The 72089-nt window shown below is 45.5% G+C and overlaps 1 protein-coding gene across 1 annotated transcript; it reads left to right on the plus strand.

Moving 5' to 3' along the window:
• The first annotated feature begins 20113 nt into the window (after nucleotides 1-20113).
• Nucleotides 20114-58614, plus strand: LOC145819298 (uncharacterized). The gene is made up of 6 exons (XM_082913275.1): nucleotides 20114-20219; nucleotides 20302-20400; nucleotides 20610-20851; nucleotides 57355-57467; nucleotides 58008-58106; nucleotides 58487-58614. Exons 1-6 carry the CDS (start codon nucleotides 20124-20126, stop codon nucleotides 58612-58614), a joined length of 777 nt encoding a protein of 258 aa, XP_082769401.1. The 5' UTR covers nucleotides 20114-20123.
• Nucleotides 58615-72089: the final 13475 nt, after the last annotated feature.

Here is a 72089-nt window from a genome sequence, read left to right on the forward strand (position 1 = left end):
CCGGCTCCATCGGTAGTGAGAGGTACTTTTCTGTTTTGCAACTCGGTTGCTAATGTGTTGATAGACACGGGTGCATCTCATTCTTTTGTATCTGCTGCATTTGCATCTGTTTTGGAATTGGAGTTAGCACAGTTAGCATCTCCTATTTGTGTGGTATCGCCTTTGGGTGGTGAGTTGATCCTGAAACAGGGTGTTAAGAGGATGTGACATAGAGGTCGCCAACTATAGGCTTCCTTTTCCGTTTGTTGTCATGCCCATGAAGGGTTTTGATGTTATTTTGGGTATGGACTGGCTATCGTCATACCGGGCTGTTATCGATTGCTACCGCCAGAGGGTCACGTTATGTACCTTGAGCGGGGAGTGGTTCCATTTCTTGGGAGACCGGGTTGGTAGTGTTTTGCCACCGGGGTATGATTCGCGAGGGCAAAGTGAGCTTAGTAGTCTACTTGCCAGCTTTGAGAGTGTTGCCGAGGGTAGTTTGTGAGTATTCGGATGTCTTTCCTGAAGATCTTGTTAGTTTGCCACCTCACCGAGAGATAGAGTTCTCTATTGATTTAGTGCCCGGCACGGCGCCGATTTCTATGGCACCTTACCGTTTTGCTCCAGCAGAGTTGGTTGAGTTGAAAGTTCAGCTCCAGGAATTGCTCGATAAGGGCTTTGTTCGCCCTAGTGTTTCACCGTGGGGAGCGCCGGCCCTCTTTGTTAAAAAGAAAGATGGTGCCTTGCGATTGTGTATTGACTACCGGAAGTTGAATCGGGCTACGGTTAAGAATAAGTACCCTATGCCCCGTATAGATGACCTGTTTGACCAGTTGAAGGGTTCCCGTTGTTTCTCTAAGATAGACTTGAGATCGGGTTACCATCAGTTGAGGGTCAGGGAGGAGGATGTTCCAAAGACGGCATTCCGTACGCGGTATGGCCATTATGAGTTTCTGGTGATGCCATTTGGGCTTACCAATGCACCGGCAGTCTTTATGGACTTGATGAACCGGATTTTCCGAGAGTTCTTAGATCGCTTTGTAGTCGTTTTTGTGGACGACATCCTTATCTATTCGCCTTCTGAGGAGGAGCACGAGGCACACTTGAGAGTGGTGCTTGAGTTACTTAGAGCCCATAGGCTGTATGCCAAGTTTGGGAAGTGTGAGTTCTGGCTGGGGGAAGTCAAATTCTTAGGCCATGTGGTATCCGGGGAAGGGGTGTCTGTTGATACATCCAAGGTTGAGGCAGTGCAAGATTGGGCACAGCCTAAGAGTGTGTTTGAGATCCGCAGTTTTCTGGGATTGGCTGGGTATTACCGTCGGTTTGTAAGAGATTTCTCCAGGTTAGCCTCACCGTTGACTAGACTGACTCGGAAGGGAGTCAAGTTTGTGTGGAGTGAGACTTGTGAAAAGTCGTTCCATGAACTGGAAGTTAGATTGACCACCGCTCCGGTGTTGGTTATTCCGGAGAGAGGGTTGGGTTATGCGGTTTATTGTGATGCCACACGAGAGGGTTTGGGTTGTGTGTTGATGCAAGAAGGGAAGGTGGTAGCTTATGGCTCACGTCAGTTGAAATTACACGAGAAGAATTACCCCACACACGACCTAGAGTTAGCAGCAGTGATCTTTGCCTTGAAAATCTGGAGGCACTACCTTTATGGTGAGAAGTTCGAGGTGTTCTCGGACCACAAGAGTTTGAAGTATCTGTTTACACAGAGATACTTGAATTTGAGGCAGAGGAGATGGATGGAGTTCATCGAGGATTATGATTTTGAGTTGCATTATCATCCGGGAAAGGCCAATGTTGTGGCCGATGCCCTTAGTAGGAAATCCATTAGTGATGTGGCTAGTATAGCCATCCGGGAATGGGAGATGTTGGGAGCACTTGGCGAGTTTGATTTGCTACTGAGCGAATCTGTTGAGGCTGCGGCCTTGTTTTCTGTTGTTGCACAGCCTACACTTGTGACTAGAGTGTTAGAGGCACAGAGAGGTGACCTTGAGGTAGAATCCCTCCGAGAGAAGATCTCCAATGGGAAAGTTGAGAAGGGTTTGACGGTGTATCCCGACCTGAGTGTGAGATACCGAGACCGTTTGTTTGTACCGGAGTCCTGCCGAGAGAAGGTACTCGGAGAGTTTCACCATTCGCGCCTTGCGGTGCATCCGAGAGGTACTAAGATGTATCAGGATTTGGGTCGCCAGTTTTGGTGGCGGGGTATGAAGAGAGATGTGGCTGTTTTCGTATCGAAGTGCCTTACTTGCCAGCAAGTGAAGGCCGAGCATCAGAGGCCAGCGGGTTTGTTGCAACCCTTGCCTATTGCCGAGTGGAAGTGAGAGCATGTCACTATGGACTTCGTTGTAGGTCTTCCGAGGACTCAGCGGGGTAGTGATGCTATTTGGGTGGTTGTAGACCGGTTGGCTAAGTCAATGCACTTTATTCCTATGCGCGTGAGAGATTCGGTGGATCATCTTGCCGACTTATATATTCGGGACGTAGTGAGATTGCACGGGGTCCCAGTGACGATCGTCTCAGATAGAGATCCTCGTTTTACTGCTAGGTTGTGGCAGAGTTTGCAGAGTGCCTTGGGCACTAAGTTGACTTTTAGTACGGCTTATCATCCTCAGACTGACGGGAAGTCCGAGCGTACGATTCAGATCCTCGAGGATATGCTTCGGGGTTGTGTCCTGGACTTCAGTGGGACGTGGGAGAGGCACTTGCCTTTGGTGGAGTTTGCCTACAACAACAGTTTTCAGTCTAGCATCGGTATGGCACCGTTCGAGGCCTTGTATGGCCGACCGTGTAGGTCTCCAGTTTGTTGGGCCGAGGTGGGTGATGCACCTTTGTTGGGTCCGGAGTTGGTTAGGGAGACGACGGAGAAAGTGGAGCTTATCCGTAGGAGGCTTGTTACAGCCCAGAGTCGTCAGAAATCTTATGCTGACCGTAGGAGGAGGCCTTTGGCGTTTGAGGTAGGTGATCATGTCTTTCTGAAGATATCACCTAGGCGAGGTTTGATGAGGTTTGGGAAGAGTGGGAAGTTATCCCCTCGGTTTATTGGTCCTTTTGAGATCCTTGAGAGGATTGGCGAGGTTGCTTATCGGTTAGCTTTACCGCCGCAGTTGTCCGGAGTGCATGACGTGTTTCATGTGAGTATGCTTCAGAAGTATGAGCCAGATCCATCACATGTGTTGGATTGGACCGATTTAGAGGTAGATGAGGATGCCTCGTATGAGGAGAGACCGGTTCGGGTCTTGGATAGGCGGGATCAGGTCCTGCGTGGCAAGACCATTCCTTTGGTGAAAGTCTTGTGGAAACATCACGGAGTGGAGGAGGCCACTTGGGAACGTGAGTTGGAATTCCGCGAGAAATATCCGGACTTGTTTGTTGACATGTAATCTTGTATTTAAACTTTGAACTGTTGTTAAACTTAAGAGCTTTTATATATGTCTTAAGTTGTGAAACATTGAAAATGTTTTGGTTATTGGAAGTATGTTTTGGAACTTACCTCATATGGAAGTTGAATGTAACATTATATATGTTGAATATATTGTTGAAATTGCAAGGATAGTGCATAATGATGATGCATGTTGGAAGTACATATGTTGTTTACATATTGTGAAATGCCTCTTGTTAAAGGGATGGGGTGACCGGTAATGGGTCGAATTGTTAAATGTTAAAATGTGTAACATTGTTTAAACTGGAGGAAAACTTGCTTTTGAAAACTTGTGCTTAATTTCGGGGACGAAATTCTTTAAGAGGGGGAGGTTATAGCGATCCCGGGTTTACCCTTGTTATACCGTGACCCGGACATGTGTCCGTGGATGTTGGTAGTTGTTTATTATTTTGTTTACATCCTTTTTACTTCGTAATTGAGTTGTAGGATGTGTTGGGCAGGTTTGTTACAGGTTGGTTGAGTTTAGAAACCAAAACTAGTTGCCCAAATTTTTGGCCTGTACGCTCGAGCGGGGGTTTTGGCGCTCGAGCAGAGATTACACCCATTCAGTATTTTCCTGTGCAGCGTTGTACGCTCGAGCGTGGGATTGGCCGCTCGAGCGGGGTTGTCTGAGTGCCGCTCGAGCGTAGAGTTGGAAGCTCGAGCGGAGGCCTGGTTGTGTATAGATGCTGGGAGAGTGCATCCGGCGCTCGAGCGGAAGTTTGGACGCTCGAGTGGGAGTCTGTGAGTGACGCTCGAGCGGGGTGTTTTACGCTCGAGCGGGAGACTGGGTTTAAGTCCCGAAATTGTGACTTTTTAAATCGCTTTTTGCTTTCTCTTCTCTCTCTTACTTTTCCAAAATCACCATTGTTGAGCCTCTCACTCTAGAACTCTACCTTCTCTCTAGGTTTTGATCTAGTATGAGTGATTTGCTCACCTTTGGCCTTTACAAAAAAGTTATTGATCGTCGAGGGCTACATTTTAATCTGAAAATCTCGGGTTTTGGAGCACGTTGGGTTTTGTCGTCTTCTCCTTTGGGACTCCGAATTTGAGGTAGGGATATCCTACTCCTCTATATGGATTTTGTCTTTAAATTTTGGTATTTTGAGATGTTGGGGTTGGTTTGGTAATTTGGTGAAAGTTTGGGGCTTTTGTGTAATTTTACAAAAGTTTGGGTTTTATTCATAATAAACCTAGATGCATGTTTGGCATAGAGAAATGGCATAAATGTTGAATCATTAATAAAAATGGGACCTAAGGGTTGTAATGTTAATTATGGGAATTGACCTAATTACATTGTTTAATTAATTGAGATAATTAATTGTGCGAAATGAGGAAATGAAATGGAATTGTTGAGATTGGGAATATATGGGGTTAAGGGGTGTAGTTGAACTATTTATCACTCACCGAAAAGAAATGTTGATTGAATATCCATTGTGCATTTATTTTCTGTTTAGAAATAACTGCTTTGGGCTATCGGTGGAGGATAGTTGTGATTGTTGTAGACAATGCATGATGATTAGGCAAACGGAAACTAATCAATGGAATGTGTCATGAAAAGTGACGGTTGTTAGAATACATTAATTATATGTATTGAGTGATTGTATATAGAACCAATGTGTTTGTATACGTTATGTGTAGAGGAGGAGATGGGGGATGTACTCCGCGGTTTAGGGGAAGATAGGGGATGTACCTCTAAACCGGATAGTATTGGGAGAAGATAGGGGATGAACTCCGTAGATACAGCTCTTATGCTTGTCTAGAGAAGTGAAGATAGAGCTCATATGCTTATCTTTGTGAAGTGTGGATATAACTTATATGCTTATCTGTATATATGGGATATTGTTGTTATACATATCTGTTAAGAATGCGGATACGGCTCATATGCTTATCTGTGAATGTGGGATATAGTTTTTATACATATCTGTTGAAATAATGATAGAGCTAACATGCTTATCTGTTGAAAAAGGGAAAATGGAAAGTAACTTGGACTCTTAAGTCGTATGACATAAATGTGTGATTTATGTGAATGTATCAGTGTTAGCCATCTATCAATTGCTAATATTTTAGTCAATGTTCATGGTTGGTTTAGTATATTTCTACTGGGCTGTGGCTCACCCTATATGGGAATATCATTTTCAGGTACAGGTAGCATGCCACCTCCAAGGACATAGCTTGGGAGGCTAGAGGCGGACCTACTTTTGTCGCTTTACTTTTGATGTATTACATGTAAATTCAAGCCAAGGGCTTAACGTGTATGAGTTAGTACTCTTTTGTTGTAACCAAGTGTTAACTTGGAAAGCTGTAAGCCCATAGGGCATTTGCTTTTGTTGTTAACATGTAATATTTTTGGAATGAAACACTGATGAATAAAAGAATGTGGTTATTTCATATGTCAACGAATGTCTTATTTGATGAGTTTAATGTTATTTTTTTGAGGGTGTTACAGAACTTGCATGGCAATACAATTCAAGCATATATGCACCAATCACGTCGCTTATCATGGTTGTGACTCAAAAGGACATGCGTCTCGATTCTCGGACCACCAATCACGTATTTCCATGCATGATGACCCAAGTGACCAAGTGTGCAACTTTCATGTCAAATGAAATGCAAACCAAACAAACAAACCAAGGCCCAATTCCCATCACCAAGTCAAGGAACAAGGCACGCATGCAAGATGCAATGCAACCTAGGCATACAAGCTAAGGATGCAACATGGCATGGCAAGACAATTATGCAAGCATACAAGCAAACATGAGGCAATGCCAACTAATGAAAAGGTGGACTTAGACATGATTTAGGCAACTCTAAAGTAGGCCTAGAACAGTGGCCAAAGTGACCAAAATAAAGGACTAAATACACATACACACATGCACATGTTAAAGGGTCAACACTTAGGCACAAAAAGGGACTCTCAAGTACACTTGAAAGAGGCAATCATGGACGTATGGCATGCAAGATAAGCATTGGAACTCATGTTAGGATGGTGTCAAACCAAGCAAACAAAATAGACCAAGCATGCAATAATGGCTCAAGCACTTGAAGCAAGTCAAAGGGACTTGAACCATGACTAAACCAACCAAGCCTCACAAGGCTAAGAGGGCTTAAGATAGGTTCAAGACAGACCTAGAATATGCAAAGGGGGCCCCCTAGATGGCATCTAAGTGGCTCAATTTCAAAGCATGCACAATGGCCAAAACATGGAACATGTTACACAAGCTTTCAAAGCATTAAAGAGGCATCCGAGGCAAACATATAGGCATGCAAAGGGGACTGAAATGACATGGTGGATGGTTCCAAATTACCAAATCAATGCAAAAATGTCATGCTATACATTCACATACTTAAGGCCAACAAGCCGGAATGCAAAGGGGCTATACCAAGAATGCCAAATCCGACCCAAACAACCTAGGATAGACCATAAACATGGCAAAATATGCACAAAAACTTCACAAGACTAAGCCCAAAACATGCTTGAACAAAGGCTAACAACCTAAGGCATATTAAGGCAATAACAAGGCATTACATGGTAGGTATGCTAAGCATGCATGGTGTACCAAAACCAACTAAAAATAGAGGTATGTTATGACATATTAAGCATAAAAAACAGCCAAGGCATGGTCAACATGAAGCTTAGCTAGGTGCTCCCTCAAGAGGCCAAAAATGGTCCATTTCAAGGACAACAAAGGGAGGGGGTGGCCCTCCCCTTTTGGAGACTTCAAGGCACCATCTTTGCCACTGAAATCCCTCAAGATTTCAGTGGTGAAGAGACCCAAACACCAAAGTCTCGAAACTAGCACAAAATAGCACAAAAATGAAGCCTTACAAGGCTTAGGAGGGGTCAAACACCCTCAAACCATAAAACACTCTTAATAAACAATCAAGAGGGCTAAAAAACAGAACTTTTTTTTATATTATACACTAAGCACAAAAACAGTTCTAAGATAGGTAGAAAAGCAATGCAGAAATGGAGAATAAAAGGGAAGTTTCTCACCCTTGTAGACCACCTTCACAAATGATGCTCCAATGGCCCTCCTTGGCTTGAATCCAACTCCAAAACACCAAAACCAGCCCCTTAGAACCTCAGTAGCCAAAGGAAGGTGAAACACTAGGTGTTTGTGTGCAATAGTATGGACTAAAACACCTAGAACACTCAAGAGAGGGAAAGAGAGATAGGATATGTATCAAACCCTAACCCTAAAACCAGAGCTCTCCTCTATCTTTTCTATCTCTAAAATGTCTAACCAACCAACCTCAAGCATGGGAGAGAAGGGCTCCTCTTATAGAGCCTCTTGTCTTGTAAAGCTTACAAGACAAGCTTCTAAAGAGAGAGATCCCTCCATACACGTGTATGGAGGGGAGCCAAATGCAAGACAGTTGTGATAAAATATCTGCAAAAGCAGATGCACAGTAGTCGGCCAGCCAAAGATGCCATTTTGGCAAAAGGGAGTGCCGACCGGCAATAAATAGTGCCGGCCGGCAATATACATTGCCGGTGGCAGCAAAAACCAGCCGGTGGCCTCTGGCCATGGCCGGTGGTGTGTGGGGATGCCTCACAAGGCATTCCCTGCCCCTCCAAGGCAAAATGCATGTGTTTGGTGCAAAACCAGACACTAAACGGTCAAGTTCGGAGATCCTGAGGCAAGGCGCGTAGCCGAGACCTCCGGGAACTCCAAACGAACACAAACATGGATGATCACCGGATGTTCAAACGGTGACGTCCAAGTCTTGAGGACGGTCAAAAATGGGGTGTCTATAGTTACCCCTCTTTGACAGAACTCGAAAGTCATAACAATGATGGGAGTGAATGTCAAAGCCCAGAGACGACCCATTTTTGACAAGGCCGAAGACTTAGACAAACATGCAAGACAAACAAGGTATGCGCCCGAAGGCAGGGGCAAAATGAAGACAATGCACGAAGCCGAGCATAACTTATGATCATGCAAAGAAAGCTGTAATGAAGCATACATGCGAGAACTTTAAGCTAGCATACACCAAACTACACTACAATGCAGAAAGGATATAAGAGAATTATGCAATTCTCGATACTTCTCACTCGGAGGATACAATACCTGTGCGGCTCGTCTGGTTGCACCAACCTCAAATGAACCCTACATACAATATCGTGTCTGCAAAGAAAACAAACGTAACAGGTACAATATTGTTAACAACATGCATAGTAGTGTACTCGAAATGCGTGACAGCGAAAAGCAAGTGGAGAGCATGACAATGCTCGCGAAAATACAGACATGTAAGTGGAGCGTGCAGTCTGCGCAGGCAACGAAATTGATCATAAGCATGCGGTCTACGCAGGTAATGAAATTAACAAATATGCGGTCTACGCAAGCAATACATGCGGTCTACGCAAGTAATGAAATTGAACAAACATGCGGTCTACGCAAGCAAAACATGCGGTCTACGCAAGTAATGAAATTGAACAATTATGCGGTCTACGCAAGCAATACATGCGGTCTACGCAAGTAATGAAATTGAACAAACATGCGGTCTACGCAGGTAATGAAATTGAACAATTATGCGGTCTACGCAAGCAATACATGCGGTCTACGCAGGTAATGAAATTGAACAATTATGCGGTCTATGCAAGCAAAACATGCGGTCTACGTAGGTAGTGAAATTGAACAATTATGCGGTCTACGCAAGCAATACATGCGGTCTACCCAGGTAATGAAATTGAACAATTATGCAGTCTACGCAAGCAAAACATGCAGTCTACGCAAGTAATGAATTTAATAATAATGCGGTCTACGCAATCAAAACATGCGGTCTACGCAAGCAAAACATGCGGTCTACGCAGGTAATGAAATCGAACAATTATGCGGTCTACGCAAACAAAACATGCGGTCTACGCAGGTAATGAAATTGAACAATTATGCGGTCTACGCAGGCAAAACATGCGGCCTACGCAAGTAATGAAAGGGATTACAAACATGCGGTCTACGCAGGTAATGTAATTAACATGCGGTCTACGCAAGTAATGAAATTGAACAATTATGCGGTCTACGCAGGCAAAGCATGCGGTCTACGCAGGTAATGAAATTGAACAATTATGCGGTCTACGCAAGCAATACATGCGGTCTACGCAGGTAATGAAATTGAACAAACATGCGGTCTACGCAAGCAATACATGCGGTCTACGCAGGTAATGAAATTGAACAATTATGCGGTCTACGCAAGCAAAACATGCGGTCTACGCAAGCAAAACATGCGGTATACGCAGGTGATGAAATTGAACAATTATGCGGTGTACGCAGGCAAAACATGCGGTCTACGCAAGTAATGAAAGGGATTACAAACATGCGGTCTACGCAAGCAATACATGCGGTCTACGCAGGTAATGAAATTGAACAAACATGCGGTCTACGCAATCAATACATGCGGTCTACGCAGGTAATGAAATTGAACAATTATGCGGTCTACGCAAGCAAAACATGCGGTCTGCGCAGGTAATGAAAATGAACAATTATACGGTCTACGCAAGCAAAACATGCGGTCTACGCAGGTAATGAAATTGAACAATTATGCGGTCTACGCAGGCAAAACATGCGGTCTACGCAAGTAATGAAAGGGATTACAAACATGCGGTCTACGCAGGTAATGTAATTGACATGCGGTCTACGCAGGTAATGTAATTAACATGCATAATAATGCAAAATGGATGCAAGACAATGCAGGTCGCAAGGAATGTAAGACAATGCAAATAAGGCACGCATGCCAAGGCAAGTGAGGCACATGTGCCGATGCAAATGAGGCACACGTGCCAATGCAGAATGAGGCACACCTGCCAACGAGAATGAGGCACACATGCCGATGCAAATGGGGTACGCATGTCGATGCAAATGAGGCATACGTGCCGATGCAAATGGGGCACTGTAACAAGCCCGCGGGGGACCTCGCTACAGCTCGGACTCGATTTGTGTCACGGTTCTAAGTCTGAACCAAAGAGTCCAAATCCGGCAAATCGTTTTTGAGAAAACTGATTTTTGAAAGAAGTGCCAAACATGGACTGCTTTGCCAGATACAGAGTCGCCACCTAAATATTTTATTTTGGGAAATTTAGGAAACCCTGACTCGGTGCCAAAAGGCCACGTGTCCGTCATCACCAAAGTTGCCTCGGCTCGGGAACTTGGGTACGATTGGGGAAGGTCACTTCGTGAGCACCCCCGCTCGCCCGGTCATAGACCGGCCTCTACTAACCATGATATCAATTTTTGAAAACATTGTATGTTCTTATTCCGGTTATTAGCCTAGGTTACTATGTGATGCGCACAGCATACAAGTATAGATCGGGTCGCCTGAATTGGAATGAAAACATTTCATGTTTGTTCTTGAAAGAGGGTTTGCTACCTGCAGGTAGGCTTTAAAACTTTTGATGATTTATTCCAATTTAAGTAACCCAACCTTCACCCACAGGCATTCAGGCAGTTATATCATATAAGCACATAGCCTCATGGTAAGCATGCTATTCATGGCAGCACTCACACGCATGCAAGGATGCTAAAGCATAAAGCTTACCGAGTACTCCAAGCCAAAATAGAAACTATATTAGAAATCATGCATGATCCTAATTATACAGAAATGCCTAATGCAACACATGCAAAAATGCAACTATAACAGGCTCGGCTGTTCTAAACATGGCATATGAAATGCTACAACACTATCATGTATCCAATTTGGAATTGAAATACAAATGCAGTTAGTATGATGCGCCGAGCCCGGTGCATGCAATACAGATGAATGATGCAAACATGCTGTCATACTGTATGCTAATTGAAATATGCCCTAATCTAACCATCATAAGCGGATAAATAAAAGGGAAGAAAGACGTGGGGTTGGAAGACATACATCACACTCACCCACACTTATTACAGTTGTGCCCTCGCAGAGAGGGTCCGAATAAATATACAGTCCAAATATTACAGTCCCGAATAAAAGAATATTACAGTCCCGAAATATTACAAAACCCTAATTAATTTAATGAATTAACTAAGAAAGCAAGATAAAACTGGCATGCAAGCCAGGGACTGCCTCGCTTCTGATAGATGATGCATGTCCGGGTTGTCTTGCGCGGAAATCCACCGGGATGCCCCAATTAGCCTCTGTTTACACCTGTTCTTGAAATGCGTGCTAAGTTCCAGAAAGTTGCTGATTCCTCGTTTTGCTGCAACAGAGAGCAGAAAAGGGGCATAGCAATGTATTTGCTCAGATATATGCATGTCTCGATCCTCGTGCCACCAATCACGCATACCGAGGCATGATGGCCGAGGAGTCGAAATGCACAACTCAATATAAAATGAATGCACATGAAACTACAGCTAAAATCTAACTCCATCATGGATAATCCGGAGTGTCGATGACTGGGGAATTGAGACACATTTCGTCACTCGGAGTATGAAATGTACCTCGTTTCCCGTGCCCAGGCTAACTCCTATTCCGAACACGATGCAATATGCATGATATGCATGAAATGCAACTAATATACAATCCTAACATACACAATGCTATGGAATGACATGCCTCGAAATGCGTGCACACGGGCAAGCGAACTGAGAAAATGACGGAATGCTGAAAATGTGGTGCCTCGAAATGCGTGCACACGGGCACGCAAACCGAGGCGATGATATGTGTCTCGAAATACGTGCACGCGGGCATGCAAACCGAGGTGATGATATGTGTCTCGAAATGCGTGCACGCGGGCACACAAACCGAGGCGATGATATGTGTCTCGAAATGCGTGCACGCGGGCACGCAAACCGAGGCGATGATATGTGTCTTGAAATGCGTACACGCGGGCACGCAAACCGAGGCGATGATATGTGTCTCGAAATGATATGGAAATGACAAATGGGCTTATACCAACATGAGTGAGCCTCAGCCACACTCACATAGGATGCCGGCGGATAAAAATAAAGTGCCTCGAAATGCGTGCACACGGGCACGCAAACCGAGGCGGTGACAAAATATGATGAAATGACATGGAAATGACAAATGGGCTTATACCAACATGAGTGAGCCTCAGCCACACTCACATAGGATGCCGTCGGATAAAAATGAAGTGCCTCGAAATGCGTGCACACGGGCACGCAAACCGAGGCGGTGACAAAATATGATGGAATGACATGGAAATGACAAATGGGCTTATACCAACATGAGTGAGCCTCAGCCACACTCACATAGGATGCCGTCGGATAAAAATGAAGTGCCTCGAAATGCGTGCACACGGGCACGCAAACCGAGGCGATGGCAAATGCAATGCAAATGACAAAAATGATGTGCAAGCATGCTAATGGAATTTCAGCAACAAAATATGGGGGAAAACAGTCCCGAAATGAAGCAAAATGACATGAAATGCAAGGAAATGTCCCGAAATGCGAATCTAGGCACCCGAAATGGCCTATAGCTATGCCAAACATGCACAATATGGACATGCAATGCAAAGACAGAAGCTAGAAAGTCCCAAAATAAGCACTTTCACAGTTATAAACATGGCCGAACAGCAAGCATAGATAGGGCAAAAATGGCATGCATGAAAACGGTATTTTCGAGGGGTATTGAAGCAAGTGATATAAGAAAAATCCAAATTGAAAAAATTCCTTCTACAACATTGAAGAGGGACCAAAAATATGAATATTTACAGAACTGTAAAATGGCCAAAACAGTATACAAACATGATAAAAATGTGATGCAAAATGAGGCTCAAAAGTGGCTATAACATGAGGTATGCAAAATAATCACCAAACAGCCAAAGACCCTTAATAAAACATGAAGTATAGAACAAAACAAGACTATCTCTAGGCCTGTAAAATGGCCAAAAACAAAAGCATGGTAGGCTAACTAAACATGCAAGAAAACGAACCGAAAGTGAGATATAACATGAAGTGACTTATAGAGGTCTCAAACCATGAAAGACCCTAAACAAAACATGAATTATGGACCAAAATAAGGACTTTTTCAGAACTGTAAAATGGCCAAAAACCTAAGCATGGTAGGCTGCCATTGCATGCAAGAATGGGGAAGAAAAGAGGGGTATAAAGGTAGGTATATCATGGAAGTCCCAAATGGTGTTGAGCCCTTCTTCAATGTTGAAGAGGGGCTCAAAATAAGCCTAATATCAGTTTACAACATGCTCGAAAATAAATTTCTCATGGGCCAAAAATAGCATGCAAAACTATGACATACAAGAGGATCAATGAAGCAAGTGTGTCATGGAGGGCTCAAACAGGGTTGAGCCCTTAATGAAAAGTGAATATGAGCTCAAAAGAGGCCCCTTTTCAGTTAGGGCCGGAGCTTGAAACAAAAAGCAAGTGGGGCTAAGAAATAGATCAAGAAAAAGGGTCAAAAGGGTAAAAGTGTTACTTACCCTTGAAGACTCAAACTTTTGTTGCTTCTTGGATGGATTTGCAGCTTCTTTGGCCTTTTAGAAACCTTCCTTGTTGCTGGAAATGAGATGGTGGTGGTAGAGCTTGGTGGTGTAGAAGGAATGATGGTTAGGGACTTAGGGTTTTTTGAAGAATTGAGAAGGAAGAAGATGGAGTTGGCTATGGAAGCTTGAAGGAGAGTTTTTCTAACCCTTGTAAGTGAGGCCAGTAGCTGGTTATATGAGTTCAAAAGGGGGTGTAAAGGTGGGGGAAAAGGAGAGTAAAACTCCCCCACAAAATATCCCCCGGATAAATATCTTGTCTGGGGGATATTGCCCCACAGCTGTAAAGTGCACAGTGCGAGGAACACGGCCGGCCTATCACTTTTGCTGGAGGTGGCCGGCCGGCCACACCACCTAGCCGGCCAGCTAGGGGTCAAAAGGTTCAATGAGATTTTCTGGCCGGCCAGTTACTGGGGAGGTACTCCTATGTGTGTACAACACAACCATGTGGTTAAAAGTCCGAGAAAGTGGGTCCAAGGGGTTCAACATTAGCCCGGAAGAAAGGGGTCAAAAGGGTCATGTTGAATTACTGGCCGGCCATGAACTTTTAGGGGCCTCTCATGTGTGTAGATCACAGATATGTGGTTGAAAGTTGGCAACACTAACCCTAGGGTGTTCAACATTAGCCCGGAAGTTGGAAAAACGGGCGCCGGGAGGCTCCGGAGGAGAGATAACTGGTTGCTGCAACAATTACTAGCCTTCCACCCTTCAGTGACCTCCCTGGTGATAAAACAGAGGTACCTGCCAAAAATGAACAAAAACCGTTGCAAAACGAATGCTCGGGGACCAAAACACGCAGTTCGGGGTCCCGAAAATGGGCTGTTAAGCACCGAAAGTGGCATTCGGCCTCGAAGTGGGTTTCTCAGACCCCAGTGTCCCTCAAAAGGGCGAAAATAGGAAGTATGCCAAAAACCGGAGCAAACGGAGACGGTTAGGCGGTCTCGAACCGAGGCACACGGCCAGCGGTCCCGAAAACCGGGAACCGGACTCCGAAATGGGAAAAATGGCCTACGGCCACCAAATGTAGCCTACGGACATTGAGAGATGGTCTACGGGACCTCTCCCTCCCCTCAGGAAAAGAAATAGAGAAAACCGAGTCTGGTTCGCAAACCGAGACAAGGCACAGAAAAGGGTTCGGGAGTCCGGAGGCAGGGCTCACGGCCGCAACTCCGAAACTTCTGAACAAGCACATTATGAAACATCACCAAGCGCTCAATCGGTGACGTCTGAGTCTTAAGGTCGGTCAAAAATGGGGTGTCTACAGTTGCCCCTCTTTGACAGAACTCGGAAGTCACAAGTGACGGGAGTAAATGTCAAAGCCCAGAGACGACCCATTTTTGACAAGGCCGAAGACTTAGACAAACATACAAGATAAACTGAGATGCGCCCGCAGGCATGCCCGCAGGTAGGGGGCAAAATGCAAATGATATGCAAAAAGCCGGAGGTAACCCAATGATCGTGCAAATGCAGCAAACTGTAATGAAGCAAGTATTCGCAAATAGGTGCAACAGTTTTAAGCAAGAATGCAAAGAAACAACTACATTTCATGCAGTTAAGAATGCGGAGGATTATTCAATCCCCGCCACGTCTCACACGGAGAAGATACGATACCTGCGCGATTCGTCTGGTCGCACCAGCCTCAATTGAACCGTACATACAATATCGTGCCTGCAAAAGAGAGAAATTGCAACAAGTACAATATGCTAACAACATCTATTTGATGTGATTCCGAAAGTTCGACATACGCAATGCCGGTGAGTGAACGCATCGCAATGCAAGAATGGAATATGTGTGACAACGCATGCTCAAACACAGAGGTATGCCAATATCAAGAAATGTACATGATAAGGTAAGTATGCTCATGAGAATGCAAGATAATGTGCATGATAGTACAAAACGAGCATAAATCAGGGTGTTCATTTGTCATGAAACAACGAGTACGGAAGCGCGTGTTTCGGCGAAGGTAACTCAATCGCGGCCTCCGATCCACTTCCCTGAAAGGTTACAACTCATTTAAAAAGGATACACTTTGATTTTGATGAGTGATGATGAGACATATGTCAGAACTTGAAGCTGAAGTCCCGGCGGAGCAATTTCGCGACCGGAAGTGTACTTTTCTTGAACTTTTTCAGGTCCCGGGAACTCTTATCTTCCTCAAAATTTGCAGAGAGCTAGGTGAGCATGTGGGGAACATGGCCGGCCACTTATCTTCCCAAGGGGAGGTGGCCAACCGATTTCTGTTAAAGTTAATGGCTGGCCAGCCATTTCTGCAAAAAGCAGATAGCTGGCCGGCTAGGAATAGGGGCCGGCCGGCCATGTGCTTTTTCCGGGGCTATTTTGGTCTTTTTCCCTCCTTTTTGCATGCCTCTTCAACCAAGACTTGAGGCTTATAAAAGGCAGCCGAGGCCCCCTTCCTTTCTTGCCTTCTACAACACTTTCCTCTCCAGTTTTGAGTTTCACACGCGTTTTCCAACGCCCCGCGCAAATTGTTTTCGCAAAAACACTCAGTTTCAAGCACTTTGAAGCGATTAAATTCCGGCTTCGGAGCTTCTTTTTGCATTTTCGCCACTTGAGGTAAGTTTGTCTCAATGTTTGGAATATTTTCTCGGGGGTTGACTTTTGTTGACTTTTCATTTCCCGAGAGTTGACTTTTGTTGACTTTTTCCAATTTTGGCCCATTTTGCTCATTTTTGCTCATTTTTGCAGATCCTTCGGAAATGGCGGGCAATTCTCCTCACGGCGGAGGTTTTCCAGGTGCCGGCGATGATTTCGATCCTATGACTCTACCCCCGAGGACCCGACCATTTATTCCCGGGAGGTACAGTCCGTCAGCACACGTCCTCCCGCGTGCTGTCTTCCGTCACTTCACCAGCTTTGATGAGCGAGCACCCGTGGATCTGTTTCTCAGAGAGCCAGAGCAGCATCTCTCTCACGAGGCCTTAGAGGTATTTACTTCATCTTCTGTATTTTACATTTCGCACCTTTGCCATGCTTGAACATGCAGTTTAGCTTATGACATAGTACCTTGCTTACATCTTGAACATGTAGTTTCAACACTTGAATTTCTGAACACTCGGCTCATTAATTAATTGCGAACACACAGTACACATTAGAACACACGGCTCTAACACTGATTTTCCGAACACACAACCCAGATAGATAGTGAACACGCAGCCCACAATGTAAATTTTCTGAACACGCAGCCCAGATAGATAGTGAACACGCAGCCCACAATTTAACTGAAAGTTGAACACGCAGCCCAAATTTCAAATTTTCTGAACACGCAGCCCAGATAGATAGTGAACACGCAGCCCACAATTTAACTGAAAGTTGAACACGCAGCCCAAATTTCAAATTTTCTAAACACGCAGCCCAGGTAGATAGTGAACACGCAGCCCACAATTTAACTGAAAGTTGAACACGCAGCCCAAATTTCAAATTTTCTGAACACGCAGCCCAGATAGATAGTGAACACGCAGCCCACAATTTAACTGAAAGTTGAACACGCAGCCCAAATTTCAAATTTTCTGAACACGCAGCCCAGATAGATAGTGAACACGCAGCCCACAATTTAACTAAAAGTTGAACACGCAGCCCAAATTTCAAATTTTCTGAACACGCAGCCCAGATAGATAGTGAACACGCAGCCCACAATTTAACTGAAAGTTGAACACGCAGCCCAAATTTCAAATTTTCTGAACACGCAGCCCAGATAGATAGTGAACACGCAGCCCACAATTTAACTGAAAGTTGAACACGCAGCCCAAATTTCAAATTTTCTGAACACGCAGCCCAGATAGATAGTGAACACGCAGCCCACAATTTAACTGAAAGTTGAACACGCAGCCCAAATTTCAAATTTTCTGAACACGCAGCCCAGATAGATAGTGAACACGCAGCCCACAATTTAACTGAAAGTTGAACACGCAGCCCAAATTTCAAATTTTCTGAACACGCAGCCCAGATAGATAGTGAACACGCAGCCCACAATTTAACTGAAAGTTGAACACGCAGCCCAAATTTCAAATTTTCTGAACACGCAGCCCAGATAGATAGTGAACACGCAGCCCACAATTTAACTGAAAGTTGAACACGCAGCCCAAATTTCAAATTTTCTGAACACGCAGCCCAGATAGATAGTGAACACGCAGCCCACAATTTAACTGAAAGTTGAACACACAGCCCAAATTTCAAATTTTCTGAACACGCAGCCCAGATAGATAGTGAACACGCAGCCCACAATTTAACTGAAAGTTGAACACGCAGCCCAAATTTCAAATTTTTTGAACACGCAGCCCAGATAGATAGTGAACACGCAGCCCACAATTTAACTGAAAGTTGAACACGCAGCCCAAATTTCAAATTTTCTGAACACGCAGCCCAGGTAGATAGTGAACACGCAGCCCACAATTTAACTGAAAGTTGAACCCGCAGCCCAAATTTCAAATTTTCTGAACACACAGCCCAGGTAGATAGTGAACACGCAGCCCACAATTTAGCTGAAAGTTGAACACGCAGCCCAAATTTCAAATTTTTTGAACACGCAGCCCAGATAGATACAACATATAGCTTATTTCACTTCATCGGCACACAGCCCATTTCATTTCATTAGCACACAGCCCGTTTCATTTCATTGGCACACAGCCCATTTCATTTCATTGGCACACAGCCCATTTCATTTCATTGGCACACAGCCCATTTCATTTCATTATTGACACATGTATTCATTCTGAATGCAGGCTAGTTCCCGCAGTGTGCGGGGATATGGTTCGACCATGGCGTGGGATTGGTACGCCGAGCTGCCGGAGAGTGTCCGGGATTTGGTAGATTTGGCAGGATTCGGGCCCTTCTGCGTCGGGTTGTCACGTTGTCCTGCCAGGAGGACATTGATGGCAGCCTTGGTAGAGAGATGGTGGGACACCACCAATTCCTTTCATTTCTCTGCTACCGGGGATATGACCATGACGCCCCTCGACTTCGCTGTGTTGACTGGCCTTGACGTCGGAGGTTGGGCCATCCCCTATGATGAGGATATGGGCGAGTGAGAGGCTGCCTGGATGTATCTACTGGGGGCTCGCCCACCCGTTGACAGGGTCTCTGGGAGAGTCCGATACACTTGGTTCTCCGCCCATTTCCGGCGGGCGGAGATGGTGCCTGAGAGTCCCGAGGAGACAGAGCAGTATGCTCGCGGTTTCCTTATGTTCCTCTTCGGGACTACCCTGTTCGCCGACAGAGGGAACACAGTTGGGCTATACCTTCTGAGCGCTCTGGTTGACCTATCACAGGTCCATCGATATGATTGGGGTGGCGCCGGCCTGGCTACCCTTTATTTTTATATGAGCGCGACCTCCCGCGGGCGGGGCGATTTGCTTGGCGGCTACTGGAGAGCCTGGGAGGTACTTCCTGTCCCCTTGATTTACATTTCTGCTCTTCATTACTTGTACATTGCACACACAGCGCACTTTTACAGTCTGTATTTAGCTCTCAGCATTTCGTATTTACATTCTGCATTGCTTTTCTCAGCTATGGGTCTATGTATACTTCCCATCATTAGCCCCTGAGCTGGAGGTGGTAGGGATTTCCGTGACCCCATATTCATTGATATTCGAGGGCCCGCACCGGCCGAGACCTCGAGAGACCCTCCTTCGTCTGCGACAGTACGTCGACACTGTGCAACATTCAGAGGTACCCTAGAACTTTCAGTTCCTTTCATTCTCATCTTTGATTTGCTCTGTATATTCTTGATTTCTGATTGGTTTATGCATTTAACATCCGCAGATCACATGGCAGCCCTGGGTGTCCCTGGGTGATGGTCTCCCACTTCAGTATACTGGAGCGTCGGACATCTCCCAGTATAGGGTCTTGCTTGAAGGGCCGGTTGGCAGGGCATGGTTCCTGGGGGAGCGCTTTCTGCGCCAGGTGTGGGGGTATCTTTCTCAGGATATTCCCGCAGTACCTCCAGCTAGTATGCGGATTGCTGACAAGCTCTCCTACTCAGAGGTAGTCGGCGCCATGTTGGGCAGTGATGCTTTGTTATATATTGAGGAGGGGGACTACGCCACTTACCGTCACATATATTTGATGCCTCCATTGACGGAAGCTCGTATCCCGATGATGAGGCCTGCCGGTACGTCATCCTCGGGCCAGGCTCGGGCTCGGGCTGCAGACGCCCCTTCTACTAGCAGGGCCGGTACATCTAGGGGTGGGAGTAGACCAGTTCCTTCGACTCCGTCGGTTCATCCTCATCCCGGATGGCCAGATATACCTACTGAGTTGATGGCGTGGCAGTATGGGGCTATCTCTCCGACTCCGATCCCGCTAGAGCCTCCGATGCCCAGTGATCGATACGCCATTGATCCGGACTCACCGCCGGTATGCTCCACTTTTTTTCATTCACCATTCAGATGTTTAGACACTCTTCTGTTCACTGATGATTATGAGCTCATTTTTGCAGCCATCGCGAGGGTACATGGAGGAGGTGGTTGGACTGGTGGCCACACTCGAGGGCATGGTCCTGCACAGGGAGGCACAGTTGTCTGTCGCGGGCATTCAGGTACCCTTCAGTTTTCTGGCATTTATCATACTTCTGATGACATGCTGATTTCTACTGCATCGATAGACTACTTGTGTAGAGCATATCTGACACACACCCCACTTGTATGCTGTATTTACATGCACCCACTTCAATGTATCCTTTGCTTGTATCTGCATCTGATGTATATATTTGGACTGATGTATTTGAATTGAACTCTTTGTTTTCAGATGCCTTCATGGTCCGGTCAGCCGCAGACCAGGCCACCTGGGCCTTATTGGGGAGCTGGGCCATCTGAGCCTTTTCATGGGGCGGGGTCATCTCGGCCTTCCCGAGGAGCCGGGCCATCTAGGCCTTTTCGAGGAGCTCGAGGAGGGCCTGTCCGCAGGCGCAGGGCTCACGTTGTGGAGGTGGAGCCTGATGAGGAGGAGGAGGATGCTGAGGAGGAGGAGGAGGAGGCTACCGATCATCAGTCAGAGACATCTGCTGAGGAGGGGGGCTCCGGTTTTGGTTCGGGGAATAGAGGCGAGGCTGAGGGGGACCCTGAGGATGACAGCTCCGACTCAGATGATGATGATGGTGCGGATGTTGTCCCGCAGAAGAGGATGAGGAGTGCTTCTCGTTCCCGCTCCCGAGGATATTGATGTTGTTATTTCCTGCTTTATTTTTCTTTTTGCTAGTAGTTTGTAGCACTTTGCACATTGTTAGGTAGTTTTATTTTTTTGTAAAACTTGTACCTTTGTTTGTTGTAAAGCATGATGAAATGAAATAGCTTTTGAAAAGGTGTTCGTATTTTAAACTTTTAGCATCGTATCGCATCATTTATCTTGCACAAAAAAAAAAGAGATTGAATGGGAATGTGCATTGTGTAATCACCAGGTCAGGTAGTGAACCGACGCAACAAACTCAACAACTCAACTTACTAAGATATAACTGAACCTTTAGCAAGTTTACAACTCGATAAGCAAAATGCAACAATGCAAATAAACAAGACTTAAAACAAAGATTGTTTGAACGGAGAGCAATGACTCAAAAACACGAAACGCGTCCGCTCGACAAACAACTCGATAAGCAAAACAACAACTCGATAATCAAAACTCAGCAATAACAGAGGGTACTTCTGACAATCTGGGCACCGGAATGCATCCGAAACAGAGGGAGATAAAGGCCTTTGACTCTCCCGTTGCATGGAAATGCTTGGAACTTTCCCTCGAAGAGTAAAACAGGGCCAAGGAGATACACTGCAGCATTGCCAGCCGTCCCTGGGAGCCGGCTGGCCATTTTTTGTAGAGAGAGACAGCTGGCCGGCCATTTCTGCAAAAAGTAAATGGCTGGCCAGCCAGAAAAGGTGGCTGGCCGGCCATTCAGTCCTGCAGCCTCCAGATTTTTGACACGTGTCCCCGTGAATAGTGTCTTTCCTTCTATAAAAGTTTCAACTTCGGGAACATTCATTTCAACTTAGGTTTTCACAAAAATGGAGGCATTTCTTGCAGAAAATCTCACATCATGGATCTCTTCTCTAGATGGCTCGGAAAAGCTGAATTTCCGGGGTTTCGGCCTGAATGCACTATTCACGCTAAGCCGTACTCCGCTACACCTTCCTTTTCTCCATGCCGCGGCAAGGTTCTGGAATTCAGTGACGCATGTTTTTAGCTTTGGCGGCCAAGAGATGTGTCCCACTTTCGAAGATTTTCAGGTTTTGATGGAGTCTGAATGCCCTGAAGTGATCTTGCCCCAGCTCCGTTTTGGCCATGCTCAGGCTTTAGGGCGGATGTGTGGGCTCACGGCGCATGATGCTCGATCTCTGATCTGCAGTGGGGAACTGGACATCCTCGGCTTGATCCATCGTTTTTCTGACGCTGGTGACCGCAGCAACCATTATTGGCAGGGTTTCTGGCAACATGCCCTCTGCTTATGTTTGTTGTCTCACTTTCTGCTTTCCTCAGGCTTTGGCGGGGCTAGCATTCGCCTGATTGAAGTCGCCCAAGGTTTGAGAGAAGGAAAGAGCTGTATTGCCATGACCTTGGCCGAGACACTGATGGGTTTAGATTCTGTCTATCGCCGGGAGGCGACTAGGTTTGCCGGGAGTCCACTGCTGCTGCGGGTAATGTTTCCCACCCGACCTCACATATATATTTGCTCACATCACTCGACCCTCAGGCTCGGTTTTTCTCACAAAACCCTTGTCTTACTTTTCTCTCAACTTACACCTCTCTGTTCTTTATTCTCTCATTTTCCATCCCTCCCCTAGGTATGGTTAATGGATAAGTTGCAGGTTGTGGACTCTTGCCCAGCCTATTCAGCTCGAGGCTACTTCTTTCGGCAGCGCCTAGTCAATGCTCTTGAGGAAAGATGGTGGTTCGATTGGATGTGCAATTTGTCCGCAGACGACATTGCTTGGCGTTGTTCTTGGCTCAACCTCCCGGCAATGAGCTATAATATGTCTCAGCTGATTGGGATCCAACTGGTTGGTCTAACCCACTGCGTATTCTATTTTCCGTTCTGGTTTCTGCGTCAGTTTGGTCATGATCAGACCTGCCCACCGGAGGGGATTGAGTACCCAGCCGCTTTCCCGATCCGAGGGGCACAGCTTGCCCGATATGCCACAGCATGGAGGACTAGAGAGCTTCTGGCCCCTGCTTCTACTTTCAGTTGCACCTTGTCCGATGAGTGCGTGGATTGGCTTAATGAGGAGGCACAGGTTGGGCCCAGCTTGGCATCAGACGCTCCGTCCAGCTCTGGGAGGGGACGTAGAAATACTTGATTCAACTATGCCCCAAATTTATTGCTTATTTAGCATTTTCAAGTTTTCTTTATGAATGTACTAAAAAGCAACCTCGATTGTATGCAAGAGCAGGAGAACTCTATTTTGAAATCAATGAAATTGAAAGTTGTGGTATTGAAATTTTTTCGCTTTTGGTCCAAAAATGGTCTTAGTCGTAAAAAGATTGATTTGAACAAAGTCAACTTTTATTAAAACTTTTCAAAACTATTTTCGATGTGGATCAGAATTGGACACGCCGAAGATCTGTCACTGAGATGCACAACCCCAGATCCCCGCAACTGGAAAGTTTCCCCTAGTCTGAAGAACAATGCGGCACTACAAAGCAACGGAAAGTTGCCCCTTGTCTGAGTAACTTTGCACCGTCGCGGCAACGGAAAGTTGCCCCTAGTTTGAACAGCACTGTACCGGAGATCACGATAAATGCTGATGGATAAAGATGACTGAGATGGTCAAAAATGGACAGAGTTGATCGGGGAAAAGTTTATGGCTGAACTTCAAGGTGAAGTTGCCTACGTATCCCAAAGATGGGAATCAAGCCTTACGTAGTTCAGGCTAAGGTTCACTCGAGTATTTTCACTCTTCTTTTGCGCTCTAACTTTTGCCAAGGCTGTCCTTTGCGGGTTTTCAACCTTGCGAGCTCAGTTTTTATATTTTCTAATTTTTGTGCTCTAACTTTTGCCTAGGTCGCCCTTTCGGGTTTTCGGCCTAGCGAGCCTCTCAAGGATAGTATTTCTTCAACTTGTCCATATTGATCGGTTGTGAGAACTCTAAGCCATCTAGATCCATCAGAACCACAGCTCTACCTGACCAGATAGCTTTGATGATGTAAGGACCAGTCCAGTTAGGTTTGAACTTGCCCCTTGGGTCGTGGATGGGAGCTCGGTTGTCTTTGAGCACCAAATCTCCTTCTTTCAGATTCCTGGACTTAACCTTCTTGTTGAAAGCCCGGGCAATTCTGCGTTGATAGCCTTGGATGTGGTACAGTGCCTTCAGTCTTCTTTCATCAAAGAGCATGAGTTCTTCGAATCTGCTTTGCTGCCAATCTGCTTCGGCTATCTGGCATTCAGCCAGTACTCGTAACGACGGAACCTCAATCTCAATGGGTAGAACAGCCTCCATTCCATAAACCAATGAATATGGAGTTGCTCCAGTAGAAGTTCTGATTGAAGTCCTGTAGCCCCACAGAGCAAATGGTAGCTTGTCTGGCCAATCTCGATAGGTTTCCACCATCTTCTGTAGTATATGCTTGATATTCTTGTTGGCGGCCTCAACTGCTCCGTTGGTTTGCGGCCGGTATGTAGATGACTTATGGAAAGCCACATTGTATTTCTCCAACAAGTCTACCACTTCTTTCTTGAAGTGGGAACCGTTATCTGAAATTATCTCGTTTGGCACCCCGTAGCGACAGATGATGTTGTTTCTGATGAACTTTGCGACGTGCGACGCCTTCAACACCGCGTAAGATTGGGCCTCGACCCACTTTGTGAAATAATCTATCGCTACTAGGATAAACTCATGCCCGTTTGATCCTTTCGGGGTAACAGCTCCGATCACATCAATCCCCCAGACCGAAAAAGGCCATGGCGAAGTCATGTTGTATAGTTTTGACGGCGGAATGTTCATGCGGTTTGCATGAATTTGGCACTTATGGCATCGCCGAACAAAGCTAATACAGTCCTCCTCCATGGTTGACCAGTAGTAGCCCTGTCTGAGGATCTTTCTGGCCAGCATCACTCCATTCATGTGTGCACCGCACTCCCCCCCATGGATGGCTTCCATCAGGCGTTTCGACTCTTCAGCTTCTACACAGAGCTTATGCATTCCCAGATGACCCCTTTTGTACAGCTTTCCTCCACAGATGACAAACTGAGCAGCCATTCTTCTGACAGCCCTCTTATCCTTGGCATTTGCCCCTAGTGGATATGTCTCCTTTTCCAAGAAGTTCCAGATGTCGTAATACCAGGGGTTACCGTCTTGAACCTCATCTATGGCAGAAATTGACTCGTATGCTGGCGCGAACTTCTGATCGATAATGACTGGACGCATCCGGACTCCGGACGGGATGTCTATCATAGAAGATAGAGTTGCTAGTGAATCTGCAAACCTGTTGTTCTCTCTTACGAGGTGGGTGAAATTTAGCTTCTCGAACCGAGGAATTAGCAGATCCAAGGTTTGGTGGTAAATTATCATCCTTTCCTCCTTGACTTTCCAATCTCCTTTTGCTTGAGACACAACAAGGTTCGAGTCCCCAATGACGTCCAACCGTCTTGCCCCTAGTTCCAGGGCAGCTTCCAGGCCAGCAATACATGCTTCATACTCTGCTTCATTGTTGGAAACTTTGAACCGGAGCTTGAATGCTAAAGGGATACGGGAATCATCAGGCGCTATTAGCAACACCCCTATCCCATACCCATACTGGTTTGACGCTCCATCAAAGTACATTGTCCAAGTTTCATCTTCGACGTGTAGAATAGCTTCATCTGGGAATAGATACTCAACCGCTTCATCCCCCTCAACCGGGTGGTCGGCAAGGAACTCCGCTACCGCTCTTCCTTTTACTGACTTGCGCGTTACATACTTCAAATCAAATTCAGAGAGCAACAGCAGCCAACGAGCTAGCCTACCCGTAAGTGCTGGTTTCTCAAAAAGATATTTGATGGGATCCAAACGCGAAACCAACATTACAGAGTGGGCTAACAGGTAGTGCCGCAGCTTCCTGGTTGCCCATACTAAGGCCAAACAAGCCTTCTCCAGCGGTGTATAGCGGGTCTCGTAATCCAGCATCTTTTTGCTCAGATAGTAGATGGCTCTTTCTACTTTGTCCTCTGATTCCTGCGCAAGCATGCAGCCCATGGTAGTCTCAGTTACCGAAAGGTACAGTATCAACGGTCTCCCTGGCTCTGGTGGTGATAACACGGGTGGGTTCTGTAGATACTCTTTGATCTGCTCAAAAGTTGCTTGACATCGGCCGTCCCATTGGAATTTCTTTCCTTTCTTCAGGAGACCAAAAAGTGGTTCACAAGTCAAGGTTAATTTAGAAATAAACCGTCTTATGAATTGCACTTTACCCAGAAAGCCTCGCACCTCCTTTTCAGTCCTTGGTGGTGGCATTTCTAAGATGGCCTTGATTTTGGAAGGGTCGACCTCGATGCCCCTTTGCGTAATCAGGAACCCTAGCATCTTCCCTGCTGTAACACCAAATGTGCATTTCTGGGGATTCAGTCGCAGCCGAAACTCTTTGATCCTTTGAAAGAATTTTTGTAAGGCGGTGTAGTGGCCCTCTCTATCTTTGGACTTGACAATCATGTCGTCCACATACACCTCGACCTCCTTATGGATCATATCATGCAATATTGTAGTTGCTGCCCGTTGATACGTAGCTCCAGCATTCTTCAACCCGAATGGCATCACTCTATAACAATATGTCCTCCACGGGGTAGTGAACGCAGTCTTCTCCCGGTCTTCGGGTGCCATTACTATCTGATTATAGCCTGAGAAACCATCCATAAATGAAAGTAAGGCGTGTCCTGCCGTGAAATCCACCAATTCGTCAATGTGTGGCAAAGGAAAGTCGTCCTTCGGACTGGCCTTGTTCAAATCTCTGAAGTCTACACAGACCCGAATTCTGCCATCCTTCTTTGGCACCGGAACAATGTTGGCCAACCAAGTTGGGTATTCAGATACCAGCAGGAACCCTGCGTCAATTTGCTTGGTGACCTCTTCCTTAATCTTGAGGGCCCAGTCCGGGCGAATCCTTCTGAGCTTCTGTTTGACAGGTCGGGCCTCGGGGTCAAGAGGGATCCGGTGCTGTACAATCTCAGGATCGATTCCAGGCATGTCTTCGTAGGACCACGCGAAAACATCTTTGAAATCTTTTAATAAAGCGACTAAGCGCTCGCGTTCCTCGGAAGACAACGTGGACCCGATCTGGACCAGCCGCGGGTCCTTCTCAGTACCAACATTCACAGTAGTGATTTCATCCATTAAAGGTTTAACAAATCTTTCCTGCTCTTGATCAATTAATCGTTGCAAAACCGGAGGAATTTCTTCCTCGTCGTTTTCATCAAAATTTTGAAAATCCTGATTTAAGCAATAAATCAAAGGCACAGAAAAATACTCAGAAACCACATCCACATCATTCTCATTAAATATTTCCAAGCCGTCAGATTCCTCTGTTACAATAGACTCAAAAGAAAATGAAAAAGACGACCTAGACAGGACTGTGGCATCTGGGTTATCACCCCCAGAAATACCGGACTCAGACTCAGTCGAGCTGGAATCTGATTCTGACTCACAAGATTCAGTAGAATCAGATTCCGGCTCACTACCTGACCCGGAACTGCTAGATAGAAAGCCTTCTTCATATTGCCAGATGAGAGAAGGTGCGATAGATGCATCCAAAATCGGCGCTGGAAAGCCCGTAGCTATTTCATCTCCAATCACAGAAACCGAAGAGTTATCCCCCAAGCACTCTTGGCTGATCGGAGGATCTGATAGTAGACTCGCCAGTGCTACCCCCATTTCCAGCTCTGTACTCTTAGGATCCACTGCTTCACATTGCTCAACCTCAGTTGGTGGGTCTGTCTGCGCTTCGGCAACGTCATCCCCAGATAATTGTATGTCGAAGAAGATTTCAAAACCAGGTACGCGCTTCCCCTCCGCGTTTTGCCATGGCTCCGGGAAGCCACAGAATGGAAAATCTTCCCCCTCCCGGACGAAACGTCCGTTTAGGGTACCCCAGATGGGCCTGTGCATTAACTCAAATGGCTTCCCGGCCCTCTTTGCCTTGGCTCTTCCGGCCATTTCTTTTCCTTTCCTCAACCAGTCCTCTTTGGTGGGCAGATAACCCAGTCCAAAGGCGTGAGGGTTATGTGGCACTTCGGCCAACACTGAGATGCCCTTCTGGCCACTTCTCCCTAATCCCATTCCAGGGGTATGTTTTAGCTTGTTCATGAGGTAGATAGATTGAGCACTAACATACATGCCCTCATTCACAGCCATGACATTCTGCACCACTTGAGCCTCGGCCAAAGTGAACCCTGAAAAAAACACATCCTCCGTGCCGTGCTCGATCTCTAAGACAGGTGTGGACACTTCCGGCGGCGGATGGATTGATGAATTCCCAAAAACGATCGCTACCCCTTTCCCGTGAGGGTATTTCAGCATTTGATGTAGAGTGGAAGAGACTGCTTTGACCTGGTGCAACCACGATCGCCCAAAAAGTAAGTTAAAGGTTGCGGGAACGTCCAAGATATGAAATTCGATGCTGTGTTGTCCTGGACCAACCTTGGTTTGAATTTTAACAGTCCCCATCACTTCTCTGCTGGTATTGTCATATGCCCTGATCACTTGGGTGGTTGGAATGAAGTCCGCGGGTTTTAACCCGATTGCATATGCCGTTCTGGTTGGGCAGACATTAATCGCAGACCCGGTATCAACAAGTACCACCGGTATCCACTTATCTCTACATTCCACAGAGATATAGAGAGGTTTGTTATGATTTGTGTCCTCAGGCGGTAGCTCCTTGTCCGAAAAGGTTAATGCCAGGGAACCTCCTCCCGGAAAAACCAGCCCAACCAGCTGTTCAGGGGTGGTATCTATGGAGAGTTTGGATTTATCCATGGCAGACAGGACAGCTTCTCTATGCACCCGTGATGCCATTAGCAGTCCCCAGATGGAGATGTCTGCTTGTATTTTGTTTAACTGTTTCAGCACAGCTTCCTCCTCAATCTGCCTCTCCTTCTGTTTCTCCGTTTCTCTGTCTTTCCCGGATGCTTCGGGTTGGTCTAGGTGTGGGGGCTTGAAGTATCGCCCACTTCTTGTCATATGATCCACTTCATCAAGATACCAAGTATCATCCGGTTGGCCACTTCCCCAGTCTTCATCGGTGTGGGCAAGACATAAGTCGTCATCTTCCCACCACATTCCACTGGCAGCCAACAGACACCTGTCTGGCTCCGGTCTAATTGCACTCGCAGTGCTCTCCGTCCATATGCTCGCAGCATTGTCTGTCTTCATGCACACAGCACTCTCAGTCCCCTCAGGGCCTTTGGCTTTCCTGGCTCTCTCAGCAGCCTCAAACTTTTCTTGTTCCAACTGCATCAGTACAGTTGGTTGTTCAACAGTTCCTGTATCTACAATGCCCATGTCTTGAGCGGAATTCTTAACACCGGCGCTCTCCGGCGATACAATTTGACTTTCGGCCATTCCGGCCACAGCTGATATCTCTGCCCCTGCCGGGCTCTGTTCTGGTTGGGCTTCCCCCACTGCATCTGGTTGATCCTCAAGCCATCCAGTGGCCTCCGCTGATTCCTCATAATCATACCAATTGATTGACGCGTCCCCCAGTTCCTGGTCATCAAGAAATTGCAAGTTGGCGAAGTCTTCCTCTATGGCCGTCAGATCATCTGCCCAAAGCCCAGATCCATCTCCACGGATCATGCACAGTTCTCCTGTCTCGGGAAATTCTACACTTAGCCCAATTCGGCTCGTTGATAGGATGTACTTGCTTGGATCATAGGCTCCCCCAGCAATACTCTGCCCAGTTCCAGATTCAGCAATCTCATTCTCCTCCAAAATCTGCCTTGTTCTGTCTTCGACTGTCACCACCACTGGCTCTGGCTGGGTTGTGGAGATGTCCACCATGCACAAGAAGTCAGTGCAATCGGGGAGGAACACCTCCGGTTTGGGTAGGTGGGTGGGGGTAATATAGATGCTAGGATCGTAAGATGCGACCCCAGTTTGGATAAAATTAATTCTGTTGGGAGGGGGAGGTTGGTTATGTGGTGGGAGAGGGTTGGTTGTGACATTGGGTTTGTCTGGAGGTGCGATCACCTGTTTGTCAATAAGATCCTGGACCTCATGACGCAATCTGTAACAACGGTCGGTGTCGTGACCGTGTTGTTGGTGATAAGCGCAGTATTTCGATGAGTCAAAAGAGGGAGGGAGTGGATTCGGTAATGGCTTTGGCTCCAGGGGTTTTAAATGATTTTTCCTGATCAATATTCCCAGAACCTTGGTCAGAGGTGTATATAGTTGGGTAAAGGTTCTTTGGCCTCGCGGTTGGAATCGGTTGTTTTGTGTGTTGCTTCCGGACGCGCCGGAGAAGGGTGTGGCAGTCATGGGCCTTGGAGGGGGAGGGGGAGTGGTGGTGACCATACCAACTTCCGAGGCTCTTGTATTAGCAGATAAAACGCCACTCGGGCCCGCATTATTGCTACGGTTGAACGTCCTCCTCGGTTGTTCCCTGTCCTGGTCAAACAGACCTTGTCTCATTGCATCTTCGATCTGCACCCCCATATCATATAAATCTGCGAAAGTAGGGAAGGGGACTACAATCATTCTTTGCATCAGCTTCGGGTGGAGATTGCGCACAATCATCCGAATTTGATCTTTGTCAGTGGGTCTTAGAGTCATCGTTGACGCCTTTGCCCTCCATCGGATCACAAAGTCCGAGAAAGATTCCATAGGCTCTTGCCTTGTCGTTTCAAGATCACGGGTTGTGATCTCGATCTGAGTGTTGTATGAATATTGTGTGACAAAGGCCTCAGCCATCTCATCCCAATTCTTCTTCACCTCATCTTGTAATCTTGCGTACCAATGAGAGGCCACACCCGACAGGGTTCGGCCGAATAATGAGAGCTTCTGTGGTCGTGTTAGGCCCATTGGCCGCAAGACATCTGCAAACAGTCGGATATGGACCATGGGGTCGCCGGTCCCGTCAAAACGGTCGATTTGTGGCATTTTGAACCTATCGGGGAGTGTTACGGCCTCCTCGGTATATCCATCTTCGATATCCAGCATAGCCTTGGCCCCTTGGGATTTCTTGAAGAGCTTCTCCAGTTTGCTCAATTTCAGAGCTGTATGATCAACCTCGACCTCAGATGGAGAGTCCGGGTGATTGGGTGTATGGACCTTGGACAGTTGTGGTGGAATCGGGGGCGGAGCGGGCCCCGTTGGAAGACTTGTGTCCTCTTGTAGATTTTGGATAGTCGGTACAGTATTCTGGGTGTTTGGAGGGACGTCCTGAATAGCAGGAGCCTTCTCAGGTAATGGGGCTCCTGTCGGAGGGGGAATTTGGTGTGAAGCAGATGCTGTACTCTGTTGTTGCAGTCTGGTAATCAGCTCAGCCTACTGGGTCATAATCTCGGCTTGTTGCTTAGCAAGTTCGTCCCGGCGAACTGCATCTTGTTGCATAGCCCGCATGGTTTCCTGCATCTGGCGTATCATATCCTCAACTCCTGTCGGTGCCGTCATACTGTTTTGGTCTGTCTGAACTACCGGCAGATCTGTCTCAATGGGGATCTCAATCCAACTGTCCACTGATGGGGGATACCACTGTTCTGGTGCTCTCTGTTCAGATGTACTGCGCTTTCTCTGCTTCCTTCTTGTAACAGGGGGTAGAGAATGGAACACTGGCTGTCCGTCGATTAGATCCTCAGATCGATGGAGTCGACGACCTCGTGTCCAAGGTGCTTGGGGAATGCCTGCTGGGTTGGAAGCAATCGTGCTAAAACTGACCTAGCAAAAGATAAATAAAGCGAAAAGGAAATAAATAAACAGATAAACGGGCAGCATAACAGCTTAAAATAAAATGCATGACACACAGTCGGGCATAATCAACACACAGTCAATAAGCTGAATAAACACTGTCCTCAAACACTGATCATTATCCCTGTATCACTGTTCCCTAAAACAGAATCTGATATCCGCAGATAGCTGATCCTCAAATACTGGCTGATGCCCGCAGGCCTGATACCCATAATACTGAACCAATGCCCGCAGGCCTGATACCGACAGTTCTTAACTGATGCCCGCAGGCTTGATGCCCAAACTCGTATACTGAACTAATGCCCGCAGGCCTGATACTGCCAATACTGAACTGATGCCCGCAGGCCTGATGCCCAAACTCATATACTGATACATGCATTCCTGTAGAGACGCACTCTAAAGCACATAACAGATAAGTGAGAGCCAAAACACCCCTATGTTGGGGTAGGGTTTCCCTGTCCTATCTTGTCAGGAGCTAGGGTTTCACTACGCACGCAGCGGTTTCAAACAACCTATGAACGGGTAAGCAACCTGTCCTAATTTGGATTGGTCACTATGGATCCGAATATGTACTAGGTCGAATGGTCAAAGAGGGTGCCCCGGTAAAACCGGGGTTTGTGTTCCCATACTGGCAGAGCCCACAACCGGTCAGCCTTATGGTCATGCCTTGACAAGACAAGCCTCCGGCAAACCGTTCAGGAATAGCAGATGGCAAACACGGTGTCCTAGGCGCACCAATGCAAATGCAATGCAAAGAAACACACAAGTGTAGTCAAAAACAGATATCATGAGTTCGAGTCAAGTTCTCTAAATCCCCAACAGAGTCGCCAGAAACAGTAACAAGCCCGCGGGGGACCTCGCTACAGCTCGGACTCGATTTGTGTCACGGTTCTAAGTCTGAACCAAAGAGTCCAAATCCGGCAAATCGTTTTTGAGAAAACTGATTTTTGAAAGAAGTGCCAAACATGGACTGCTTTGCCAGATACAGAGTCGCCACCAAAATATTTTATTTTGGGAAATTTAGGAAACCCTGACTCGGTGCCAAAAGGCCACGTGTCCGTCATCACCAAAGTTGCCTCGGCTCGGGAACTTGGGTACGATTGGGGAAGGTCACTTCGTGAGCACCCCCGCTCGCCCGGTCATAGACCGGCCTCTACTAACCATGATATCAATTTTTGAAAACATTGTATGTTCTTATTCCGGTTATTAGCCTAGGTTACTATGTGATGCGCACAACATACAAGTATAGATCGGGTCGCCTGAATTGGAATGAAAACATTTCATGTTTGTTCTTGAAAGAGGGTTTGCTACCTGCAGGTAGGCTTTAAAACTTTTGATGATTTATTCCAATTTAAGTAACCCAACCTTCACCCACAGGCATTCAGGCAGTTATATCATATAAGCACATAGCCTCATGGTAAGCATGCTATTCATGGAAGCACTCACACGCATGCAAGGATGCTAAAGCATAAAGCTTACAGAGTACTCCAAGCCAAAATAGAAACTATATTAGAAATCATGCATGATCCTAATTATACAGAAATGCCTAATGCAACACATGCAAAAATGCAACTATAACAGGCTCGGCTGTTCTAAACATGGCATATGAAATGCTACAACACTATCATGTATCCAATTTGGAATTGAAATACAAATGCAGTTAGTATGATGCACCGAGCCCGGTGCATGCAATACAGATGAATGATGCAAACATGCTGTCATACTGTATGCTAATTGAAATATGCCCTAATCTAACCATCATAAGCGGATAAATAAAAGGGAAGAAAGACGTGGGGTTGGAAGACATACATCACACTCACCCACACTTATTACAGTTGTGCCATCGCAGAGAGGGTCCGAATAAATATACAGTCCAAATATTACAGTCCCGAATAAAAGAATATTACAGTCCCGAAATATTACAAAACCCTAATTAATTTAATGAATTAACTAAGAAAGCAAGATAAAACTGGCATGCAAGCCAGGGACTGCCTCGCTTCTGATAGATGATGCATGTCCGGGTTGTCTTGCGCGGAAATCCACCGGGATGCCCCAATTAGCCTCTGTTTACACCTGTTCTTGAAATGCGTGCTAAGTTCCAGAAAGTTGCTGATTCCTCGTTTTGCTACAACAGAGAGCAGAAAAGGGGCATAGCAATGTATTTGCACAGATATATGCATGTCTCGATCCTCGTGCCACCAATCACGCATACCGAGGCATGATGGCCGAGGAGTCGAAATGCACAACTCAATATAAAATGAATGCACATGAAACTACAGCTAAAACCTAACTCCATCATGGATAATCCGGAGTGTCGGTGACTGGGGAATTGAGACACATTTCGTCACTCGGAGTACGAAATGTACCTCGTTTCCCGTGCCCGGGCTAACTCCTATTCCGAACACGATGCAATATGCATGATATGCATGAAATGCAACTAATATACAATCCTAACATACACAATGCTATGGAATGACATGCCTCGAAATGCGTGCACACGGGCAAGCGAACCGAGAAAATGACGGAATGCTGAAAATGTGGTGCCTCGAAATGCGTGCACACAGGCACGCAAACTGAGGCGATGATATGTGTCTCGAAATACGTGCACGCAGGCACGCAAACCGAGGTGATGATATGTGTCTCGAAATGCGTGCACGCGGGCACGCAAACCGAGGCGATGATATGTGTCTCGAAATGCGTGCACGCGGGCACGCAAACCGAGACGATGATATGTGTCTCGAAATGATATGAAAATGACAAATGGGCTTATACCAACATGAGTGAGCCTCAGTCACACTCACATAGGATGCCGGCGGATAAAAATGAAGTGCCTCGAAATGCGTGCACACGGGCACGCAAACCGAGGCGGTGACAAAATATGATGAAATGACATGGAAATGACAAATGGGCTTATACCAACATGAGTGAGCCTCAGCCACACTCACATAGGATGCCGTTGGATAAAAATGAAGTGCCTCGAAATGCGTGCACACGGGCACGCAAACCGAGGCGGTGACAAAATATGATGGAATGACATGGAAATGACAAATGGGCTTATACCAACATGAGTGAGCCTCAGCCACACTCACATAGGATGCCGTCGGATAAAAATGAAGTGCCTCGAAATGCGTGCACACGGGCACGCAAACCGAGGCGATGGCAAATGCAATGCAAATGACAAAAATGATGTGCAAGCATGCTAATGGAATTTCAGCAACAAAATATGGGGGAAAACAGTCCCGAAATGAAGCAAAATGACATGAAATGCAAGGAAATGTCCCGAAATGCGAATCTAGGCACCCGAAATGGCCTATAGCTATGCCAAACATGCACAATATGGACATGCAATGCAAAGACAGAAGCTAGACGGTCCCAAAATAAGTACTTTCACAGTTATAAACATGGACGAACAGCAAGCATAGGTAGGGCAAAAATGGCATGCATGAAAACGGTATTTTCGAGGGGTATTGAAGCAAGTGATATAAGCAAAATCCAAATTGAAAAAATTCCTTCTACAACATTGAAGAGGGACCAAAAATATGAATATTTTCAGAACTGTAAAATGGCCAAAACAGTATACAAACATGATAAAAATGTGATGCAAAATGAGGCTCAAAAGTGGCTATAACATGAGGTATGCAAAATAATCACCAAACAGCCAAAGACCCTTAATAAAACATGAATTATAGGTCAAAAAAAGACTATCTATAGGCCTGTAAAATGGCCAAAAACAAAAGCATGGTAGGCTAACTAAACATGCAAGAAAACGAACCGAAAGTGAGATATGACATGAAGTGACTTATAGAGGTCTCAAACCATGAAAGACCCTAAACAAAACATGAAGTATGGACCAAAATAAGGACTTTTTCAGAACTGTAAAATGGCCAAAAACCTAAGCATGGTAGGCTGCCATTGCATGCAAGAATGGGGAAGAAAAGAGGGGTATAAAGGTAGGTATATCATGGAAGTCCCAAATGGTGTTGAGCCCTTCTTCAATGTTGAAGAGGGGCTCAAAATAAGCCTAATATCAGTTTACAACATGCTCGCAAATAAATTGCTCATGGGCCAAAAATAGCATGCAAAACTATGACATACAAGAGGATCAATGAAGCAAGTGTGTCATGGAGGGCTCAAACAGGGTTGAGCCCTTAATGAAAAGTGAAGATGAGCTCAAAAGAGGCCCCTTTTCAGTTAGGGCCGGAGCTTGAAACAAAAAGCAAGTGGGGCTAAGAAATAGATCAAGAAAAAGGGTCAAAAGGGTAAAAGTGTTACTTACCCTTGAAGACTCAAACTTTTGTTGCTTCTTGGATGGATTTGCAGCTTCTTTGGCCTTTTAGAAACCTTCCTTGTTGCTGGAAATGAGATGGTGGTGGTAGAGCTTGGTGGTGTAGAAGGAATGATGGTTAGGGACTTAGGGTTTTTTGAAGAATTGAGAAGGAAGAAGATGGAGTTGGCTATGGAAGCTTGAAGGAGAGTTTTTCTAACCCTTGTAAGTGAGGCCACCAGCTGGTTATATGAGTTCAAAAGGGGGTGTAAAGGTGGGGGAAAAGGAGAGTAAAACTCCCCCACAAAATATCCCCCGGATAAATATCTTGTCTGGGGGATATTGCCCCACAGCTGTAAAGTGCACAGTGCGAGGAACACGGCCGGCCTATCACTTTTGCTGGAGGTGGCCAGCCGGCCACACCACCTAGCCGGCCGGCTAGGGGTCAAAAGGTTCAATGAGATTTTCTGGCCGGCCAGCTACTGGGGAGGTACTCCTATGTGTGTACAACACAACCATGTGGTTAAAAGTCCGAGAAAGTGGGTCCAAGGGGTTCAACATTAGCCCGGAAGAAAGGGGTCAAAAGGGTCAAGTTGAATTACTGGCCGGCCATGAACTTTTAGGGGCCTCTCATGTGTGTAGATCACAGATATGTGGTTGAAAGTTGGCAACACTAACCCTAGGGTGTTCAACATTAGCCCGGAAGTTGGAAAAACGGGCGCCGGGAGGCTCCGGAAGAGAGATAACTGGTTGCTGCAACAATTACTAGCCTTCCACCCTTCAGTGACCTCCCTGGTGATAAAACAGAGGTACCTGCCAAAAATGAACAAAAACCGTTGCAAAACGAATGATCGGGGACCAAAACACGCAGTTCGGGGTCCCGAAAATGGGCTGTTAAGCACCGAAAGTGGCATTCGGCCTCGAAGTGGGTTTTTCAGACCCCAGTGTCCCTCAAAAGGGAGAAAATAGGAAGTATGCCAAAAACCGGAGCAAACGGAGACGGTTAGGCGGTCCCGAACCGAGGCACACGGCCAGCGGTCCCGAAAACCGGGAACCGGACTCCGAAATGGGAAAAATGGCCTACGGCCACCAAATGTAGCCTACGGACATTGAGAGATGGTCTACGGGACCTCTCCCTCCCCTCGGGAAAAGAAACAGAGAAAACCGAGTCTGGTTCGCAAACCGAGACAAGGCATAGAAAAGGGTTCGGGAGTCCGGAGGCAGGGCTCACGGCCGCAACTCCGAAACTTCTGAACAAGCACATTATGAAACATCACCAAGCGCTCAATCGGTGACGTCTGAGTCTTAAGGTCGGTCAAAAATGGGGTGTCTACAGGCACGCATGTCGATGGAAATGAGGCACGCATGCCAATTCAGAATGAGACACACGTGCCAATGCAAAATGAGGCAGACGTGGCAATACAAATGAGACACACGTGCCAATGCAGAATGAGGCACATGTGCCAATGCAGAATGAGGCACACGTGCCAACGAGAATGAGGCACGCATGCCGACGAGAATGAGGTACGCATGCTGACGAGAATAAGGCACGCATGTCGATGCAAATGAGGCACACGTGCCGATGCAAATGAGGCACACATGCCAATGCAAATGAGGCACACGGGCCAATGGGAATGAGGCATACGTGCCGATGCAAATGAGGCACACGTGCCGATGCAAATAAGGCACACGTGCCGATGCAAATGAGGCACACGTGCCAACAAGAATGAGGCACGCATGCCGACGAGAATGAGGCACGTATGCCGATGTAAATGAGGCACACGTGCCGATGCAAATGAGGCACACGTGCCGATACAAATGAGGCACACGTGCCAACGAGAATGAGGCACGCATGCCGACGAGAATGAGGAACGCATGCCAATGCAAATGAGGCACACGTGCCGATGCAAATGAGGCACACGTGCCGATGAGAATGATACAAATGAGACACGCATGCCCCATAGGATGCAAAGTGATACAAATGAGGCACGCGTGCCTCATAAGATGCAAAATGAAACAAATGAGACACGCGTGCCTCATAAGATGCGAAAATGATACAAAGTGTGACACGCATGCCTCACGGAATGTAAAATGATGTTAAGTGTGACACGCATGCCACGCGGAATATAAAATGTAAATGGACTTAAATGCGTAACAACGCACGTGTTTTGGAATGCATGACAACGCATGGCAAGGGAACGCACGACAACGCGAACGATGCACGAGGCGATGTATGTATTGAAATACATGGCAATGCTTGTAATAAAAAATGCAATGACAATGCATGAGAGATGTGCATGACAATGCAAGGGGTGCGTGTTACAATGCATGTAGTGTGTGCATAACAATGCAACTGTGAGGTGCATGATAGCGCGATATAATGCACCGAAATAGTGCGATGAATGCGTGCAACGCACACGGGGTAACTTTTTGGATCTTGCAAAAGACAAAAAGGATACCAAAGGATACAACATTGTATGAGTTGGAGTGCTACGCACAGGAGACGCGGTCCAAGGTCAAAACGGAGGCCGGTTGAGCGTCGGAGACACACTTTCTTGCACTTTCTTGAGCTATGAAGACCAAAAACTACTCATATGGCCTAAACAAGGTTGTGGGAACACCACCGGCCGGGAGGGGAGGCCACCAGTTGCAAAATAACTCCATCGGCACAATATACTGCCGGCCAGCAGAAAATGTTGCCGACCGGCAAAAAGTTCCTGAGTCGGGGCAGATTCGACATTTCACCACGGGTGTTTTAAAATAGGGTTTCCAAACCCTATTTCTTACTTCCTCTTCCGCCGAAATCTCACACTTTCTCTCTCTAGAGCGTTTTCCTCTCCTCTTTTCTCCGTTTCTTCGCGTTCTACGCCTGTTTCATCGTCAGATCCGCAATTTTCTTCGCGTTTCGGACATTTCTATCTGAACAAATCTTTGTTTCGGTGCCTCATTTGCCGTTCCCACCTTTTCGGGGTTTGTTCCCCTCGCTTTCCTCTTGATTTCCGTGCCCTTTCCACATCCCGGCCTTTTCGGCCATTTTCGATCTCCTCGGGAGTTGACTTTTCGGTTGACCTTTCGTATTCTAGCCCGGTTTTCCTTCCTCCGACTATTTTCTCATCACTCTTGACATGGCGGACGACATTCCATGCGGCGAGACTCCCCTGGATCACGAGATGGATCCCGGGGTCGAGCTCCTACCTTTGAGCGAGCGCCCGTTCGACCCGGCGACCTACCGGCCGGCGATTCATGTTCTGCCCCCTGACGGACTCCGCCCGTTTCGGAGCTTCGAGAGGAACGTGCCACCCGAGCTATTACTGCGTGAACCTACCTCCCACCTGTCCTTCGGCGCTTCCGAGGTAACTCTCTTTTCTCTGCTTTACTTTCTGCAATGTAGGGCACAAAAACTGTCGTAGCTTATTTATGCTCTTTAACTGCTTTAGCTTAGATACCTTGTATACTGTAGTTGATTGTAAACATACGTGCAACTGATATCTACTTGAAACTGACACATGCACACACACTGCACTAGCCCTGAATCACTCAAACACACTGTATTTCACTGCATACACACTGGTACCCAGCATTTGCTCGAGTCTGAAAATATGCACACATGCTATACTGTATTGAACCACCCAAACACGCTGACGCATCATACATTGTAGTTCACTGTAAGCACACCGGCACCCGGTATTTGCTTGAATCTGTTAAACTTGCACGCATGCTACATCTACCCTGAACCACCTGAACATGCTGACACATCACACGTTGTAGTTCATCGTAAGCACACCGGCACCCGATATTTGCTTGAATCTGTCAAATTTGCACGCATGCTATATCTGTTCTAAACCACCCGAACACGCTGACGCATCACACGTTGTAGTTCACTGTAAGCACACCGGCACTCGGTATTTGCTTGAATCTGTTAAACTTGCACGCATGCTACATCTGCTCTGAACCACCCAAACACGTTGACGCATCACACGCTGTAGTTTACTGTAAGCACACCGGCACCCGGTATTTGTTCAAATCTGTTAAACTTGCACGCATGCTACATCTGCTCTGAACCACCCAAACACGCTGACGCATCACACGCTGTAGTTCACTGTAAGCACACCGGCACCCGGTATTTGTTTAAATCTGTTAAACTTGCATGCATGCTACATCTGCTCTGAACCACCCAAACACGCTGACGCATCACACGCTGTAGTTCACTGTAAGCACACCGGCACCCGGTATTTGTTTAAATCTGTCAAACTTGCACGCATGCTACATCTGTATGCTTCTTAGAACTACATTTTGAATGTTGCCTTGCAATCGTTATTTTCTGTTTACAAGGGGATTCCCATACCATCCGTGGGTATGGGAACACCGGCGCTCGGGAGTGGTATGCCGAGCTTCCTGATGCGGTCCGTCGCATAGTGGACCAGGCGGGCTTTGGCACCTTCTGCAAAGGACTCTCCAGGCTTACTACATGAAGACCTCTCCTCGCCGCTCTGGTGGAGAGGTGGTGGGACACCACAGATTCATTTCATTTGTCCACGGCAGGGGACATGACGATGACCCCTTATGATTTCTCGATGCTCACAGGCATCGGGGTAGGGGGTGATCCGATCCCCTTTGATGTTGACATGGATGAGTGGACTGCCGCTCAGGTTCATCTGCTGGGTGAGGCGCCACCTCTCGCTCGTCCAGGCTTTGTCCGATATTCCTGGTTCGAGGTGCAGTTCAGGGTCCAGCCCACCCTTGTTGATGCAGCCCCGATGACCCCGGAGGCCGTGGAGAGGTACGCACACGGCTTCCTCATGTTCTTGTTCGGGACGACCATCTTCACCGACCGGGCGAACACCGTGCCTCTCTGCCAACTCAGCGCACTGGTGGACGTTAGGGACATCTTGCACTACGATTGGGGTGGCGCCGCTCTGGCCACCCTCTATGGATATATGAGCTCAGCTTCCTGCGGCAGCGGACAGTTGCTCGGGGGCTATTGGCGTGTCTGGGAGGTACGTCTTCTTCCTTTTTTACATTTCTGCTTTTCTATATTTTTTGTACTCTGTACTGTATTCTGTAGTCTGCTTTGCACTTGCTGTATACTGTACACCTGGCACACACATACATTCTGCTTTGCACTGACTGTACAATGCTCACACTGCACACCCTGCGCAATACACTGCATAACACATGGCTCTGCTATTTCTGCTTTTTCTCTATATTCTGCTTTATCTGATAAATGCACTGGTATTTACCTTGCAGTTGTGGGTTTATGCCTACTTTCCTAGGCTCGCTCCCGTGCCGGCGACGGAGACTCCTCTAGTCGTCCCTTTTTCGCGTCGCTTTGACGGGAGATGCACCCGGAGGCCATGAGAGACATTTGGCTTGTTCCGCCGTTACTTCGATACCATCACCGCAGCGGAGGCATGTTTTACTTGCAGTTCATTTAAGCTTTGCCTTTCCACTGCGTATTTCAAAAACAGTAGGTAACAGACTGTATGTCACTTTTAGATCACTTGGCAGCCGTGGGCTCCGTTGTCGGCGACGATGCGGGACCGATTTGCCGGTGCTGAGGAGACCTCGCGTTTTTGGATCTTATTGGAGGGCCCGATCTGTCGGGCTTGGTACCTGGGTGAGCGTTTCCTACGCCAGACCCTAGGGTTACCGGAGCAGATAGTCTCGGTTTACCCTCCTGAGGACATGAGGGAGACTGAGAGGCTCACCATTGAGCAGATGGCCGATTGCACTATCGGCTGGGAGGCGACCCGCTTCAGAGGCATCGGCGACTACCAAGAGTACGTGCAGACGTACCTTATGCGGTCCCTGAACGGCGACCGTCGAGCGGAGGGAGCCAGGCCTGTGGCGCCAGCAGTTGGGGCAGGAACGGGAGCTAGAGCGGGAGCTTCGAGGAGGGCCCGAGTCCGCGGCAGGGGCGGAGCCCAGGGAGGACGGGGGACCAGTTGGCCTGTTCTGCCTGTTTTATTGACTTTCCGAGGGCAGGGTGGGGCGACCTATCAGATTCCCTTCGCCCCTCCGCCGGCTGGTCATGAGTTTGTCGGCGTCCCCGACTTGCCTCCGGTATGTATTACTGCATTTCTGTATAGCCATTTCATTTCTGTTTATTTGATATTCCACAGAATATTGATGCATCTGATACTTTTGCAGGCCTCTTCTGAGTATACCCGGCAGTCATTGGAGATGAATGCCTCCATGATGGGGATGCTTCAGCGGACCTTTGATCTCCTGGCCCTCTACAGCATTCCGGTATGTTCTTCTGATCACGGCCTCAAACCATTCATACACTGCTTCACGTAATCTGATGCACGGCACGACACCTGGCACACTGATCTGACAGCATCTGATACACTGCATACACTGCATTCTGCACTGTACTCTACACTAATAAACTGCTCACGGCATTCATACATTGTACTCATACACTGCATTCTGCACTGATAAACTGCTCACAGCATTCTCACACTGTACTCATATACTGCATTCTGCACTGATAAACTGCTCACGTCATTCTTACACTGTACTCATGCACTGCATTCTACACTGATAAACTGTCCACAGTATACTGATGCATTTGCCTTTTGTGATTTTCAGCCTCCTTTCCAGATTCTTATGGCATGAGGTGCTCCAGCTGGACCTTCCGTCCCCGCCCGAGGGAGAGATGAGGAGGGCAGAGCATTCCCCCGCACCAAGGCGGGGCGCACTCATATCGGGAGCAGCTCGCGAGCTCCAACCCCTGATGATGACGAGGAGTCAGAGGCGGAGGCAGAGTCGGAGGCGGAGTCATCGGATGAGGAGACCGGAGGCGGCACTGGCTCAGACTCTGACGACGATGCCGATGATGCTCCTGCACCTTCGTCCAGGAAGAGGACTAGGATAGACTGATAGCCCTCGGAGTGCTTGACATGGATACATATTTTTGCTATTTTTCTTCTTTCTTGTACTTTTCTTTTTTGTTGGTAGTTAGGATACTCTGTACTGCCGCGGGCAGATTTTTGTTTCCAAAACTTGTGTATATGAAAAGATGATGAAATGAAACAAACTTTTTATGTTAAAAAGTGTTACATCCGTATATCTCTACATATCATACTTTGCATTGCATCGCACCATATTACATCTCAATGTGAACGAAATTGATCTGTTGTCTGAAAATTGAACACTTGCACGGTAATAATCAGATAACTAATCAGCCAACAGCAAAATAACCCAAGCAACCCACTGTCTGATTCTGGACACACAGCCCTTACTCTGCCGGGGATTGATCTGCATACAACCCGCAACAGAGCACTTGGTTCATTTTGCACATAGCAACTCCCGAACAAACAGTCCAATTTGACAAGATGGACTACGGAGGTGAAACCAGCTGGAGTTGAAACGCAATCGAATATAGAGAACGGCACAACATTCTGAGCATAAACGATTTTTTTAATTAAATGAGGGTTTTTCAAACCGAGGCATCGAGCCTACAACTAAACACAGCGGAAAAGGACTCAACAAAGGTACACGACCTAAACACAACGAGACACGCTCGGGCAAGACTAAAAACAAAGGTTGAGATAAACAAAAGACACGACATACAGACGCGTTAACGACGACGGGGGACCTCAGATCACGAGGAGCCAGTTCAATCTGGGTATTGTTTCCCACCCTTTTCTCATTTGTGATTCTCCCATCACTCAACTCTCAAGCTCGATTTTTCTCTCAAAACCCTTTGGCTCACTTTTTCTCTCAACTTACACCTCTCTATTCTTTACTCTCTCATTTTTCGTCTCTCCCCAAGGTGATTAATGAATGAATAGGAAGTTGCGGGTTCATGCTCGACACCGTTAGGTCACGGCTATTTCTTCTGGTGGGTAGAGTGCCCTTTTGGTAAGTATGTTGACGACCCGGGGGGGGGGGGAGGGATGATAGAACGCCTGACTCAACTGTGCCCCTAGTTCATCACTTTGACCATTTTTTGTTTTTGCTTTCCACTAAAACAGTTTTGATCAAGATGAGAGTCGGATTAACGTACTCGTTCGATTTTTGATTTGAAAACCATGCAAGTCAGGCTGTAAGCACTGAAAATTTTCCTTTTTGGGGTCCAAGAAAATGGTCCAGTTTTGGAAAACGAAATAGTTTTCGAGGGAATAGTCAACCTCAGTAAAAATTTTCAAAAACTATTTTTGCAAACGGTTGATGCTTAACGAGCATGGAACTTACCCTTTGAGATGCGCAACCTCGGATCGGAGGCAATGGAAAATTGCCCCTGGCTTGAAGGGGGTGGATGGCAACGGAAAGTTGCCCCTTGTTTGGATGGTGCCGCAGCAATCCGAAAACAGTCTTCATTGGTGGTGATCGAACTCTTGGACACAGAGATGACGAAGACGGTCACAACAAATATATGGACACAGTCGCCTTGGAGGCGTCGGCGACTGGACTTTGGGATGAATTCGGAACCATTGCATGGACTGAGACGCTATGAAAGCGATGGGGGTTGGACTTCATGATGAAGTTGCCTATGTATCCCAAACATGGGAATCAAGCCTTACGTAGTTCCGGTTAAGGTACACTCGGGTATTTTAACCTTCACTTTTCAGGCTCTAACTTTTGCCAAGGTGCTCGATGCGGGTTTTCGACCTTGCGAGCTTCTTTTCATTTTCTTTTGTTCATTTCTTTTTCTTTTATTTTTTCGCATTTTTTTTTGTTTGTTTTTTTTGTATATTTTTGCTTGTTTTTTTTTTTATTTTTCTCTTGCTCTAACTTTTGCCTGGGTCGCCCTTCTGGGTTTTCGACCCAGCGAGCCTCTCAAAGGGTAAAAGTGTAACATGTCCATGCCAAATGGTTTTTGAAGTTGAAGCCTCTCTGTGTCTAGGAGAACGGCTGTCGTAATGATTTGTACAAGAATCCATCCCGGTTGCTCCACAAGCTCCTTCCGGCGAGATCTAGTCCTTCCGATTCGGCTTCGGTGCCTCTTGCTCGAGGGCTGCTTCAAAACTGGCCACGCGGGCCTCTTCCGACAGTTGATCGTTGAATGTTCCGGATGAATTCGTGGCTCAAAACAAACGGGTCGAATCTTGAGGCTGAGAGCGATCCTAGGCTGCACAATCTCAAGAGCGGTCCCACACAGGTCTTCACAGGGCCGTGTAAAACATTTGTTTTTGAAAGTTTTTAAGAAAGCAACGAATCGCTCGCGCCGAAGATAGTGTGGAACCAATCTAGATCAAGCCAGGGTCCTTCCCAGTACTCACGTTGACAAGCATGGTTTCAATCATTAAGGGCTTAGCATGCTTCTCTTTCTCTCAAAATGATCAAAATTTTGCAAAACCCGAGGAATTCCTTCCTCTTTGTTTTTATCACCGCAGTGTTAAAAGGGGTTTTTTGAAAAACTTAGGCTAATGCAATGAGTTTGGCGCGCAGGAGAGCAGGCGAGATGTACTGTCAGCCCATTCAAATCCTCTGGCACTTATACTGAAAGCAAGCACGAAAGTGAGATAGCAACAGCTGTTTTATTCAGATTTGTTGGTGTAACTGGCCCCTCGGCAGAAACAGATTCAAAAACAAAAACAGGTAATTACAAAACAAAACGGTGTTCGGGACAACAACCCCAGAATCACCTGGTATTCTATACAAAGGGGACTGACTTGGCATAACAAGACAGACCCTTAAGCAAAAAGACTGACTCAAGACAAGGAGACAGACTCAAAACAAAAGACTGACTTGATACTCAAGCCAGAATTTACAAAATTCGGTTTCACCGATGTTCAAAAATGCGTGCCAGACGCAACATCCAAAAATATACCGAATGCCGCCCGCAGGCGATTCACTTTCTGACTACATAATTGCAGTATCTGTGTCCTCAAAATCCAACAACTGGGTGGTAACGGACTTGGCTGAGGTTGGCGGGAGGATAACCTCGTTGTCGATCAAATCTTGAACCTCATGGCAGAGGCGGAAACAATTGTCGGTAAGATGGCCTGTCTGTTGGTGGTACGCGCAGTACTGAGTAGCATCATGCGTAGCGGGAGATTCTTCGGGAGTGGCTGAGGCTCCAAGGGTTTAAGGTGCTCCTTCTCGGCAAGGATCTGAAGTGCCTTGGACAGAGGCATGTAGAGAGCATGAAAGGTCCTGCGCCCCCGGGGTAGGTACTTTGGAGTCTGAGCGCTCTTACTCGCCGCACAAGCGAAAGGGTCGGCAGGCGCCACCTTAGCTTTCTGATCTTTCCCGGGTGCAGGGGCTGGAATAGGAGGAACTGTTCTGGCATGACGGGGCCCAACCCGATTTTCTGACTGACTTGAACTCCCCTTAGGTGGAGTGGGGAAAGCATCCTCCACAGTTTTTGCCACAACTGCGGATATCTGTTGCTTGTTCATCCCCCCGGCTTTCAAAGCCTCGACTGCCCGCAGCAGTTGTTCGATGGGATCGGCGTCTACCTTTCCTTTGTCTTTTCCTCTGGCCTCAGCCTGATCGAGGGTCTGGGTTGGTGTTGATATGTCATTGCCATAGCTGGAGGCCATCTCTGGTTGGCTAAGTTCGATCACAATTCGCCCCAACAGCGGGGGCTCCTGGGGTACAAAACTCCCGGCATACGGTGCGGTTGGAGGTGAAGCTGACATCCCGTAGGCGAGATCCGCCACAGACCTCTGGAGGTCACCTATCATCCCCATTAGTTCAAAGGTGGTGGTCTCACGAGCCTGATACAACTGGGGGGCCCAGACCGGGTGCACAACAGGCGACCTGGGTGGATGTGGCATATCAATGTTGGTCTCACTTTGCAGAGTGATCCCTTGATCTAATGCAGTCGTCATGACCATGAACTCTTCTGAATTCTGCATCGTCATAAGTCTTGCCTCAGCAAGGGGGAACACTGGCTATTCTGTATCAACTTTCCGACCTTCTGAACTGAAAGGAAAAACAGACAGCAATTCAGCCCAAACAGATCAAACACGGGCGTTGCCGAACAACTACACTCTACTACTGATCACTGTTCCCCAGAAATCACTGTCCCCAAAACTGAACCTGATACCCGCAGATAACTGATTCTCAACAACACTGATACTGGTGCCCTCGGGCCCGATACTCAAACTTGAAACTAGTATGTACATTCCTATAGAGATACACTCCAAAGCACATGGCAGATAAGTGGGAACCAAAACACCCCTATGTTGGGGTAGGGTTTTCCCTGTCCTATTTTGTCAGGAGCTAGGGTTTCACTACGCACACAGCGGTTTTCAAATAACCTAACATCGGGTAAGCAGCCTGTCCTAGCTTGGAATGGTTACTATGGATCCCGAATATGCACTAGGTCGAATGGTCGAGAAGGGTGCCTCGGTAAAACTGGGGTTTGTGTTCCCATACTGTCAGAGCCCATAATCGGTCAGCCTTATGGTCATGCCTTGACAAGACAAGCCTCCGGCAAACCGTTCAGGAATGGCAGATGGCAAACACGGTGTCCTAGGCGCACCAATGCACATGCAATGCAAAGAGACACATAAATGATATCAAAACAGGATATCACGAGTTCGAGTCAAGCTCTCTAAAAACTCCCCAGCAGAGTCGCCAGAAACTGTAGACGTGCCCGTGGGCCTCAATGCTACAGTTCGGACTCGATTTGTGTCACGGTTCTTAATCTTGAACCAAAGAGTCCAAATCTGGCAAATCGTTTTTGAGAAAAAAGATTTTTAGGAAAGAAGTGCCAAACATGGACTGCTTTGCCAGATACAGACTCACCACCTAAATATTTTAAAATGGGAGAATTTAGGAAACCCTGACTCAGTGCCGAAGGCCACATGTCCGTCATCACCGGAGTTGTCTCGGCTTGGGAGCTAGGGTACGATTGGGGAAGGTCAGCTATGAGCACCCCCTCTCGCCCGATCCGAAGATCGGCCTCTACTAACCGCGATATCCGTTTTTGAAAACGTTATGTGTTCTTATTCCGGTTATTAGCCTAGAATTACTATGTTATGCGCACAACACACAAGTATAGACTAGATTGCCTAATTTGAAAATAAGCATTGCATATCCGTTTATTTTGGAATAATGTTTTGGAATTTGCTACTCGCAAGTAGGCTAAAATACGGATTTCAACGAGTTTTTCCAACTCAAACAACCCAACCTTCACCCACAGGCATCCAAGCAGTTTATCACATAAGCATCTAGCCACATGGTAAGCAGGCTGTCATGATAGCATTCACACTCATGCGAGATGCTAAAGCAGGAAAATACTTACATAGTACTCCGTGCCATGACAGTAAACTAGTTAGAAAACACGCATGGTCCTAGTTCATGTTAAAAATGACTAATGCATCGCATGCAAAAATGCAATTAGAGTAGGCTCGGCTAACCTAAGCATGATATGTGAAATGCAGTCAATTGATGCACGTATTCAAATTGGAATTGAAGTGCAAATGCAGTTAGCATGATGTACCGAGCCTGTTGTATGCAATACAAGATGCATGAATGCAGGCAGGCATAGCATAAGGTATGCTAAATTAAACATGTCCTATTACTAACCATCAAAGTAGGTAAGTAAAAAGGAAGAAAGAAGTGGGGATTGGGAGACATGCACGCCACTCACACACACTTATTACAGATTTGCCCTCGCCCGGAGGGACCAAATAAATAATACAAATTAATTAACTACGCAAGCTAATTAAATATTACAAATTTGCCTAATCAGTTAACAAACTAATTTAAACTAGGAAAAGCAGTAAATCGCCTCGGGAGGAGAGCCAGATACAGCGCATGCTCGGGTCCTGCTCGGAAGTGCACGGCCATGCCTAGTCTGTCTCTGTTTTCCCTGCCTTGCCTCTCTAAAGACTGCCAAAGTCTTAAGGATACTTCTCTGGATATTGGGAATCACCACCGGCTGAGTAGAATTCCTACCGGCAGTGTTATGTGGTCACCGGCACAAAATGAATCCATCGGCTGGTGATTCACTGCCGGTCGGCAATGAATACTGCCGATCGGCAAAGAAAGCCTGTAGAACCTGTAACTCACAGCAGCAGAGGACAGAACTTGCATGGCAATACAATTCAAGCATATATGCACCAATCATGTCCCTTATCATGGTTGTGACTCAAAAGGACATGTGTCTCGATTCTCGGACCACCAATCACGCATTTCCATGCATGATGGCCCAAGTGACCAAGTGTGCAACTTTCATGTCAAATGAAATGCAAACCAAACAAACAAACCAAGGCCCAATTCCCATCACCAAGTCAAGGAACAAGGCACGCATGCAAGACGCAATGCAACCTAGGCATACAAGCTAAGGATGCAACATGGCATGGCAAGACAATTATGCAAGCATACAAGCAAACATGAGGCAATGCCAACAAATGAAAAGGTGGACTTAGACATGATTTAGGCAACTCTAAAGTAGGCCTAGAACAGTGGCCAAAGTGACCAAAATAAAGGACTAAATACACATACACACATGCACATGTTAAAGGGTCAACACTTAGACACAAAAAGGGACTCTCAAGTACACTTGAAAGTGGCAATCATGGACGTATGGCATGCAAGATAAGCATTGGAACTCATGTTAGGATGGTGTCAAACCAAGCAAACAAAATAGACCAAGCATGCAATAATGGCTCAAGCACTTGAAGCAAGTCAAAGGGACTTGAACCATGACTAAACCAACCAAGCCTCACAAGGCTAAGAGGGCTTAAGATAGGTTCAAGACAGACCTAGAATATGCAAAGGGGGCCCCCTAGATGGCATCTAAGTGGCTCAATTTCAAAGCATGCACAATGGCCAAAACATGGAACATGCTACACAAGCTTTCAAAGCATTAAAGAGGCATCCGAGGCAAACATATAGGCATGCAAAGGGGACTGAAATGACATGGTGGATGGTTCCAAATTACCAAATCAATGCAAAAATGTCATGCTATACATTCACATACTTAAGGCCAACAAGCCGGAATGCAAAGGGGCTATACGAAGCATGCCAAATCCGACCCAAACAACCTAGGACAGACCTTAAACATGTCAAAATATGCACAAAAGCTTCACAAGACTAAGCCCAAAACATGCTTGAACAAGGGCTAACAACCTAAGGCATATTATGGCAATAACAAGGCATTACATGGTAGGTATGCTAAGCATGCATGGTGTACCAAAACCAACTAAAAAAAAAGGTATATTATGACATATTAAGCATAAAAAACAGTCAAGGCATGGTCAACATGAAGCTTAGCTAGGTGCTTCCGCAAGAGGCCAAAAATGGTCCATTTCAAGGACAACGAAGGGAGGGGGTGGCCCTCCCCTTTTGGAGACTTCAAGGCACCATCTTTGCCACTGAAATCCCTCAAGATTTCAGTGGTGAAGAGGCCCAAACACCAAAGTCTCGAAACTTGCACAAAATAGCACAAAAATGAAGCCTTACAAGGCTTAGGAGGGGTCAAACACCCTTAAACCACAAAACACTCTTAATAAACAATCAAGAGGGCTAAAAAAAAGAACTTTTTTATATTACACACTAAGCACAAAAACAGTTCTAAGATAGGTAGAAAAGCAATGCAAAAATGGGAAATAAAAGGGAAGTTTCTCACCCTTGTAGACCACCTTCACAAATGATGCTCCAATAGCCCTCCTTGGCTTGAATCCAACTCCAAAACACCAAAACCAGCCCCTTAGAACCTCAGTAGCCAAAGGAAGGTGAAACACTAGGTGTTTGTGTGCAATAGTATGGACTAAAACACCTAGAACACTCAAGAGAGGGAAAGAAAGATAGGATATGTATCAAACCCTAACCCTAAAACCAGAGCTCTCCTCTATCTTTTCTATCTCTAAAATGTCTAACCAACCAACCTCAGGCAAGGGAGAGAAGGGCTCCTCTTATAGAGCCTCTTGTCTTGTAAAGCTTACAAGACAAGCTTCTAAAGAGGGAGATCCCTCCATACACGTGTATGGAGGGGAGCCAAATGCAAGACAGCTGTGATAAAATATCTGCAAAAGCAGATGCACAGTAGTCGGCCGGCCAAAGATGCCATTTTGGCAAAAGGGAGTGCCGACCGGCAATAAATAGTGCCAGCCGGCAATATACATTGCCGGTGGCAGCAAAAATCAGCCGGTGGCCTCTAGCCATGGCCGGTGGTGTGTGGGGATGCCTCACAAGGCATTCCCTGCCCCTCCAAGGAAAAATGCAAGTGTTTGGTGCAAAACCAGACACTAAACGGTCGAGTTCGGAGATCCTGAGGCAAGGCGCGTAGCCGAGACCTCCGGGAACTCCAAACGAACACAAACATGGATGATCACCGGGTGTTCAAACGGTGACGTCCAAGTCTTGAGGACGGTCAAAAATGGGGTGTCTACAACACCTAAAACAGTCCTAAAGCATGTCAAAACAATGCTAAAACATGGATGGAGTATAGCCAAAACAAGCTAGCATGGTAGGCTAAAACATCAAGTAAGCTAGGCCAATGAGCATGATTACACTACAAGTGTAAGAAGCAAATGAGGGATGCTCTAACCAACCAAAAACAGAGTTGTATCATGGTAAAATAACACCAAAAATGCACTGAGATGGCAGCCCAAAAGCTTAGGCAAGATGGCATACACATTGGCTCATATTCAAGGCATAGAGCACAACCTTCCAAAAATGTTGAAAGAGTAACACATGTGAGTGTATGATAATGGAACATGCTCTGAAATCATGTATCAAATGATGCTAAATCATGCGAATAGCCCAAGCAATGCATGCTAGTGACGTGGAAACTCAAAGCTAGTGAGCTAGAATGCACTATGACTATACAAAGCAAGGCACGCATGACCAAAATAACATAAAACAGAGATTAAGCGTGGTAAAACTTGAGTAAAAGCTTGCTGGAGTGGGGCCAAAGACATGTTAGAATGATGGTCCAAAGCATGATGCATGTTAGGCTAGTGAGTGGAATTGCACTACAAGTGCAAGGAGCATGCAAGAGGTAATCAAACCAACCCTAGACAGAACCATATCATGGCAAAACAACACCAAAAACATGCTGAGATAGAACCAAAACATGCTAGAAAGGTGAGCTAAAACCTTAAGCATACAAGGCTAGTTTGCAAGGATTACACTACAAGTGTATAAAGAATGCAAGGGTGGCCTAAACTAAGCCAACACAGAGGTATGCCATACTGAAATAGGGCCAAAAATAGGTTGAGCTGGAGCCAAAACAAGCTTGACAAACATGCTACTTTGATGAGCCAACAAGACAAGCACACAAGAGAAGAAGATGGGGGACAACCCCCACCCATTTGGGGCCTCAAAACCAAGTTTCCACCGCTGAAATTCCTCTGGAATTCAGTGGTTTAAAGGGCAAGAGAAGATAATCTCAAAGGCCTAAAAGGATAGTACAAAACAAAGCCAAACAGGGCACAAAATGGGGTAGACTACCCCCAACACCAAAGAGGTCTCAAACAAACACTTCAAGCACTTAAAAATGAAACTCTTTGCAGTTTAAAGTTAGGCCTAAAACATCATGCAAATAGGGCCAAAGACTTAATCAAAACAAAGCTTGAAAGAGGCTAGAGACTCACCCTTGTAGAACAACTTCAAGGAAGCAACTCCAGCAACTTTATTGGACCAAAAGCAATCCAAAAACCTCAAAACCAACTTCAAGGTGCCTCAGCTCCAAAGCAAAGGTGTTTCACTAGGTGTTTGTGTGCAAAAGTGTGAAGAAATGGCACTTTTAAGCACAAATATGGAGCAAATAGAGCAATATAGAGATAGAGATATATGTATAACCCTAATGCAAAATTCTGAACCTGAGACAAGAGGGAGAAGGCTCTCTTTTATAGAAAACCAAGCATCAAGCTTGTTGCACAAGATTGAAGCTTGAATCAATCCCTCCATACACTCGTATGGAGGATGCTTTCTGTGCCCAACAGCTAGCACAGCTGGCAAGAAAATATCTGTAGAAAAATTCAGAAAAGGTGCCGACCAGTTGTGGTGGTCGGCCGACCACTCCCACTAGTCGACTGACCAGAAAAGGAGGTCTGCAGGGAGAACAACTGGTTGGCAAGGAGGGGAGGTGGTCTGCACAAAGAAAAGAAGGTGATGGCATGGTTGCTGACCATTTTAGGTGGCCCAAAGACCACAAAGACTAGCTGGCCGACCAGAAAACTGGTTGGTAGGGGAGAAAAGTGGTCTACAGGGGGAGAAACTGGTCTACACCCCTTGTTCCACCCTCTAAGAAAAGGAAAACAAGGTTTAGTTCAAAACCATACCAAAAAGGAATCAAGACAAAAGTCCGCGGGACAAGGCACACAGCCGGGAGCCTCGAAAACTAGTCTACGGGCGCAAAAAGTGGTTTATGAGAGGGAAAGGTAGTCTACGACCACAAAAGGTGGTCTACGAACCTCTGTTTCCCTTTAGGCAAAGGCAACAAGGCATGGTCCAAAAACCAGGCCAAGAGGAGAACGTTAAGAGGTTCCGAGACAAGGCGCTTGGCCGAAGGCTTCGGAAATCGGAAACTAGCCTACAAGAGGGAAAAGTAGTCTACGACTACGAAAAGTGGCCTACAGGCCTCTCTCTTCCTCCAGGAAAGGTCAACAAGGCATAATCCACAAACCAAGTCAAAACACAAAGAGTTCAGAGGCCTGGAGGCAAGGCACTCAGCCGAAAATTCCGGAAACTCAAAACGAGCACAAACATGCGCGATCATCGAGCGCTCAATCGATGACGTCTGATTCTTAAGGTCGGTCAAAAATGGGGTGTCTACAGTTGCCCCTCTTTGACAGAACATGGAAATCAGGAAGTGACGAGAGTGAATGTCAAAGCCCAAAGACGACCCATTTTTGACAAGGCCGAAGACTTAGACAAACAGACAAGATAACAAAGAGATGCGCCCGCAGGCAGGGGCAAGATGCAAATGACATGCACAATGCAGAACATAACTTATGATTATGCAAAGAGGGCTGTAATGAAGCATTTATGCAAAATAAATACAACAGTTTAAGCAAGCGAATAAGAAACAAGAGTCTCACACATTCCAACAGAAAGGATGTAAGAGAATTATGCAATCTTAACTACAGCTCACGCAAGAAAGACTAACAGCGACTATCGGGAACACCCAAAGTCTCAAACGAAACACCTTCTAGCATATCAAACGCAAAAGGAGAAGGACTGTGCAAGAAAGCGCAGTCATCCAAATGCATGTCAAACGCGAGAGGAGAAAGGTACGTCCAAACGCATGTCAAACGCGAGTGGAGAAGGGTAGCAGTCAAACTGAACCAGAACTTCTCTGAATGAACCATACATACAATGTCGTCTGGTTTCACCAACTTCAAATGAACCGTACATACAATATCGTGCCTGCATAAGAAAGAAACTCAACAAGTACAATATAGTAGAAACACATGTTCAACGCTATATCAAGATACAATTTCAATACAAGATAAACACGTGCACATATGATGCCGATGGAAGGGTACATAGCAATGCAAGTGAACAGTGCATAGCAATGCAAGTTGAAAGTGCATAACAATGCAAGTAGAACGTGCGTGACAACGCAAGTGAAGTGTGCATGACAATGCAACTTGAATGTGCATAACAATGCAAGTAAAAAGTGCGTGACAACGCAAGTGAAGAGGTGCATAACAATGCAAGTGAAAAGTGTGCGACAACGCAAGTAAAGAGTGTGCATAACAATGCGATTAAAACGTACGAGACAACGCAAGTAAAATGTGCGTCGCAACGCAAGTGGAGTGCATAACAATGCCAGTAGCTTGGGTGACAATGCAAGTAGTATGCATAACAATGCAAGTAACGTGCGTAACAACACAAGTAAAGTATGCATAACAATGCAAATGGAGTGCATAACAATGCAAGTAACGTGTGTGACAACGCAAGTAAAGATGTGCATAACAATACAACTGGAGTGCGCATAACAATGCGACTAAAACGTGCATGACAATGCGAGTGAGGTGTGCATAACAATGCAATGAGTGGTGTGCATAACAATGCGAGTGAAATATAACTTCAATAGCTTGTTTGAAGCAAAATGCTGAATAAGGAAATAGAAGCCTTAATGAGAGCAATTCAACCGTAACCTCTGATTTACCTCTCGGAGGGGTCACGACGTACTCAAAAAGGATACACCTTGCTCTTGACGAGTAACGATGAGTCGCGCATCGAAGACTTGAATTGAAGTTCCCCCGAGGACATTTTGAGCTGAAAAGCGTACTTTTCTTGCACTTTCTCAAGAGCCAAGGACTCCAACTAGTCTAAAAACACTTAGGGAGGACAATGGGACCCTGAAGACAACCCAGGAGGGTTGCCGACCACCTAGACCAGCTGCAGAACACTTGTAGACCACCTAAGTGATCGGTCGGCTAGAAAAACTTGTCGGCGGACCAATTTACACAACTTTGGGGCTATTTGGTCTTTTAGCCTCGGTTCTATAAGTGTACAACTCCAAAACACATTTCATTTAGTGCCGAAATTGACTCCCCTTCCTTCCTAGACCCTTTCCCCTCTCAGATCCGGGCTTTGCACGCGTTTTCCAACGCCCCACGCGAAGTTGATTCGCGAAAACCTTCTGATTCTCTTCGTTTTGAACCGATCAGAATTTTTTTTCGGAGCTTCTTTCTCCATTTTCACCATTTCAGGTATGTTTCTCTCGAAGTTTAGCACCTTTTCCCAGGCTTTGACTTTCTTTGACTTTTTCTCTTCCCGAGAGTTGATTTTTGTTGACTTTTTGCAATTTTAGCTCATTTTTGCTCATTTTGCACCTTTTTTTCAGATGGCTGACCACATCCCACACGATGGGGGTTCTCTGTGAGTAGAGGATGAGCCTGACATCATGCCATTATGGCCTAGGATTTGGCCTTTCGTCCCGGAGAGGTACCATCCTCAGGAGCACTTACTACCACCGAGTACTTTTCATTATTTCATAGATTTTGCGCGATGAGCACCCGCAGACTTGCTACTACGGGAGCCGGAGTCTCACTTGTCTCATGACATGCGTGAGGTGCGTACTGCACTTTTACATTTTCTGCGTTGTATTTTGCATTTCTTGCACACTTGATGCTTTTGCTATGCATTTTATCTGCTCATTCTAAACACATTTACATACACAACACTTCTGCTCATTCTGAACACAGCTCACACATTGCATTTTGTTCGTTCTATAACTGAATACATTTGTTCATTCTGCACTTAGCTCACACACAGCATTCTGTTCATTCTGCCCACAGCTCACACACAACATTCTGTTCATTCTGAAACTAAATACATCTGTTCATTCTGCCCACAGCTCACAAACTGTATTTATGCTCATTTTGAACGCAGGTGGCTTCTCGTTTCACCCGGGGATATGGGTCGATCATCGCGAGGGAGTGGTTTATGGAGCTCCTAGATGGTGTTCGACATATCGTTGATGAGGCAGGGTTTGGTCCATTTTGCGTGGGGTTATCGCGTCTTCAGGCGAGTAGGACCCTCATGGCTGCACTAGTAGAGAGGTGGTGGGACACCACCAACTCCTTCCACTTCTCAACTACCGGGGACATGACGATGACCCCGTACGACTTTTCGATGCTGACGAGGCCTCCACGTAGGAGGTCGGCCGATCCCATATGACTTCGATATGGGTGAGTGGGAGGCAACTTGGACTTATCTTCTCGGAGCCCATCCGCCGATCTACCGATCATCATGCATGGTCAGGTACACCTGGTTTATAGAGCAGTACCGAGGGACTACGCCCGAGACTGTTGAGGCCACGGAGCAGTATGGCCGGGGATTCTTGATGTTCCTTCTTGGGACCACACTATTCTTCGATAGGGGGAACACGGTCTGCCTATATCTCTTGAGCGCTCTAGTAGACCTATCACAAGTCCGGCACTTTGATTGGGGTGGCGTTGGCCTCGCTACCCTTTACTGCTATATGAGCGCGACCTCCTGCGGGCGGGGGAACATAGTAGGTGGCTACTAGAGGGCCTGGGAGGTATATTCTGCCCTCTTGGTTTTCATTTCTGCTTTTCATTACCTGTATATTGCACACTCTATACATTGCACACATTACATTCTGTACTCGGCATTCTACACACAGCATTCTGCATTTTCTGTATATTCTGTATTCGCATTCTGCACTAAACATTCTATATTTTCTATACATTCTGTATTCTGACTGCCACTGTCTTGCCTTTCACAGCTGTGGATATGCGCCTACTTCCTGACGCTCGCCCCTGATTCGGAGGTTGAGACACCACTCGAGGTGCCATACTCACGTTGATTCGAGGGTTGGCGTCGGCCCAGACCCCGGGAGACTCTGTCATATTTGAGGCATTATTTTGACACCGTACAGGCGACGAAGGTAATCCCAAACTCTCAGTTCTTCATGCTTTCATCTTTGATTCATCTTGCATATTTATGACATCTAATCAATTCATGCACATCCTATTCGCAGATCACCTGGCAGCCTTCGACAACGATGCCAGGGTTTTCTTGATTCCAGTTTACCGGGGCATGGTGTGCCTCTCGGTACCGGATTTTGTTTGAGGGACCAGTTGGCAAAGCCTGGTTTCTCGGGGAGCGCTTCATGCGCCAGACACTGGGTAATCCCACTCAGGAGATCGCTTCACCACCTCCATCAGATATGCGGACCACAGAGAGTCTCACTCCCCGGGAGGTTGGCGACCTTATGTAGGGTGCTGACGCAGTCCTTTTCCTGGGGCAAAGGGAGTGCATGACATACCTCCACACATACTTGATGCCTCCATTGACAGGTGTTCGTACCCCCATGAGGAGAGCTGCTGACATGCCTTCATCGAGTCGCGCCTGAGCTACAGACATACCTTCGACTGGCAAGGCCAGCACTTCGAGAGGTAGGACTAGTGAGATGCCCCCTAATTGGTAGTGTACTGGATGGCCAGATCCTCCGACTGAGCTGACAGGCTGGCGGTATGGGACACCATACCAGATTTCGCTGGAGGCTCCATTGCCAGATCATCGATATGTCAGTGCTCCTGACTCAGCATCGGTATGCTTCACAGCTTTCATCTATCATTCAAATATTTAGACATTCATTCATTCACTGATGACTTGAACTTGCATCTGCAGCCTCCCAGTGGATATGTTGTGGGGTTGCTCGAGGCGATGGCCTCACTCGAGTTCATGGTTTTGAGAAGGGAGAGGACACTGCACTCCTACGGCATCCCGGTACATTTTAGTTTCCTAGCATTTATCATACTCTTGCTAATATATCGAAACTGAACATTTCACCACACTGATTCACTGCATGTATAGATCACATTTGACACATCACATTCACATAATATATCTGCATGTACTCACTCCATGCACCATACCTGCATCTGATATACATATCATGGCTGATGTCTTCAAACTACCTTTTTAGGTCACACCTGTACAGTCCAGGCCACCCGGGCTTTCTCGAGTAGTAGGGAGAGGGATCACGGCACGCAGCCGGGGGAGAGATCGAGCGCCTGCCAAACGTGATGACTAGTCCAGCGAGGAGGAGGAGTCAGCACACCCTCAGTCAGAGACATCTGCGAGCAGAGGTGATGACTTCAGTTCAGGTTCTGAGGGCGGAGACAACGCCGAGGAGGATTCCGTGGATGGCGGCTCCGGCTCAGACGGTGGTGTCGACAGCGATGGTGCAGAGGCTGCTCAGCCGAAGACGGTGAAGAGGGCCTCTCGAACTTGAGCCAGATAGCACCGACGCAGATGTTTTGCTTATTTTTTTTTACTAGTAGTTATAGTACCTTGTACAGTGTTAGGCTGATTTATTTTCATTAAAACTTGTATCTTGTAGTAAAAAGAAACCATGATGGAATGAAAATAGCCTTTTGTTCAAAAAGTGTTGCATTTTGTATTCTAAGCATCGCATCGCATCATTTTGCACAAAAATGAGATTGATGAAAATTGAACATTCGTGCATTGCCAAATCAGGTAGTGAACCAACGTAACAAACAAAACAACAATAAAGTGCAATTCAATAAACGAATCAAAACAACTCGATAAGTAAAGAGCAACAACTTGATAAATAAATCAAAACAACTTGATAATCAAAGAGCAACAACTCAATAATCAAAGAGCAACCACTCGATAAACAAAACTTAACAACTTGATAAGCAAATGCATTTCGGACAAACAAAGCAAACAGGACACACCCGAATCAGAAGTAAACTCAGACCTTTAGTACACTCAACACGTAGGAAGGCTAGGGATTCTTTGCTGGAGAGAAGAAGTGGCTGCAGACCACGTTTTGTTCACTTCCGACCACCAACATAGCTTGCCTACCACTTTTGTGGTCTGCAAACCAGAAAAAGTGGCTAGTCAACCAGAAAAAGTGGTCGGCCGACCAATGAGGCTGGGGACCTCCAGATTTTGGCCACTTGTCCAGTAAACAGTGGCTTATCCTGTGAAGCCCCCAAAATATGTATTCACTTTGAAAACCTTAATGTTTGAATTATTTTCTTAAAGCCCCTCGTTTACTTGAATTAATTCGAATCTTGTCGGTTAGCATTACTATTTTTATTTTTATCGAAACAGGAATTTCCCTAATCAGATTAGGGTCCCTAACCTAATTTAATCCTACATAAGTTACATGTGTTTAACTCCAAGCCCTCACTCTTTATTTAAATTCTAAACTTACCCAAGAACTAGTACTTGTACTTTGTACCTTGAGTACCATCAATCTTGTAAGATACATCTATACATATATATACACCTAGATGAGTGTGCCTAGAACCTAAAATGATTTAAATAATAACCCCATCACACTTCCCCAAGGAGGAGCCAATTTTCGAGAACCACCATCATGATGTTCTAGGAAAACCAAGACCTAGTACCCTAGACCTAGGGTGATGTTTTCAAAACTAGTTTCCTTTCAACTAAGAATCAACCAATTGTTGCATAATCCTATGGTTCAACTCCAAAACCACCCCTATTCCATTAGATTCCAAGCAAAATCCTAACTTTTCCATCCATATCCAACTAAGGGGCTTTTAGGACTTTTTATCTCAAAGGTTTGTCTATAAATACCAACACACCCCCTAGCTTGCAAGCACACACAACACACTCACTCACACACATTTTGGTTAGAGAGAAGGAGGAGAGCAAGAGGGAGAAGTCTAGAGGAGAAGAAGAAGGAAGAAGAAAGCTTTCTTGTGCAAACCTTAGTAGGTAAGCCACAAACACAACCTTCTCCTTCATTTTCTTTTTCTAATACATGTTTCTAAAAGTTATAAATAATGTTTTAAGATCTGTTATTACTAAGTTCTTATGTTAAAAATGCTAAGGATTGAGTATTGATTACATCTCTCTCGTATTTTCCCCATTCTGGCACAAAACCATCTTCTTTTTGTACCAATCTCAACTTTTCAAGAGCACTCTTTCAAACAAATTTTATGAGTTAAACATGTGATAAGTAGCATATTTGCTTCACAAAAGAAATGAAACTTTTCCTTGGTGGAACCCCTTTTTCATAAATCTTCTTGTTTTGGGCAAAGCACCTTAGAATCTGTTTTTGCAGCTCACTTCCAGAAATTCTAGAAACATTTACAAAATTATTCTGGACCTATATTTTATGTCAAAACCTTCCTTAAGATGTTATATTTCAAGTAAAATTGGTTTCATCAAAAAACATCAAGCGGTTTGCAAGAAAATCAAATTTTCGTAATGGTCGACGGATCTGGACAGATTCTGGACAGCACTAGAGTATTTTCTAAATAACTTAAAATCTGGAAAAAAACAACCCGATTTCTGGAAAGTGTTCTAGAAACTAGATCAAATTCTCTACGAACCATAGGGAGACCGAGTCTGGTGGGAGATTTAAAATAGTCCTTTTATCTCAATCTTCATGTGATATTAAATCTGGAAACTGTGTTATGCATGGATGTTTTATGCCCTTGAATTCATGAAATTGCCTACTTACATATGAGCATATCTTGGCATGTTATTATGTGTATTATGGTTATGTTGTTTATCTTCCTCGCTTTATAGATGCAGGCCTATGTGGATATTATTGTCTTGCAAGTTGAATTAACTTGATTTAAAGCATTTAATTTAAAGGGAAACCTAATTGGGAGGGTATTGGGTTTTCGCGCACTTGAGAAATGAAAAGATGAGAAATGTGCTATATGGATTGTTGGGATGCGCTCCCTATTTGAAAGTTAAAGTCTTGCGCAAGTGGTTTTCGAAACCCTTGAACGGAGCGGTTGTATTCGGACCCTATGTGGTTTGGTGTAAGGAGGGATTTCGGGCAAGACCCTATTTTACCTTCTCTTTTGAGGCCCTACAGTTGGCACTACACGGTACATAACCATTGGTAGGCATCCGAGGTTAGGTCTGCAACAAAGCAGCAAAAGATGGGGCATACCGAATAATCCGCATCCGATTCTTGTGGTTAGGAGGACGAAATCTCTTTGGGGGATTTCTAGTTACTAACATCTAACTTAACCCTTCATTTATTTATTGAAGTATCATGCTTTATTATTTGATGTTATAATTGTGATTGTGTATTGGATTGGGAAAAAGTGGTAGGGTGTGTGTGGGTTTACTGGGCATTCAAAGCTCACGGCGTATCATGCCAAGTGATGAAGCGGAACTCATAGCTGGAGATGACGAGCCCGAAACTTTTGAAGACTTTTGGTTATCCAAGAAAAATAATTAGAAGTTTCTTTTTGGATGTTTTGTAAAGACTCATTTGAAGACTTAAGCTTTCTTCTGGAATGTAATGTAATGTAATGGAACTATCTTTTGAGTTATATATATATTGATTGTTATATATTCTATGTTTGAACCCTTTCGTTACTTATGAGACCTTGTGTCAATACCTTTTAAGATTTGTCAGAAGGGTAATGCGCTGCCTAAGAAAGCTGGACTTAGAAGGGAGGCTATTTTGACTCCTCCGGCGATCTGGGATCTTACTTGGTTATTGACCATAGGACTCATTAGTGACTCTCCCTTGACTGTAACCTATAGTGTAGAATCAGGGCGTCACAACTTGGTATCAGAGCCTTGGTTCAACCCTTACCCACGCGTTTCGACCTGCGTTAGAGAGTACCTTGCGCTGACTATGTTAGAATCTTTCTTGACCTATCTTAGGGAATTTCTTCAAATTTCGGGCACACCAACATCAACTCGTGAGGACCTACTTCAGGATCGTGAAATGGTTTTAACTTTGAGTGAGGCCTCACATCGCGCAGTAAGGGGTATTATTAGTTGTACGCGTCTTCTATCGATTGTCGTACCCTCATCTTATATTCATAACCTTTATTCAATGTCATCCTTTTCCAAGATTAAGTTTTGTCCATCTGGTCCTGTTTTATATACTACTATTTGAAAATTCGACCCCCTTTGACCCTTGATTATTTTATTTAGCCCAAGACTTCTCGTAAATAATTTCATTTTCTTTACTCAGTGATGAATCTTGGATATTCAGTTTGAAACGCGGATGACCAACGCAGTTTCAAGTTAAATATCTAGTTTAGTCACTACATCTATAACCTCGATCACATTGAAGTTCGAAACCATAACATCATACCATTCATCCATATTTCAGTTAATACTGACGTTATCACCATAACTGTTTCGTATTCTTCGTCTCCACTTCAATCCAATTTTAAGAATCTTGTAATTATTATTATGTATATATGAAGTTTTGTTGTGTGAACACCTTAGGATAATTAAACTCTAACTTAAGATCAGGAATTACCTCTGTAGTTAGAATTTGACTTACGCCTCACCCCATTCAAAGAAAAGCAAATGGTGGACCATACTTCGAGACAAGTAATAACATGAGCTTGCAAGCAACAATAGAAATGCAGTACCAGGAAATCAAAACCTTAAGAATGGACTAGTAACCGTGGCTAAAATCCCAAACCCCATCAAGAATCAGATTTTGGAGGAGTCTTACCATCTTTGTGGAAATAATCGGCACAACATTGACTTCAGAATGAAATGAGGTAGAATCCAAGAGGATTTGGAGCTTGTGGAAAGAAAACCCAACTTCATGAGGGACCAGAAAGGAGCAACCAGAAGGCAATCGGCAGAGTCTTTTTCTTGCAAGAAGAAGAAGTAGACCCGTCTGTAATCGAGGGTAATTTATTGTTATGCAATTCTTGGGTGCATGTTTTATTTAATATTGGTGCATCACATTCTTTTATGTCCTCTGCTTGTGCTAAATCATTAGAACTGGTAGGAGAACCCCTAGAAGCTGCCTTAGATGTAATGTCACCTATGGGAGGATGCGTTCGGATAAGATTAATCTGTAAGGACTGTAAAATAGGAATGTCAGACTTCGATATCATTTTGGGCATGGACTGGTTGTCTGCCCACCAATCAGTGATCGACTGTCGTCAGAGGAAAGTGGTAGCTCACACGCAAGATGGAACACGTTTCCAGTTTAAGGGGACAAGACCCCATGGCTTCAACAAAACATCAGACGTAGTGGCACGATCAACTTGCGGGTAGGATATCAAGTTTGATTCTAAATGAGGAGGGCCTAGGAGAAATAAAACTTCCACGCGTAGTATGCGATTATGCAAATGTATTTCCTATGGAATTACCAGGATTGCCGCCAACTCGGGAAGTAGACTTTAGCATCGAGCTGCAACTGGGAACTACCCCAATATCCATGGCTTCGTATCGTATGGCACCAGCAGAACTATGAGAATTGAAGACACAACTATAGGAATTTCTCGAGAAAGGATTCGTTAGGCCAAACACTTCACCATGGGGAGCACCCATGTTGTTTGCTAAAAGGAAAGATGGATCGTCGAGGCTATGCATCGATTATCGTCAACTCATTCAAGGATTGATGACCTAACCAACTTAGAGGCTCAAGGTTCTATTGAAAGATCAATCTCAGGTTAGGTTACCATCAACTACGAGTCAAGGAGGAGGATATACCAAAGACTGCCTTTCGTACTAGATATGGCCACTATGAGTTTGTAGTAATGCCCTTCGGACTAACCAACGCACCGGCAGTATTCATGAGCCCAATGAATAAGATTTTTAGACCATACCTTGACCAGTTTGTAGTAGTACTCATTGATGACATCTTGGTATATTCAAGGTCTGAAGAAGAGCATGAGCAACATTTAAGGACTGTCCTCCAAGTTCTTAGGGATAATCGGTTATATGCCAAGGCGAGTAAATGTGAGTTCTGGTTGAATGAAGTAAAATTCTTAGGGCATGTGAATGGGATTGCGGTGGATCCAACCAAGGTGGAGGCAGTATTAGATTGGAGACAACCAAACCGTGTCATAAATTCGCAGCTTCTTAGGTTTGGCCGGTTATTACCAGAGGTTCATCCAAGATCTCTCCAAACTAGCTAAACCAATGACTCGTTTGACGCAAAAAGAAGTAAAGTATGAGTGGGACGAAGCTTGTGAAAAATCCTTCTAAGAGCTAAAGAAGAGGTTAACTAATGTGCTAATTTTTGACCATCCCAGAAAGAGGAGGGGTACACTGTGTATTGCGATGAGTCTAAAGAAGGGTTAGGTTGCATGCTCATGAAAAATGGAAAGATAGTCGCAAATGGATCCAGGCAGTTGAAACCACATGAGCGCAACTACCCCACACATGACTTGGAATTAGCGGCTGTAGTTTTTTGCCCTAAAACAATGGCGACATTACCTATATAGGGAACAATTTGAGATTTTCGCAAATCACAAGAGTTTCAAGTATCTATTCATGCAAAAAGACCTTAACTTGAGATAGAGGCGATGGATGGAATATCTTGAGGATTTCCATTTCACTCTCTCATATCACCCCGGTAAAGCCAATGTAGTAGCAGATGCTCTAAGTCGCAAGAGTAGAAGGATGATGGCTAAGATCTCCGTTAAGGAATGGGATATGGTTAAGACACTCAATGTCAGGATCCAAGTAGAATCTCAAGATACAAAAGCATATCTTAGTGCGCAGAAGGTGATACCTAAGTTGACGAATGAGGTCATGGAGGCCCAAAAGCACGATCAAGAGGTAGCCTATATCAAGGGACGTCTGGAATCAGGAGAGCCTATGCCCGATTGGGTAATTCACCCCGATGGGAGTTTAAGATACCAAGGTAGATTATTTGTACCAAGTGACGAGTTACTTAGGGAAATGTTACTAAAGGAATGTCATCATTCTGCATTCGCGGTACATCCAGGAGGGACGAAAATGTACCAAGATTTGAAGAGGCAGTATTGGTGGAATGGAATGAAGAAGGAAGTGGCTAAATTTGTAGCAAAATGTCTGACCTGAAGGCAGAACATTAGAAACTAGGGGGAATGTTGTAACCTCTGCCAATAGCCGAATGGAAATGGGAGTACGTGACAATGGACTTTGTCACAGGGTTGCCTAAGTCACCTAGAGGGCACGATGCTATATGGGTAATAGTGGACCGCCTCACCAAGTCAGCGCATTTATTACCCTATAAGAAGACCGACACTTTAGAGTCTATGTGCAGACTCTACATTGGGGAGATCGTTCGACTACATGGAATTCCGGTATCTATTGTGTCAGATCATGATCCACGATTCAGCTCTCGATTTTGGGGAAGCCTGCAGGAAGCTCTTGGTACGGAGTTATGTTTTAGCACTGCCTTTCACCCGCAGACAGATGGACAATCTGAGCGCACTATCCAGACACTCGAAGATATGCTAAGAGCTTGTGCAATGGATTTTCAAGGAAGTTGGGAACGACACCTACCCCTAATTGAATTCGCCTACAACAACAGCTTTCAAGCTAGCATCGGCATGGTACCTTTTGAAGCATTATGCGGACGACCTTGCAGATCGCCGATTTGTTGGACAGAAGTGGGTGATGCAAATCTAATAGGGCTCGAACTTGTTCTAGAAACTACTGAGAAGGTCAAATTGATCCGACAATGGTTAAAGACTGCCCAAGACCATCAAAAGAATTATGCAGACAGGAGGAGAAGACCATTGATGCTTGAAGTAGGTAGCCACGTGTTCCTAAAGGTACAACCCAGGCGTGAAGTCGTACGTTTTGGGAGAAAGGGGAAGCTGTCGCCACGATATATTGGACCTTTTGAGGTATTGGAAAGAGTGGGCGTAGTAGCATATAGATTAGGTCTACCCCTGTAGTTAGCAGGGAATACACAACGTCTTCCATGTATCCATGTGGAGAAAATACATCGTTGACCCGACACACATCCTCAAATGGGAAGAGATCAGTCTTGACAAAGATGTTACGCTTAAAGAAGGACCGGTAGCAATATAAGATCATCGAGAAAAGAACCTTAGAGGCAAGACGGTTTACTTGGTAAAAGTGCTATGGCGTCATCGGGGAGTTGAGGAATCTACTTGGGAACGTCAGGATTGGGTGAAGGCAAACTACCCCGAGGTTTTCGAAGACAGTATGTAGTTGAATTTCGAGGATGAAATTGTTTTAAGGGGGATAGGTTGTGAAGCCGCCGAAATATGTATTCACTTTAAAAACCCTAATGTTTGAATTATTTTTCTTAAAGCCCCTCGTTTACTTGAATTAATTCGAATCTTGTCAGTTAGCATTACTATTTTTATTTTTATCGAAACAGGAATTTCCCTAACCGGATTAAGATCCCTAACCTAATTTAATTCTACATAGGTTACATGTGTGTAACTCCAAGCCCTCACTCTTTATTTAAATTCTAAACTTACCCAAGAACTAGTACTTGTACCTTGTACCTTGAGTACCATCAATCTTGTAAAATACATCTATACATAAATATACACCTAGATGAGTGTGCCTACAACCTAAAATGATTTAAATAATAACCCCATCACTTTTCCCCAAGGAGGAGCCAATTTTCGAGAACCACCAATATGATGTTCTAGGAAAACCAAGACCTAGTACTCTAGACCTAGGGTGATGTTTTCAAAACTAGTTTCCTTTCAACTAAGAATCAACCAATTGTTGCATAATCCTATGGTTCAACTCCAAAACCACCCCTATTCCATTAGATTCCAAGCAAAATCCTAACTTTTCCATCCATATCCAACTAAGGGGCTTTTAGGACTTTTTGCCTCAAAGGTTTGTCTATAAATACCAACACACCCCCTAGCTTGCAAACACACACAACACACTCACTCACACACATTTCGGTTAGAGAGAAGGAGGAGAGCAAGAGGGAGAAGTCTAGAGGAGAAGAAGGAGGAAGAAGAAAGCTTTCTTGTGCAAACCTTAGTAGGTAAGCCACAAACACAACCTTCTCCTTCATTTTCTTTTTCTAATACATGTTTTCTAAAAGTTCTAAATAATGTTTTTCAGATCTGTTATTACTAAGTTCTTATGTTAAAAATGCTAAGGATTGAGTATTGATTCCATCTCTCCTGTATTTTCCCCATTTTGGCACAAAACCATCTTCTTTTTGTACCAATCTCTCAACTTTTCAAGAGCACTCTTTCAAACAAATTTTATGAGTTAACCATGTGATAAGTAGCATATTTTCTTCACAAAAGAAATGAAACTTTCCCTTGGTGGAACCCCTTTTTCATAAATCTTCATGTTTTGGGCGAAGCACCTTAGAATCTGTTTTTGCAGCCCACTTCCAGAAATTCTATAAAAATTTACAAAATTATTCGGGTCCTATATTTTATGTCAAAACCTTTCTTAAGATGTTATCTTTCAAGTAAAATTGGTTTCATCGAAAAACATCAAGCAGTTTGCAGGAAAATCAAATTTTCGTAACGGTCAACGGATCTGGACATATTCTGGATAGCGCCGGAATATTTTCCAAATAACTTAAAATCTGGAAAAAAAAAATCCCATTTCCGAAAATTGTTCTAGAAACTAGAACAAATTCTCTACGAACCATAGGGAGACCGAGTCCGGTGCAAGATTTAAAATAGTCCTTTTATCTCAATCTTCATGTGATATTAAATCTGGAAACTGTGTTATGCATGGATGTTTTATGCCCTTGAATTCATGAAATTGCCTACTTACATATGAGCATATCTTGGCATGTTATTATGTGTATTATGGTTATGTTGTTTATCTTCCTCGCTTTATGGATGCATGCCTATGTGGATATTATTGTCTTGCAAGTTGCATTAACTTGATTTAAAGCATTTAATTTAACGGGAAACCTAATTGGGAGGGTATTGGGTTTTCGCGCACTTGAGAAATGTAAAGATGAGAAATGTGATATATGGATTGTTGGGATGCGTTCCCTATTTGAAAGTTAAAGTCTTGCGCAAATGGTTTTCAGAACCCTTGAACGGAGCGGTTGTATTTGGACCGTAGGTGGTTTGGTGTAAGGAGGGATTTCCGGCAAGGCCCTATTTTACCGTCTCTTTTGAGGCCCTGAGGTTGGCGCTACATGGTACATAACCGCAGGTAGGCATCCGAGGTTAGGTCTGCAACAAAGCAGCAAAAGAGGGGGTATGCCGAATAATCCGCGTCCGATTCTTGTGGTTGGGAGGACGAAATCTCTTTGGGGGATTTCTAGTTGCTAACATCTAACTTAACCCTTCATTTATTTATTGAAGTGCCATGCTTTATTATTTGATGTTATAATTGTGATTGTGTATTGGACTGGGAAAAAGTGGTAGGGTGTGTATGTGTTTACTGGGCATTCAAAGCTCACGGCGTACCATGCCAGGTGATGAAGCGGAACTCATAGCTGGAGACGACAAGCCCGAAACTTTTGAAGACTTTTGGTTATCCTAGAAAAAAAATTAGAAATTTCTTTTTGGATGTTTTGTAAAGACTCATTTGAAGACTTAAGCTTTCTTCTGGAATGTAATGTAATAGAACTATCTTTTGAGTTATATATATATTGATTGTTATATATTCTATGTATGAACCCTTTCGTTACTTATGAGACCTTGTGTCAATACCTTTTAAGATCTATCAGAAAGGTAGTGCGCTGCCTAAGAAAGCTGGACTTAGAAGGGAGGTTATTTTGACTCCTCTGGCGATCTGGGATCTTACTTGGTTATTGACCATAGGACTCATTAGTGACTCTCCCTTGACTGCAACCTGTAGTGTAGAATCGGGGCGTCACATATCCTCCATAAAGGTTCCAGCTTCGTGGTTCCCTCATTCTAACTCAGTTTTGCACCAAATGGAGGCATTTCTTGTCCAAAATCTCACAAATTGGATTGCTAACTTGGATGGCTCGGAAAAGCTGAATTTTCGGGGCTTCGGAATAAATGCACTATTCACGCTGAGCCGCACCCTGTTGCGTTTTCTGCTTCTCCATGCCGCTGCAAGGTGTTGGAATCCGATAACCCACGTTTTTAGCTTCGGCGGACTAGAAATGTGTCCCACTTTCGAAAACTTCCAGGCTTTGATGGAGCCTGAACGCGATGAAGAGATCTTGCCCCAATTCTGCTTCGGGCACATCAAAGCCTTAGGACGGATGTGCGGGCTCACTTTGCATGACCCTCGGTCCTTGATCCGCGACGGAGAACTGGACATCCCGAGCTTGATTCATCGGTTTTCTGATGCCGGTGACCACAGCGATCATCACTGGCAGGGTTTTCGGTGACATGCGCTTTGCTTGTGCATGTTGTCTCATTTCTTGCTCGCCCTAGGCTTCAGAGGATCTACCGTCCGTTTGATTGAGGTTGCCCACGGTCTAAAAGATGGCAAGAGCTGCATTGCCATGGCACTAGTTGAGACACTGATGGGTTTGGATTCTTTCCATCGCCGAGAGACGACTAGATTCGCGGGGAGTCCACTATTGCTGTAGGTAATGTTTCCCACCCCATCTCGCATATGTTTCTCACATCACTCGACCCTCAGGCTTGATTTTTCTCTCAAACCCCTTTTCTCACTTTTCTCTCCACGTACACCTCTATATTCTTTAATCTCTCATTTTTTATCCCTCTCCATATATGGTTGATGGATAAGTTAAAGGTTGTGGACTCATGCCTAGCATATTTAGCTCGCAGCTATTTCTTCCGGTGACGTTTAGTCGATGCCCCTGATGAGGGATGGTGGTGCGAATGGATGTGCAGTCTATCCGCTGTCAACATTGCTTGGCGCTGCCCTTGGCTCAATTTACCGGCGATGAGCTACGACATGTCTCGCCCGCCTGGTATTTAGTTGATCGCCCTGACACATTGTGTCTTTTACTTTCCATTTCGAATCCGACACCAATTCGGGCATGATCAGACTTGCCCGGAAGAAGGGATAGAGTACCCTGCTGCATTTCTAGTCCGAGGCGCACAGCTAGCTCGGTATGCCATAGCATGGAGGTCGAGAGAGCTTCTGACCCCCGCTCCCACTTTCAGTTGCACCCTCTCTGACCAGTGAATAGCTTGGCTTGATGAAGAGGCGTAGGTTGGATCTACTTTGGCATCAGAGGCTTCCACAAGCTCTGGGAGGGGGCGCAGAAACACCTGACTTATCGATGCCCCGAATTTATTTCTTTATCAGTACTTTCAAGTTTTCTTTATGAATGTAATAAAAAGCAAGTTCAATTGTATTAAAGAGTAGGAGAACTCTGTACTGAAATCAATGTAATTGAAGGTTGTGGGTAATGAAAATTTTCCGTTTGCTCCAAAAATGGTCTAAGTTGTAAAAAGATTAATTTGAGCAAAATCAACTTTTATTAAAACTTTTTAAAACCATTTTCGATATGGGTCACAACTGGACATGCCCGAGATCTATCACTGAGATGTACAACCCCGGATCCTAGCAACTGGAAACTTGTCCCTAGTCTGAATAGCACTGGACTGGAGATCACAACCGAGCTCTTGAATGCAGAATAGATAAAGATGACCAACATGATCACATGGACAGAGTTGATTTGGAAGTGTTTATGGCTAGACTTCAGAATGAAGTTGCCTATGTATCCCAAAGATGGGAATCAAGCCTTACGTAGTTCGGTTCAGGTTCACTCGTGTATTAACCCTCTCCTTTTGCGCTCTAACTTTTGCCAAGGCCGCCCGTTCTGGGTTTTCAACCTTGGGAGCTCAGTTTTTATTATTTCAAATTTTCTGTGCTCTAACTTTTGCCTAGGTCGCCTTTTCGGGTTTACGGCCTAGCGAGCCACTCAGGGAAAGTATTTCTTCAACTTGCCTATGTTGATCGGCTGGGAGAACTCAAGGCCATCTAAATCCATCAGAATGACAGCTCCACCCGACCAGATAAACTTGATGATGTAAAGGCCAGTCCAATTGGGTCTGAACTTGCCCTTAGGGTCATGGATGGGAGCTCGGTTGTCTTTGAGCACTAGATCCCCCTCTTTTAAATTCCTGGACTTAACCTTCTTGTTGAAAGCCCTGGCAATTCTTCGTTGATAACCGTGGACGTGATACAGTGCTTTCAGCCTTCTTTCATCAAAGAGCATGAGTTCTTCGAACCTGCTTTGCTGCTAATCTGCCTCAGCTATCTGACACTCAGCCAATACTCGTAATGACGAAACCTCAATTTGATAGGCAAAACAACCTCCATTACATAAACCAAGGAATACGGAGTTGCCCCAGTAGAAGTTCAAATTGAAGTCCGGTAGCCCCAAAGAGCAAATGGCAGCTTATCTAGCCAATCCCTGTAGGTTTCCACCATCTTCTACAGAATGTGCTTGATGTTCTTGTTGAATGCCTCAACTGCGCCATTAGTTTGCGGCCAATATGTAGATGACTTATGAAAAACCACGTTGTACTTCTCCAACAAGTTGATCATCTCCTTCTTTAAGTGGGAACCATTATCCGAAATAATCTCATTCGGGACCCCGTAGCGACAGATGATGCTGTTCTTGATGAACTTAGCAACATGCGATGCCTTCAACACCGCGTAAGATTGGGCCTCAACACACTTCGTGAAGTAGTCTGTCGTTACCAGAATGTACTCATGCCCAATGGACCCCTTCGGAGTGACAGCCCCCATTACATCAATCCGCCAGACTGAAAACGGTCGTGGCGAAGTCATGTTGTACAGCTTCGACCGCGGAATATTCATGCAACTTGCATGCATCAGACATTTGTGGCATCGCCGGACAAAGCCAATACAATCCTCCTCCGTGGTGGACCAGTAATAACCTTGTCTAAGGATCTTTCGGGCTAGCATCACCCCGCCCATGTGTGCTCCGCACTCTCCTCTATGGATGGCCTCCATCAGGCGCTTGGACTCTTCAGCATCAACACACAGCTTATGCATCCCGAGATGACCCCGCTTGTATAGTTTACCCCCGCAAACGATGAACTGAGCAGCCATTCCTTGAGTTGCCCTCTTATC

The sequence above is a fragment of the Camellia sinensis genome, chromosome 2 (genome assembly GCF_055761805.1).
Source record: "Camellia sinensis isolate YWXY chromosome 2, ASM5576180v1, whole genome shotgun sequence".
Taxonomy (NCBI): Eukaryota; Viridiplantae; Streptophyta; class Magnoliopsida; order Ericales; family Theaceae; genus Camellia; species Camellia sinensis.

Bases quoted from the DNA above. Each gene is read 5' to 3' on its own strand.
- LOC145819298 (XM_082913275.1), top strand. From the start codon at position 20,124: ATGGCGTGGCAGTATGGGGCTATCTCTCCGACTCCGATCCCGCTAGAG. The intron at 20,401-20,609 runs GTACCCTTCAGT...CTTTGTTTTCAG, and splicing joins TGTCTGTCGCGGGCATTCAG to ATGCCTTCATGGTCCGGTCA. The intron at 20,852-57,354 runs GTCAGAGACATC...TCCTATTCGCAG, and splicing joins GAGGAGGCTACCGATCATCA to ATCACCTGGCAGCCTTCGAC.